The sequence below is a fragment of the Lampetra planeri genome, chromosome 16, assembly GCF_965212315.1.
Source record: "Lampetra planeri chromosome 16, kcLamPlan1.2.h2, whole genome shotgun sequence".
In the NCBI taxonomy this organism is placed as follows: domain Eukaryota; kingdom Metazoa; phylum Chordata; class Hyperoartia; order Petromyzontiformes; family Petromyzontidae; genus Lampetra; species Lampetra planeri.
In genome coordinates this window covers 9,249,187-9,321,275 of record NC_136122.1, presented here as the reverse complement: position 1 = coordinate 9,321,275, position 72,089 = coordinate 9,249,187, and the positions used below count along the sequence as shown (strand labels likewise).

The 72,089-nt window shown below is 44.2% G+C and overlaps 1 protein-coding gene and 1 long non-coding RNA gene across 3 annotated transcripts; both read right to left on the bottom strand.

Moving 5' to 3' along the window:
- Positions 1-8,120: 8,120 nt before the first annotated feature.
- Positions 8,121-24,868, bottom strand: LOC144723007 (alpha-1,3-mannosyl-glycoprotein 4-beta-N-acetylglucosaminyltransferase C-like). Its single transcript, XM_078601503.1, has 4 exons — positions 21,830-24,868; positions 19,844-20,029; positions 16,594-16,741; positions 8,121-9,550 (listed from the first exon to the last, which is right to left on the bottom strand). Exons 2-4 carry the CDS (start codon positions 19,973-19,975, stop codon positions 8,409-8,411), a joined length of 1,422 nt encoding a protein of 473 aa, XP_078457629.1. The 5' UTR covers positions 19,976-20,029; positions 21,830-24,868; the 3' UTR covers positions 8,121-8,408.
- An 18,265-nt stretch (positions 24,869-43,133) lies between these two features.
- On the bottom strand, positions 43,134-63,545 carry LOC144723006 (uncharacterized). 2 transcript variants are annotated; one of them, XR_013586125.1, is made up of 4 exons: positions 63,375-63,545; positions 51,680-51,767; positions 46,996-47,107; positions 43,134-44,936 (listed from the first exon to the last, which is right to left on the bottom strand). It is a non-coding gene; the product is annotated as an uncharacterized LOC144723006 (long non-coding RNA). The 2 variants fall into 2 exon arrangements; XR_013586124.1 differs by lacking the exons at positions 51,680-51,767; positions 63,375-63,545 and adding an exon at positions 50,470-50,783.
- Between the last annotated feature and the right edge of the window lie 8,544 nt (positions 63,546-72,089).

Sequence of the window (72,089 nt, the reverse complement as noted above, 5' to 3'; positions counted from 1 at the left end):
TTGAACGTAGTCTATTTATATTGAATTTACACGCTCGGTACAATTTATGTGCCCAAAGGACGATGGGCAGTGCAAACGAATAGACAAAACATCACCAACACAGTCGTATACAGTGGCAAAGGGGAGCAGTGCTGGTGCAGTGGTTAGAACACTGGATGGATTATGAACCTGGCGACCCAAGTTCAATTCCTAGCCATGGCTAACATTAGTGGACAGCAGTATCTGAACCGGTCGTAATCCCGATTTAAAGCTTTCGTGACTGCAGGGATTCATCTTCTTGGTTCTTTCGGTAAAGTCACGTAGAAGGGAAGTAATAAAATCATAAAAATAAAACATAATAAAATAATTCTCACGACGTTTCGGCCACAACGCAAGCAGCCGTCCTCACGTGACTTTACCGAAAGAACCAAGAAGATGAATCCCTGCAGTCACGAAAGCTTTAAATCGAAATTTAACCGCCTCTACAGGGAGGGTTTCCACATAACTTTGAGACCCTTCAACAAGCTATACGCTCCAAGCTTGGTGGTGTTTCATTCTTCACCTGAGGACGGCTGCTTGCGTTGTGGCCGAAACGTCGTGAGAATTATTTTATTATGTCTTATTTTTATTATTTTATTACTTCCCTTCTACGTGACTTTACCGAAAGAACCAAGAAGACGGTCGTAATCCCTCTCTCCCTTCACAAACCTGTCCTGACCATCGTGGCCAAGTATGGTCAAACAATGACATTGACTGAAAGGCACGACGAGATCTTCATCTGACAGAGGGATGTTAATTAAAATTAGCACCCATCTTAAACAGAAATTCTTATAAAACATGCATACATTCTAATTCGGTAGATGTATAGTCGTAATATGTTTTACTATTAATTATTAATGTGACATACCAGTTCTTGTGACGCCTGCTAACTCACTGCATTTCTGAACTTTTACAGTGATTTGTGTTCTGAGTTTTCTCCTCATTGTCCTTGTCTGTAAATATTTTGTCGTTGTTCAAAACAGTAACCTGCAATGCCAATGACAGGAGACTGATTGATTGCAAATGCAACAAAGGGTAAAGGCGCAACCCTGCAACATCTTTCTCACGCCACTGCTGGCATGAGGGCCTTCACTCGAGGGCGCTAACAGATACATTCTTCGTGAATATTTGTCCTATACTATTCAATGCTGGCCAGACGTCTTGGAAAAGGTGGTAGTTCTCACACTTCATCCCACCACACACAATCTGCCGATCGACTGTGACGATGTCCATTTACACTGCGGGTGAGATAGTATGGAGGGGGGGGGGGGTTAACAAGGTTTTGCCAATAATTTCAAATATATGTATGTTAAACTTTTTTCACACCGTACGTAGCCAGCCGTGCTAATCCGAGGTGCGGGGGAAGGACAACAAACTAAACACAAATATCAGTTCTGAAGAAATTAGTTAAATGCATAGCTCCAGTGGGTTCCTAATGTCATAAGGAAGAGCGCTCTAGACGGCCGCAGAAGCGCATCTGAAAGTGCGCGATGGGGTCTTTGTTCGATGTCTATCCCCAAAAGCCGCTGCGAGGATGACCGGAGTTTGCGTGATGGTTTATGCTCCTGCCACTCCAACAGATTGAATCGAATCTGCGGCCTCTGGATTGTCCAGTGTGTTAACCATTACACCACGTTAGCGACTTGCAATTGCAGTGTGATACGACAAAAAAAAACAAATAAATAATACACTTTAAACAAACCGACCTTGGAGCCCCTGGAGTGATTTCGGCCTCTCTGGGTTCATTATGATGTATGAGTGGTACCTATCCACTGCGCCTCCCAGGCATGATTTAAAAAGACGTAATTACAAGCTTTAGCAGGAAGCCGCGAGGGAGGACACGCACCATTTGTTAAATAATGCCAAGTACCAGCTATACCGGCCCTGAGTATATTTATCTGGGGCACTCAGTGCATGTGCACGCACGTGCGTGCGTGTCTATGTGGAAATTCTGAATGATACAGATTTCGCCTAACCTTGATTGCAGTATTATTATCAATTTCAACGTAACAATGAGTAAATAGCGACGCCCCTTAGCGAGTCATTGGTTATATTGAGGAATGTCGTGAGATATATGTTATCCCCAAGCTGTTTGATGATTATGTGATTTCTGGGGAATTTGGTTTAATTTAATAGGACTTTTCGATTCCCGGTTTGAGTATTACAGGGTTTGAAGGCATCCTTAAATCGTGAATATTGGTTAATGCTATGCTAGTTCTTGTTTTTGTGCATTACATAAAAAAAATTTCACGTAAAAAACATGATATATTTTTGTTATCTATTTAACTCAGAATCAAGGCAAAATGCCGTGGTGTCATGGTTATCTCGCTGGATTTGCAATCCACAGCTGATACAATCGAGGAGGTCGCCGATTCAATTTTAAGCACGACAGTTTAAAAAAATAAGTAATATTAAAAAAAACTTTTTTAAAAACACGCGTTTATGAAATGTACCGTACTAGTAATGGAAGAACTCCACGACTCCAGGAAGTGGCCCCGAAGCTGGCCATAACGTAAGGGACGGTGGCTAATTACAGCCAACGTCAGTTGACCGTGGACAATTAGATCCAAGCCGAAACATGACATATAAAAAAGAACGTTTAAATTTTATTTTATTTATTTTTATGATAGAATATAGTATTGTAATCAGTATGACATAAGCATACCAAGTTTGCAGTCGATACCACATTGGGAAGTTAGTTAAAATTCAGTTAAAAATTTGAGGATACAACAACAGAGTTAAATAAAAACGTGTAATATAAAAAATGGCACTTTAAAAAAAATTACTACAACACAATCCTTGGCGTGAGCAAAGCACTTGCAGAGGTGGCACCTTTTTTCGAGAGGTCTTGCCCGGCAATCGTGTTTGCGCATCCCACTGCAAAGAAATGAATGAACAGGCAACAGCACCAAAAAAAAATAAAAAATTGCGCGGCTGATAAAAAACCTCCACTCTTGACTTGAGTCACCCTGTTCGTTTTAATTAACTGATGCGGAAAATCGGCCTGCTGTTGAGAAAAAGGAACGTTGCTGATGCAGCAGTCCGATGTTGGTGGGAAAGATTTTTTCTTTTAAAATCGATTGTGCTTGCATTTAGAGCAACACTTAGCACAAGCTACCCCAACGCACAGATGTACTCTGCTTAATAGCCTTGTTTAGTGCTGTTTTTGTGCGAACGCTGAGGGCTTGGATCTGTCTTCTTGGCGCCATAAAAAAAAACAAGTCTCGTGGTGTTTTTTTTTTGCTACATTAAGACAACATCGTACAAACCTAAGGCGAAATTGCGAGATTTATGTATACATTAAGTTCTTCTCGCAGGGTGTTTGTGCGACTGAGTACTGCGTTCATGTTTTCGCCATCATCGTTATCACGGTAATGGGCCGTCTTTGGCGAGAGAATTCTGCCGTGTGCCTGCCTATGGACACACCACTTAAAGAATTAATAGATATTATGCAAAATAAATAAGCAGACAATATGCCACCTATACTTTTTGGTTCTTTCGGTAAAGTCACGTAGGTGGAAAAATAATAGATCACGACGTTTCGATCGTAACACAAGCAATCGTCATCAGGCGGGACAACCACAGCAAGAAAAAATTGCTGAAGGAGTATGGATTCCTGCAGTCACGAAAGCTTCAAATCAATATGCCACCTGTTTAACACGTAGGCTTTCGCGACCAATATCATCCATAATCGAGTTTTTTTGGGTTAGATCGCGTAAATACATAAATGTGTCGTTAAAACCCGCCACCACCCGACAGAACGTGCCAATTTGTCACTAGTACAGCACGCCGGTGTTTACATGACAACCCTTACTCGTTGGCTGTGTCTGTGTCGGGTGGTGGCGGGTTTTAACGACACATTTATGTATTTATGCGATCTAACCCCCCAAAAAACCTCTTAATATGCCACACTCCCACGATTGCCTCTAAACATAACGCATCTCGGTCGCACAGCCTTCTGGGAGTGAAATGTTGCCAGCAGCATTGGTAAAAAAAACAATAAAATGTTTGGTTGGTTTTGAACATTCGGTGCCTCATCAGCAGAGTCAGGTTTGCTGTGGGGGACACACGTCACAGATCCTATTATTGTTAGGAAGAATAAGTTGTTAGGAAGAATAAGGGTAATATGAGTTTTTGCGGACCTAAGCACCTGCGGATAATAGGTATTGCAAATAATTATCGTGTCATGGATGAGTGGTGTTGTGCGGATATCGATGATAATGAAAACATACAGAACATCGAGCCGCACAGGGATATTCCACGTGGATATCTGCGGCGGCCAAGAAATATTTGTGCTTCGGGAATAAAGGCCTTTTTTTATCTCTTCAATTTATTTTTTTGTCGCACGATGAACTGTGACATTCCCACTGCTTTCTGTGGGCCAATGACAGTTTGCAACATTCTCACAGGGAGATGCCTAAAGGTATCCTTTTCAGCACAAATGCATTTTTTTCTCACGTTTGCTAGCACCGTAGTTATTTACTTTGCTTCGTGGCTTTGCTCTCTGCTTTCGGGCTGTACCGCGCGTTGTCCGGCGTTAAATCTGCCCTTTCACTCCATCTCCTGGAGCTCCCAGCATGGGGAGCAAAACTTCCGACAGTGTGCAAGACAACGTACGGTACAACCAGACAATACGGGGTACAATCAGACAAGACGGGGTACAACCAGACAACACGCAGTACAACCAGACAACACGCAGTACAACCAGACAACACGCAGTACAACCAGACAACACGGGGTACAACCACAAAACACGGGGTACAACGAGACAAGACGTTGGAGAGACGTACAGGCCAACTGAGAGAACCACCGCGTGACTTTTATCCGGGTTTAAAAGTGGCCATTCTTTTAGGGAAATCCATAAAGTACAGGATCGGAATGGTATAATCACTTTTCATGAGCTTCACTCTTTTAGAACTTAAAAGAATTCGGATAAAGGCCAATTATGTTAACTCCCAATGACCTCTTCCTTAAAATGACTATCTCACTGCTATTCATGAGGGCAAATCAAGAGGATAACCAGCTTAACTTCCACGACAAAGCCATCGTTCATCGCTGATACCAAGACGTTGCTCGCCAACCGTTCTACTCGCAGAGGCACACACCGTCAAGTTCGCCACCTTTCCTGATTTTTTCCTGACGTTTGCCCTCTGTTTTTTGTTTAGATAACTGCATTGAAACATCGGTGAGTCTTTCTAAAATATGAAAAGCCCACGCTTTTGTCCGTTGCCTAATAATACGCCACGATGCGTTCACACGCAGTTCTCCACCCGTCCCGGGTATTGTTGTGAGATTCTGTTCTTACCACGATATACGGGCCCCCCTTTTGCTGTCACCCAGAGGGTGGCAACCCAACACGACCCCATCTTAAATTCACCGCGGCATTGATGCAGGCCGGGTATGCGCCAGGGCATCTTCATCGCGCGCAATGGCGTCAAGCCAGAGAGCAGCCTTCTTTGTTATGAAATAGTAAATTGTGTGCGTGTGTGCCGCATGTTGCCATGTTATTAGCAAAGTGTAAGACCAGGAACCAGATGCTCCTCTGAAAAAGTAGCTTTCCTCTTCCAGCCGGCGCTGTTCAAGGGCTGAGTTCAATAAATCTCCAAACCCCCTGGATGGCAGGGTGTTGGGAGTTCAGGGTCCGCTGAAAGATATTCCATGAGAAATTGAGTCCTGCTGCTGCCATCTTCTGAGCGAGAATTAAAATCACTCTGACTTCCCGTGATTGGCGTTCTTTCGGGGGAAGGGGACCCGAAAACACCTGAGCAACATTGCATATTCGAATGGTACGGAGGCCATATTGGCAGATGTACACCTGGAGATAAATTTCTGCAATGGCGAGATGTTAACTACCTCGCCTGGTATACAGGAGGTCGTGGGTTCGATCCCAACCCTGACACCTGGATATTTGGAGTTTACGTGTCTCTCTTCCCGTGGTAGCGTGGATTTTTCTCCGGGTTGTCCGGTTTTTCCCTCCCCATTTCGAAAAACAGACGTTTAGAGTATGTTGCTGCTATAAATTTCCACGTGATAAGCCACTTCGTAAAGCTATCATTTGTGGCCAGGCCGCTTCTGAAAAAGAGCTATACATCTCAGTGGGCCTTACCTGATAAAATATATTTTTTAAGTTGATTTCGTGTTGTTGCACTGATGTACAATGTACTTTGGTTTTCCTTAATATAATATATTTAAGCAGCATTGTGAGTACAGTGTTAAGCAGTGGCTGGTTTGCAATGGGATGCTACCTTTATGTAACGGTTCGCACACCGAATTTGTAATCCAAAGGTCGCCGGTTCGATCCTATCTCCATGCGCGGCAGTTGAAACAATGGGAGAAAGTTTCTTCAATCATGCTGCCTGCATCGCGTGTCTTCATGGGCCCGTATTTTCACCTCCGGGTTAAATGAAGGGCATTTGCTTCTTCCAAGTCACCCGTGTGCTACCTGTTGACATTGTAAAATAATAGCATTTCATAATAAATTACCTCGGTATGTTTATTACGTAAACAAAATCCCATGAATATACAAAATACAGTCTATAATTCAATGAAAATATTTGACTTTTAGATAGGTGAATGATCACAATAGAATTGTACAATTGAAATCGAGTTTATTGGACAAAAAAAATCAAATTGAGTCCCATTTAGAAATTTTGGAACTTTACTTTATTTTAACTAAACACGTTATCGTATAAATGTATATACTGTACATATATTATTTTTCTCTGAGGTTCAAACTCTAACTTTTTTGTGTTTATTTCATTATCGTGTTGTTTCTTAAACCTGAAATTCCATTTCGTGGACTTGAATCTGTCATGAGTGGGTAGAATTCTTAAATAGAGGTTTTGCTTTGAATTCAGTACCACTCTTGATGCATTATATTGCGTATAAATTGTGACACTTTGCATATGTTAAGGCGTTTTTATAGCTACCGCATATAAAAACTCATTTTTGTGATATTAAAAGTGGTTTATAACCCAACTTTGACGATTACTTGGACATATTAATAACTAAAGGCACTATTCTAGCGGGATAAAATCGGCCACTCAAACCATTACATTCATCAAAAAACATTTGTTGCTAATAATTTAAATGTGCCGGCAGATGCTTATTTTAAATAAATGTAATTTTTTCTTTATGAAAAGCAAATTCAATTGGGTTTGTAAATATAAATCAAACGCATCGTTTCTGTGTTATTATGCATCCGCACGCTTACGCTCAGGAGATCCAGGTGAATATGCAAAACATAAACCAATTCGGTAACTTTGAGATTCAGTACAATATATCTTAACCGCTGGATGAATTGTTGCATCAACGAACATTAGCAAATTATTTGTGAATGTTCTTTACACATGAGTGAATGTTTCACGTACAGCGCTCTTTTAATGTAGACCTGAAATCAAATATTATTCATGCTTTCATGCTCATAATTTTTAGTGCTCGTGAAAAAATGATCAACGTGAATGTTTTAAATTTATATTTAAAATAGACAAGTATTAAAAATATGTTTTTCTCCTGTGCCTTGGTCCAGTGCTCATGTGATCAACGACTTTCGTCGTATTGACCACTTTTTTTTTACGATACCCCGTGTTCCATTATTACTTCCTTATGAAATATTCATCGTTTCGTTTCTGAGAGTCGTAGGGCATTTAGGCAGTGGGCTGCAGCAAGAATAATAATACCACCAATATTGCAAAAAACAACCCAGGCGAAAAGCACACACTCCCAATGACAAACGCGCGTAATTTAACCTTTCATTAAGCCTTGTAGTGGAAGGTTTCTTGAATTTGCAATTGTTGTGCTAAGTTTTTTTTCCTCTCACCCACACCTCACAATGTGTAATGATTTGCTATTTTTATTTTTTGAGGCCACCGTATGCGAGCGTCCACAAATGTCACTGAGGTCAGCAGTGTGCTTTGCTCCTTTGAATGTGAGGTCACTTAACACCGGCCATTGATTATTGTATTCGTTATTAAGGCAACTGTGCAGGTGCAAGCGGCGAAGAAATCGGGACGTGTAAAATGTGCATTGCAGGTCGACGCCTGCGTGTCTATACAATATTGGATTCATTGCACGTTTGTAGAGCGAAGCAAGAAAAAATATTGTACGGAGTGTTTTGTTTATTTTGTCAACGATTCCTGTGCGGTAACGATTAAAAGAACAAACCATAATTAAACATTGTCATAGTGCTGGTAATTGTAACTACTATTTTACCTGAACCCAAACAAATCACAATAGGCATTTAAAAACGAAAATGTAAACGGTAGTTTGACATTGTCGATTTTAATGTGGAAAGAAAAAAAAGCGTAAAAAAATGTGCAGCACAAAAATACCGAGCAGTTTGATTTCGTACACAGTAAAAAAGGATTTTTTTTTCGAACAGAGCGCGTGATTTACACGGTCCAAACGCCAATGTTTTGTATAATGACCCATTCGGTCTGTTCCTTCACTACTCTAATGAGCAGGCAGTTTACGTTCATCGCCACCAATGTCGATACACCCGCCAAGTCGAACTGCCCATCGGCGAACTCCCCGAGTGGCACGTAGTTGCTGCAGTCTCTCCCCGTGGACGTGGGCTTCAGGCCGTCCCCAACGGCCAGCGCGGCGTGACGCAGCACGTCCCCTTTCCTGTCCTCCGTTCCCGTGCGCACCTTGATCCTCTCGATCTTCGCCGCCTTCTTGAAGACGAGCAGGAAGAACTTGCCGGCGCTCGGCGCCTTCCCCCAGAAGTACTCGCCGCCCAGGCCGTAGGCCTTGTACGGGTGGTAGGCCTCGAACACCTCGATGTTGGTCCTGAGGAGGGCGGGCGGGTTGTCGGGCACGTCGGACGGCTCGTCCTCGAAGTCGTCGTCCTTGAGCTTGTTGGCCGTGCCCCGGAAGGACGAGTAGTACCCCATGTGCTGGAACAGCGACGGCTTGAAGCGGATGGCGTCGCCCTGCGCCAGCAGCGTGCGGAAGTGGTTGAGGAGCCAGTCGCACGGCATCTCCTGGTAGAACATGAGCAGGAAGCGGGCGAGGCGGGGCAGGTCGCACGAGCGGTACAGCTTGCCGATGTAGCCCAGCTTGGAGAACTCGAGCGTGGCCCAGGGCTGGCCCTCGAGCAAGGACACGAACTTGCGCACGTAGGTGAGGAAGTTGCGCGAGCACGCCACGTCGTCCTCCAGCATCAGGTAGTTCTCCGACAGGTTGGCGCAGAAGTTGGTGAGGAAGGCGTAGTCGACGTTCTGCTTGGAGCGGAAGGTCACCCTGTCGTCGGGGTCGTCGAAGTTCCTCTTGAGGCCCTGCAGCGGTGGGTAGGTGTGCCGCGGGGCGTGGATGACCACCAGGCGGCCGCGCATGACGTGCTGCGAGAACTTGCGGGCGACGGCGCGCGCCGTGCCCTCGCACCACTCCGCGTCGAAGTCGGCGAGGTGCACGACGATCACCATGTCCGCGAGCTCGTCGTCGCTCGACTGCTCGAAGATCGACTTGAGCGTCTGCAGCAGGTAGTTGCCCCTCGCCCTCTTCACCGACGAGATGCCGATCGTCAGGTACTCTGCAGTCGAAGGGCGAGTGACCCAGTGGTCGTTTGGTATAGAAATGGGCAAGATCAAGACAAAGGTCAAAGCGGTAATAAAGCCCTTTTGGTTACAAATGACTGCATAATACCAAAGAAATACATGTTTAAAATGTGGGTACAGACAAAAATAAACACTTGGGACATGTTACCAATTTTCGGATGAACCTTAAAAATCTGGCTTCGCTATGAAAGATTTCGGGTTGAACCGAAATTACGATATCACGGGAAATGACAGCGCTTATATTACGTCCCTTACTTTTGCGCGTTTGCTGCTATAGGTGGTGGCATGTGCCATCAGGTGACGTCACTTGTTCACGTGGAGACACGCAAAAAATATGACATCATGTAAATGATCAGAAAATTCTAACCAAGAACCAAAGTTGTCTTTAATCCCAACAATCTGATCTACTTAAATCCAAAAAACATTCCTAATACACACACTGTTATATATCTTTATGGAATTGAGCTTTTTACAAAACTGCAGCAATTATATGTATGCACGTTGAACGTCTTTCGCACCGTACGTAGGCAGCCGTGCTAATCGGAGGGTGCGGATTAATTAATCGGAGGTGCGAATTAATTTATGAAAAGGTCGCTAATAGACTCCCGGACAGAATAATTCCGGGGCTCGATTGGAGGTGCTGAGTACGTGTTGTGCAGTCTGATTTCCGCAGCAACAAAAAAAAATGCATCTTCATCTCGGAGGTCCAAAGGCAATTTAAGGTCACGACCCCCACCGGCATCACGGCGTGCTTTCGACTCGCACAAGAAACGTCTCTTGCCCTTCAACACCACAAGCGGCAATGCAATATTTATTATTTAACGCATACCGCTCACTTTATCCAAAGTCATTATTTTTTTACATTGCCGGTTTATGTTAGACTTCAAACGTATAATACTGCTGAATATAAAAATATATATACAAACATGCACTATGTGAGATGCACGTTTCTCAATTGAGTTTTACATAGTCATAAATAAAGATGGTTTTACTATCTATAATCTGGCTATGGATATTGCCATGGTCTAACGGTTAGCACAACGGATGTATAACCCAGAGGAGGCCACTAGTTCGATCTCCTGATGTGCCAGTTGAAAAAATAGGCAAGCTTCTTAAATCATCCTGCCTCTGCCCACCCAGCAATAGAATGTGGCAACTCCTACATCTTCCAAGATGCCCGGCCAGTGTGAAAGAGTAGGACAAATATGCTCTAGAGAGGGCTCTTTTGAGCTTACCCTAGTGGAGACCCATTCTGCCAGAAGTGGTGTGAGAAAGTTGTTTCATGGCTGCACCTTTACCTGGTAGCGTGGTGGCAGTGAGTGGCAGAAAGTGTGGCTCGTGAATCAGAAGGTTGTATGTTCAATTCCAGATAGGGCTTTCCTCAGCTCTTCATCTTTGTGGGGACGTCAAGAGTGATTGTCCTGAAGAAAATCTAAACCCCGCCATAGGAATGTGGAATTTCCACCACTGTAAATTGGAGATGAGCAATGCCCCATGCTCAAGTAAGTGGGAAGCTAATTTTGCTTTGTGACTTATTTTGCTCATCATCCATGGAAATATGAACGCGTGATACAATATTGAATCCTGCTGCAGCTGTATTTAAGTGTGATTTATTACAAAACCAATGAAGCAGTGTAGACGCTTGCATTGTTTAGTAATTATAACATGAAAATGACTTTGATGTAATAGGTGAACTCATATTAAATGGGTTTCATTGAATCCGTGTATGTTTGTGTGTGTGTTTCGTGGTTTGTAATGAATCATTCCTTATTCTGTATTTTTGCAAAATAAATACTGAAATATTGAGCAATGTATTGTAGGGTGCTTAATCAAAATACAAATTTCTCATAATTCTTCCAATCGATAGAAATATATATGAACTAGCATAAGTACCCGGCGTTGCCCGGGTGAAAAATATATTTCTTAATAACCTTACATATATACACACCAGAGGTGGGACAAAGTCATTGTTATGCAAGTCCAAGTCGAGTCGCAAGTCATCAAATTCATGACTCGAGTCTGACTCGAGTCCAAGTCACATGACTCGAGTCCACACCTCTGATACACACCCTCACCACTCACCACTCACCCTCACCATTCACCCTCACCACTCTCCCTCACCACTCTCCCTCACCACTCATCCTCACCAATCACACCCTCACCACTCACCCTCAACACTCACCCTCACCACTCACCACTCACCCTCACCATTCACCCTCACCACTCTCCCTCACCACTCTCCCTCACCACTCATCCTCACCAATCACACCCTCACCAATCACCACTCACCACTCACCCTCAACACTCACCCTCACCACTCACCACTCACCCTCACCATTCACCCTCACCACTCTCCCTCACCACTCTCCCTCACCACTCATCCTCACCAATGACACGCTCACCAATCACCACTCACCACTCACCCTCAACACTCACCCTCACCACTCACCACTCACCCTCACCATTCACCCTCACCACTCTCCCTCACCACTCTCCCTCACGACTCATCCTCACCAATCACACCCTCACCACTCACCCTCAACACTCACCCTCACCACTCACCCTCACCACTCAACCTCCCCTCACCACTCACTAATCACCACTCACAATCGCCACTCACAACCGCCCTCACCATTATATTTTTGCCCCAGTCAACGCCGGATATTTCCCATTCGTAGCAGTTTATATCAACTCTAGAAGCAACTTATATTAAACAGGAAGCGTGATCCTAAAGTAATTTACAATCTTCGATTAGTCTTTTGTGCGATTCAAAGAATCGATTCCTGGCATGTTGGGGGTTTACATTTTGAATGATAGAGTTTCATTTTCATTGTTATTTTATTTTTTTATTTTTTCAGGAGTTTTTAATTACATTTTTGCCCCGGTCAACGCCGGATATTTCCCGTTCGTAGCAGTTTATATTGACTTTAAGCACCTTATAGTAAACGGGAATCGTCCGAATCTAAAGGAATCTACAACCTTCGATTCCTTAGCGCGATTCAGAGAATCGATTCTTGGCGCGTCGGGTTTAAAAGTAATTACACAGTTGTTTTTTCATTGGTATGTAATGTTTGAAAGTTTTCATAAGATTTTAAATGTATTTTCCCCCCGGGCAACGCTGGGTATATCGAGTTTATACCACAAATGCGTGCGCATATTTTTAACGGGAATTAAAAATGGCGTCCACCCGGCAGCGAATGCGTCGCTACCCGTTGCCAGAGGCAACCGCCGTCCAATGAAACTGCGTATGGTCCGGCGACACACAGACACACACACAGACAGACAGATTTGCGATTTTATATATATAGATGTGTTTCATTGATAAACTAGTTCAGGATTGAACTGTATTATGTAGTGTCTGTACATCACTTTAATTATTGCTTGATTTTCAAAAAGTAATATCCAATGGAAAATTATCTGTAATTTTATCAACAGGACCAATTATTAACAGTCAAACATCGCTATGGTGGTTGTCTTGTAAAGCCTTATTAATCCATAATTATGTAATTGCAATGTTAGGAGTAGCTGCTTTTTATTTTCTCGCTTCATTATATGTTTTAAACATTTTACAATGCTCGAATGCGTGGAGATTTTATTTGAACAAAAATAACAATAAATGCGTAAATGACAACACAAAGTTATTCCATTATAGATGCTAAGAACAAATTAAATTCAGCTGTGATGGATAAAATAATTTCTCCCCCCCCCCTAGCCCCCCCTTCCCTCCCACCACGCAACCCATTCTGGCTACATCAGATGTGCCCAGCATGGATAATTTAATAAGTAGTAATTTTTCATGCAATTCATATTAAATAGATTGGCCATGCCTGGTGCAATTCCGCCATCGCCGGAAAGGTTGGGCTCGCTCACGTCGCCCCAAAAAAGTGTTCACGGTTTGCAGCTGAGCCTTGAAAATACGTGGAGGCAATTTTACTGGTAGGAACCTCCTGGTTACACCAGCCCACAGGGAATTATTGTGTCCGCCCGTCCGTCCGTCGTGCATCCAGAAATGTGAGGGGTGGGGCTGGGTGGAGAGGGAAGGGTGGGGAGGGTGGGGAGGGTGGGGTTGGGTGGGGGGTGGGTGGGGTTGGGCTGGGTGGGGAGGGGCTGGTCACTCAGTGGTGCCCTTATAAAACTCAACGTTTAACCTACTCATGCCGGCTTGTGCCCGCCCTCACAGTCGGCCATATTTGCGGAATACACCACGCCGCCGTTGACCCTGGGCCATTGACTGAGCAACCCAACGTTCCTACCAGCTCCCTCCGCAGGAATGTGTTGGGCGAAAAACCAGACGCTTGCCATCCCCAGCCAGTGGTTCTTAACCTGGGGTGCATGCACTCCCTGGGGGGTGTGAGATGCCCTTTTTGGGGGCATCTCGCCATGCCAGATATTTTTATAAGGTAAATCATCAACACACAAATTAAACGCTACTTTGTTTTATCGAATCTATGTACATAGTAACATTATGCGCGTGTTTTACGATTGTGAACAGAAGGGGTGCAAGGCTGCAGTAAAGGTTAAGAACCACTGCTTTAGGCGGTTATAAAAATTCGTAAATAAAAAGTACATTACTGTATTTTCCTGATTATCTCCTCTTCACCACCACTGAGCCAGTGGTGGTGGAAATTCACGACTCCTATGGAGGAGGCAAGGTTATCCATTGGATGACCGCTGTTGATCTCCCCACAAAGTGGTAGTTATTTTATTGACCCCTCAGAGGGATGATGGGCTGAGTCAACCACCAACCGGGATTTGAACTTGCGGCCACCCCCCAATTGCGATCTTTTCGCTCTGCCGCTGAGCTACCTGGCAAATATTTACTTGAAAAAGGGTGGGCAAAAAAACTCAGCACAATATATAAAGGGAGAAAATGTCGGGCAATAGTCATACTGTAGAGCAGAGAAAGACCATTGGCTAAGATGTGCTATAATTTATATTCTTGGATTGATAAGACAGGTCTCATAACGAGTATTCTAGGCATTGTCATCAAGATCCATGGGCAGATAGTCTATAGGCATCCACTGCACATTTCGTCATTTTGTTTCCACTTTCCTCTGTCTTGTGCCAATATGCTCAAGTAGCGGCCACATCTTCCAGGCACCAATCTCTTATGTCGTCATCAAGCCATTCTCTGTTCGGCATTCCTCTCTTTATGGTTCCTTACATTATTCCCGAACACACGTTTAATTTTCCTGTTGTCGTCTATCCTGCATACGTATCAAAATAGTGCCAGTCCCCTTCTCATCACTCCCTGCATCACCAGGTTGTCTTCTTCTATGTGCAACCTTTGTCTTACTTCTGCGTTGGTCACTCTTTGGGTCCGGCTTAGATGCAGTATCCCTCTGTAGCAATACATGTCATGCATTATGCTATGTACTGTTTGCTCCTGTATTCTAAAGCAAAGGTTGGGTGCATTGTATAATGTGGTCGGTGTATGCGAGACCAGATGTGTGTATACTTTGCTTGAGCTCAGGCACAAGTTTGGGATGCATTTTATTCTCTGGAGTGTCTTATAACCTGGAGCATAATGTTTATCTGCTTTTCTCTGGAGGGAAATCTTTTTATGAATGCGTTGAGATTTTTGCTATTTTATTTGTGCTTGTTCACCACTGCCAAATACAGTGTGACAAAGACATGCTCGCATATGGTGACTTTATGATGAATACGGTTTACATGTGCCCCTGTCTTGACTTAAATAATTGATTTGGTGACAATTGTCCATTATCTGAACATATAAAAAATAACATACACAGAGGTGAGATGTGTTTCAATTATGTTGCATGTTTACATTGCATGTCACGTGTACATGTGGAAATCCACTACTGGATGAATGCCTCCCCAATGGGTTGTGGTGGTTATCTTAGCATTTTCACCATACTGGTCAATGCAGGTTGGTGATGATGGGGAGCATAGAAGTATAATACAATGCATATTGTTGCTTTGCCCTCTGCAACCCACTATGTAGCCGCAAAACTTCTAACACCTGCTATGCATGGTGGGTAATAAATTAAAGTTCTATCCGGGATCAACACTGCTTAGCATCGGAGATATTCATAGGTTGAGCACATTCCAGTTAATTTTCAAGAACTGAATCTCAGCCAGTTAATTTTGATTACCGTTGATAGATTGTCAATCTTTATTTATCTTGTAGAAATCCGATGAGCTATGAAGCTCTTTTTCACATAATTCATGGAGGTGGTTCGGCAGTTCAGGGGTCATAACACTTGGTCTGACAATACTCAGATCCTAGGTTCAAGTTTGAGTGTCAGCCACCTGTTAATAATACTGGTTCTCAAGTGCATCAAGATTGATGGTCTCAGCCTAATCACCAATAATTGTGCAAACTAATCCATCATTGTAGATTCGAGATTATAAAACTTAAGTTAGATTAACACGTGAGACCGTCCATCATCCGTTCCAGCAATGTGTCCTTGATCAAGCCCGCTTACCTTTCTTAGCAGTCAATACGAGTAGAAGACTTATCGATTTAAAGCTTTCGTGTCTGCAGGGATTCATATTATTGGTGCTTTCGGTAAAGTCTCGTAGAAGGGAAATAATAAAATAATAAATATAAAACAATACAATTCTCACGACGTTTCGATTGCAACACAAGCAATCATCATTAGGTGTGAAAACCACAGCAATCGAAACGTCGTGAGAATTGTATTTCTTAATTTATTATTTCCCTTCTACGTGACTTTACCGAAAGAACCAAGAATACTAGTAGAAGACTGTCTATAATATAATTCAGGAGACTATGTATATTAGCAGCAGCACACTGAAGAACTGAATGAGTGACATCTGCTATCATTTCACAGTCGATTGGGTGGCTGATGATGGCTCAATACAAAAAAACAACTGATAAGCAGTTTTAAGCAACGAAACGTATTCATATTTGTTTTTCCCCCAGCATGTTGAGCTTGTGCATGGTGCGCGGTATCGCGCTGCTCCTGTAAAACCACTGCACAGCGAGAGGGCAAACCACTCTGCCACCGGTCGCACCGCGGGCTCCGCTCACTTTTTTTGTTCAGCAGGAAGCCGGCCAGGTGGTAATACGTCACGTTAAGCGGCATGTCCATGTTGGTCAGATTTCGGAAGGAAATCTCATTGCTGGCAGAATGGAGCTGCTGCAAGAGGACCTGCTTGGCGAAGTGCTGTTGGTCATTCTGAAATGCACACGTACACACACGGAAAAAGATCAACTGTTATAGCCATACAGATCATTGGGGCAAGTACTAGTAGCGAGCACCTATTGCAGCCAGCCCGGTGCATGAGAGGGTGGTATGGTCAGTACTGCTGCTACGATTACACCTGGCCGCTTTTGCCTCTTCAGTGCTGATGTCCTTCCCCCGCACCTCCGACTAGCGTGTTTGGCTACGTCTACTGCGAAAGAAGTTCAACATATACGCACATACATATTCTTTGGGTCTTTCGGAAAAGCCACGTAGATAGGTTGAAAGAAAATAGCAACCTGCCTACGTGACTTTACCGAAATACCCAAAGAATATGAATTCCTGCAGTCACGAAAGCTTTAAGTCAAGATTTATACGTACATACATACATGTTATTATCTCAAATACCCATTTGTTCTGGCACCTCGATGTACTGCATGGGTTGCACGGAATAAATAATACACGATGATTACAGGTACTCCTTGAAAGCCGAGTCGACCTAGAGGTGGCCCAGAGCTGGTTGAGATATTCTCCCACGGCCGGGATTCTAATCTACATCGGCCGGGATTATAATCTACGTTGCACTGGTTCATGGCGAAGTGTGCTAACCACTGTGCCACCGCTCCCCACACACACCACATGCACAGCGGTAATGGTGACACGGTTTCAACTTCTGTTTGCAAGAACATTACATGTGGACTCAATGTCACGTGAGAAAAGAAAACATTATAAGCTTGAAAATAAACAAAATTATCTATAAATTGTTTTTCAGCCAATGTCATTCCACTGCTGGATGAAGGTATCCCTCTTATGTGACGTCATTCTTTGGGATTGTTTGACCATACTTCACCACGCTAGTCAGTTTGTATTGGTAAAGGATGGGGGGAGGGATTACCCAGATTCCAAAGAACACAGGATGAGATGTTACTATCCTTTGTTCAAGCACTTCCAAGAGTTCATGAACAGTGAGCCTGGTGAAATTTGGGGAGCGCATCGTCAGTAGTGAACCTTTGGTTCCTAGGGTGTTTCGGCCTTTCATACTATACACCCTCCCCAAAGGCGGCCAGCGACAGGGTGATCAATCCTACGCTTGCGTCCCATTCCCAATTAGTCATAGGAGTTGCCTTGTTGTTGATAGCCAACATCACATGGTCAGTTGAGATATCGCTCGTCGGTAAAGACGAGGATTTAAACTCAGGTCGCCGGCTTCTCAACGACAGCTGCGCTCACCACTGCGCCACTGCTCCCACACCCCCTCCCCCCTCCACCGTTATCTCTACGTGTCAGAAAAAATATCAAGTACCTTTTTGACTAAAAATACCAAACGCTCCGAGTCGATATTAAAACAAACACATTCAGGGTGACCTCCTCAGGGTGTTAATGGACAACCGATGGGCGTAGGACTTGGGCTGGCACGTGGATTATAAGGAGAGCCCCAAGAAGCTCAACAGGGGCAGAACCAAAGATTATTACGCAGCAGGGCCATGCACATCAGGGCACCGCTGTCCATTGGGAGGTAAACCGCTAATCCTGTCCACGGGAGCGGCTCTCGGTCACCACGCAAACTTTCACGGTTGTCACGTTGGCGCAGTGTTCTCCAATCCCCCCCGCCCCCAGTGTTGTTTCGGAGGCTAATGTTTAACCGCTATAACAAAAATGTATTTTACCAGGAGAGGCCCACTGAGCTATACAAATTTTTTTTTTTCAGAAGCGACCCTATTCATGTGGATATTTATAGCAGCCAAATGCTCTTAAGCGCACGTTGTTTCTAAATGTGGAGGGAAAAACCGGGGGACCCGGAGAAAAATCCACGCCACCATGGGGAGAGAGACACGCAAACTCCAAATATACAAGCGTCAGCGTTGGGAATCGTACCCACAACCTCCTGTATACCAGGTGAGGTAGTTAACATCTCGCCACCGTGGCACCCCAAAGCACATCGGCTACCTCTGTGTGTGTAGTGCAGGGGGACAGAAGGTGAGCAGCAATGCAGAAATCAAACTCACGTGAAAAGTGCTCTCTATTCTGTCTCCCTCTGCACCTTCTGTCTTTGAATTTATAACTTATCATATAAATATTTTCTTCAGTGATTTTTTTCTTTCGTGAAACCACATGGGAAGGACTGTGCTGCCTTTGAGTGCCTTATACAATCGGAGAAGGTAGAACATAAGCTTGGCTGGGAATGGCTGTTTTTTCTCTAGAATCTAACCAGCGTTTGACGACAGGCGATGAAAAGTCTATCCATAAGTCGACCGCTGTTAGCGAGCAGTTATTTTTGTAATCTTCACAAGAACATCTCGGTGACTCTCAAATTCGAGTGTGTTTGTTTAACCAGGTGAGAACTCACTGCACCAGGATGATCTCATTCGCAAAGAGTGACCTGAATGACCAGAATGACATAAAGTAAAAAATAAAATAAAGTGTGGCTGTTCTCTTTGTAATGATTGGCCATTTACTTGAGTGTTTTTACATGTGTGGGAGGAAACTGGAGGGCCCAGAAAAAAAGCCACTCATTTGAAACGATGGCACTTAAACTCAGCACAAATTTGTCGAAAGTGTTCTTATTCTATTGCCTCTTGTACCCTCGTCATTGCCATGTAGGTGGAATGTTTGACACGTTTGATGGCTCCATCACGGTGTGATCCATCAAGCCCTATTTACTGCATGCTCGGAATGAGCCAGAACCTGAACATTTATTTTAGGCATCTAATCATTCATTTCCACTGCCACAGCCCCCAATTATCATGGTTTTAGGCGTCATTTGGATTCAATACTAAAAAATTATCTCGTTTGTGCGATGTAATTTTGTTCATATTGTTCTAATATCTTTGTCATATGATACAGGCTGCATTAGCTAGACATAACATGAGCATGTACATTCCATATAACTCGTATACATAGCAAATAATCGATTCTCATTCAGGCAATTCGACTCTTGTATCCTAAGCCTAAGAATTGATTTCATTTGACGAATCCGTCCATCGTCGCACGAGTTGCTACGCACGAGCAATCCTTGCGGTCGCTGTCGTTTCACACAACGAAGAGTCGGTCAGAACTTCAACGCCAGCCGCTGGCTCGCGCCGGCAAGGGACTTACCTCCCCGAATCCCGACAGCTCCTCGTCCATGAGAAAGAGCAGCAGGACAGTGGAGACGACGCAGGCGGCGAGACCGAGGACCCCGAAGCGCACGCGGACGGGCCAGAACCGCAGGACCAGCCCCGCCGGCATCCCGCGAGCCTCCGCCACACCGGGCTCCAACAGGCCACTCGGTGAGCGACTTGCCTGAAGGGGAAGAGCCACGAGGTGTTTGGTGTGGCGCAGGGAAACTTTGACCAATGGCAATGCTGTTGTTGTTGTTGTTTGACTTGCATCCCACTGGGATTTTTGCACACAGCGTTGGTGTACGGGGTTTTTTCTGCAATATTTTGCTGTCTTTTCTTGGATCTTCTGTTTGCACAAAGTCACATATTCACTTTAAGATGTTTTTTGTTCATGTTTTTTGTTTGTTGCGGTTGCACCCGATTCAAGAGCCGAATGGCTCACAGGGCTATACCTAATAAATGAACTTGAACTTGAATGCCACCTCGAAACAACAACGAGCCATTACCATTCACCGCATCGCGCGCGGCGCTTTCAGATGCGCTTCTGCGGCAGTCTGGAATGCTCTCGCCTTCCGATATTAGGAAGCCACTGGAGCTATGCACTTTTAAATAATCTAGATTGAAAAGTCAATTCTTTAGAACTGTTTTTTGTGTTTAGTTTGTTGTCCTTTCCCCCACACATCCGATAAGCACGGTTCGCTATGTACAGTGCGAAAGAAGTTCAACATACATAGCCTCATATGAAAAATATCCCACATGAACCTGAACCATTGCTGCCCTTACACGAATAATAACCACATCTCCAGCACTAATACTAACACTAACCCAAACCATTGCCCTTACAATAATGAATAATTATCGTAACATAATGGTGGAATGATGCCTACACGTACCTCTGACGTGGCATCATCTTCCACATTTGCCATCGTGAACCAAACACCGTGATGTTAAACAACACCGATACACTAACTTTAACAACAACACTAGCGCCACCTGTATAATGAACACAAACCGTAGCCACTGCTCTCACAAAGAACAACCACACAGTACGAAAAACGAGACCCCAGTTACCAGAGGTGTGGACTCGAGTCATGTGACTTGGACTCGAGTCAGACTCGAGTCATGAATTTGATGACTTGCGACTCGACTTGGACTTGCATAACAATGACTTTGTCCCACCTATGAGATGTGGACTCGAGTCATGTGACTTGGACTCGAGTCAGACTCGAGTCATGAATTTGATGACTTGCGACTCGACTTGGACTTGCATAACAATGACTTTGTCCCACCTCTGCCAGTTACTAAAACCCGCCTCGAACCACTAACCCTTAACCCACTGCTGTCACACGAAATAAAGGCCACAACAAGCCCAACACAGACACCACCATCTCGACGATGAGCACTTACACTAATTGCCGCGGCCTTGGCACGAACGCTCTTGGACACTAACGCGAGGATTCCAGATTTGAAGCTTTCGTGACTGCAAGGATTCATAGTACTCTATAGTTTTTTCGGTAAAGTCACGCGGGTAAAAATAAATAAATAAAACCACGACGTTTCGGGCGCAACACAAGCGTCCTTCTTCAGGTGGGGACAACGTAGCGAAAGCACAACCGCTTAAGCGGTGTACTTTCGCTAAGTCGTGATTTCATTTATTTAAATGTTTTACCTACGTGACTTTACCGAAAAAACCAAAGAGTACTAACGCAAGGAATTGGTCGAACCGTAGCCACATACATTCTAACACGAATCCCAACCATAGAATATAGCCCATTCACCATAGCCAACCTCCCCCCCCCCCCAACAATTACCACGCGGCACCATTTGCAATGTGACGGTTTATTTCATTGCAGCACCTTCAGAATTAGAATCATTCTTTATGCTGGGGGAATACGAAGAGCTATGAAGCTCTATTTCACAGATGTCCAGCATTGCCGCGACAACTGTCCACCGTGACCTGTCCACCGCGGAGACCACTGACCTGTTTTCCCTGGGTCTGTGCCTCTCTCGATCCCTCCACGGCATTCGCCCACACACGTTCGTCGCTGGGGTTAGGAAAGTCCCGCGGCCAAGAGTTTCGCAGAAATCGTGCACGTAGGCGCCTCCTCTGGCTGCCGAGATACTGGGGCTGATTGTTTTGAGTAAGACCTGTTCGTTTTCTTTCAAACTCTTATCACAGAACCAGGGATTAGTTTCCGTCTGCAGACGGCTTTTGTTTCGTGAGCAGAACGCTTGCGCCTCCACGCAAGGCATTACTTAATTCTGACTGCAGTTCGCATGAAAATTACGATTTATTTTTAGTGAACAATTTAATTTTATTTGTGCAAATATTGTAAGTACATTATATAACTGGACATTGGAGAGTGCAGACATGTCAGGTGACTATTTGCATATTTGCCAACTGCAGAAAAGAAGCGATGGGAAGTGACTGGCCTATTTTAATTCATCACTCTGCTCAAGAAATCGCAGGTGGCAGGGCCATGAGGTTAATAGATGCAGCCTTGAGGTTCAGAAATTCAAGGCATCAGCAGTAAAATTCGCAGTAGTCGCAAATCTGGTGAAATTCTAATCTTGGCAATCTAAAGGCGTTTATTTCTTTGGCAGTGACGTAGCAGCGTATGTATGGCTATTTATTGTTTTTAAATACTGTGGTATGATATTTAAATATTTTTTGACAGAACCATCATTTCGCAATCCCATATATAACAGTTGTTAATTACACATTCAAATTATAAGTAAATAATCACTTCAATTGGGCTATGTGTGGCCGAGTTACATTTTACAATCGTATGATTTGCAAACTGTAATTCCATTTTTAAGTGAAGTGTTCAATTAGGATGTATAGAAGTTTACGATCTGCTGCAATGTCCTCAGGTAACCTGGCAGGAAAAAATACAAGAAATGCAAAAACTTTCCACGGAGCTTATTTGATTTAATGTGCACGTGAGCGGAAATTATACGCTGATAAAAAAAAACAACTCTCTCCCCGCAATCCAACACAAAACTGCTGAACACGTTGGCACCACGTTTATACTCAAATATTGGTTGACGTAAGACCTTTTGAGAATTGTAAACTTGATACTTCTTGACATTCTCAACAACAAAAAATGTAATCACCTTTTGTCAGGAGCAGGCGAGGAACAACATTGGACATTGCACGTGGCCACAGATTTTGCTGCGTTCGCCAATTGTGCCGAGATGCGAACGCCCCCTCGCTACCCGGGAACCATGCAGTGCCGCAGGAAAAAACCGTGTTAATCACGGTGCTGCTCGTGACCCGAAGCTTTTGACATTACGGTTGTGTTTTTGATGCAAAGCCAGTGTGGTCGTGAGCACTCTATGTCATTAATCACAATAAGCCTACAAACTCATTGCCTCTCCATGGCCCATGTTTAAAGCATGACATTTCCCCCCTCCCCTTTACAATTTTGTCAGCACCTGTGCCTTTTGAGTAAAGCATTCCAACTTCGGGCTGACGGCCAAAATAATGGATTGAAGTAACATTTTTCTGTACGTAATCGCAGACGATTTTATGTGGCTCGGGAAATGCGTTGCGAGAAAAAATACAGCAAACGGCCTTTGAGAAACCATGCCAACCGATATAATAACATTTTAAATATAAAATAAACAATACAGTAAAATTCCTCTTATCTGCCATAGCCTGGTACCATTATCTGCGAGATATTTTTTAATGGAACCCCACATCCTATTATTATCTGTGAGGTTATCCCTTAATTTAATCCACTTATATTGGATAATAGCGGATAATAAAAATACAGTTGCTGATAATAGGATGTTTTGTGGACCTATTGGCTCCTGTGCATAAAATAAGTTGAGAGCAATTAGGTTACTTGATAAGAGTTCTACTGTATATACATACTGCACAAGTTAAATACATTAGTCATCATGAAAAATATTTTAATAGTATGGGGATTCATCTATGACTTATATGTCAGGAATTAGAATGACCTGTTTTAGGGTTAAGAAGTCCAGTGCTTCGCTCAAAATGTGTAATGTTTAAATACATTTTACATTTCATTAAAGCCAGCCAAGGCGCCCAGTAGGAAATAATAATAATAACATCTTGAGAAATGATGTCAAGGTGCTTGTTATTGTAAACATGTAATTCCATATCATTTACCCAGAAAAAATACAGTAAAGATGACACTTTTTGACAAAAAGACCAGAGTCAATTTATTATTAAATTATATGAATCACCTTCCATTCCATATCGGCATGTTTAAACGCGCGCATTCTGGACTGATTTTACGATTCGGAGGTACTGTATAACTTATTACCCAGAATACTCCATTACACGAAAGCTCTCTCTGTGGTTTCAAACAATAATTGGAGCTTACCCATCAGATTATTTAAGCAACCAATCACTCCATCAATGATCAATTATTTTGCTCGATTAATGAGATTATAAAAAAAAATTGTTGGAAAAAATTATCTTCTCTGCTTCCACCTGTGCCGCTGGACGGGAGGTGATGGGACTGGGCTCGGTTATTGTCAACTGCATCATCAGCCGGGCGTCACGCTGGGTGTGGCCTCTATGGGGGTTTCCCACCTTCGAGGGGCAGGATGTGATGGCAGCTGCCATTATTAAAGAGGCCCGAGTCATCGGCCACATAATTTTAACTGATTACAATTGTTTTCGTGAAGTCTACTCAATCGTCGCAGCTCTTAAGAGAATTGACACTATCAAGAGAATACATTATGCCTTTGTTGGTATTACTACTATAATGAGCCAATAATGTCTGTTTGTGTGTCCCGCGTGTGACGTCACTTCACGGCGGCCAGGTTCAAAGAAAATAACAAAAAACGACGACGTTTCGATCCTGATGACGACCGCTTGTGTTGCGATCGAAACGTCGTAGTTTTTTGTTATTTTCTTTGAACCTATCTACGCGACTTTACCGAAAAACCCGGAGAATATCAATTCCTGCAGTCAAGATTGAATCATGAACAGGTTACGTCATGAGCGGGTGACGTCACTCCACAGCCAACAGCCCCCCCCCCTCATTAATAATCATGAAGAGGTGACGTCTTCCAAATGGATACCCCCCCCCTCCATTAATAACTGTCTCCTCGGCATTCCAAATTGCACACCAATTGATGCAATGAATATCACGTCGAGGTGTGATTTTCGCTTGCAAGTTTCAGATTTACTGCAATGCACCCGTCCTTGGACGGGCAAAAGGCTAGCATATAAATAGATGTCCATGTAAAATCTACTGTCACCCACGTGGCATGTTTTGACTCACGTTGAGAGTACAACAGCTGGAAGCTTCTTGAGATGCATTCACGGATGAGAGGCCATCAAAATGTTGTCAGAGGGAGATGTCATATTTCGTTAATACAGATGAGAACATTTTTGAAATTTACTTCATACTAAAGATACATAACAGTGCGTGTTTTATACGTTTGTGATTAAGCATATACAATCGTTATATTAGTCAATCCACTGCTGGATGGAGCCCCCCCCCCCCCCCCCCACACACACACTTTATGTAGACGTACGTACGCATAACAGTGTATGCTTTTTATACGTTTGTGATTATGTATATATATAATAGTTATGCTATTAATGTGTGAATCCACTGACGGATGAAGGCCTTCCCACGCTGTCATCAATCATGGAGATTATTTGGCCATGCTCCACCACACCGGTCAGTGCTGATTGGGGGAGGAGGAAGGCCCTCCTAGACGGGCTCAAATATTACTTGCCACTGATATGAATCGAAGCCGGAAATTAAACTCGAGCCACCGGGTTCCTGGCGCAGTGGCCTAACCACTGTGCCAATGTTCCACAAAATGATTAATAGCAGAGCCTTACAATTATTGTTGTTATTATAATTATTCTTATTCTGTCCATAATTTGTTTTGTTAACATTGTTGTCGCCGCTGATATCTGTTCCTAGTGGCGCTCAAATTGGAAAAGCAACATGACATTGACGCAGAATTCACATAGTAGGCATGCCGTATGTTGACGTGAACATTCATATCGAATTTGTGAAATGCATGCAGGGAGAGGGAAGGAGAGAGAGGAACGGGCTGTTTTTCAATCTCCCAGCTCAATTTAGAATTCCAAGCTTTGACCATCTGACGTTTGTTGCGGGGCAGGGGAGGGGCGGTTGGTGATTGTTTGACTTGCTCCAGAAACCACAATCAGAACCACAGAACCGTGGCCAAAGAACAACCTCATGTTCCATAATCCAGCTTAAAAGTCCTTGCAAGCGGGCTGGTGGTATAATCAGGGATCCTGTTTTAGTAAAAGCTTATTTCAAAGAGTGTTTCCTTCATTGCCTAGGCCTGCAAGTTTGACCTTTTCCCATTGCACTTTTTTCTCAGTCTGCCACGGTATGTCGGCTGATTTTAGGACACGGGGAGGGGGCGGATGAACACAGTGCTGTTGTGTTATTACCATATTATAATTATTATTTATTAATAATCTTGTTTTAGGCAGCCAGAATTCCTATTTTTAGGCCATGACAATTATGTTACCCTTTAGCTTTTGAAGGTCGTTCTCTACTTTGCAGTGAAATGGCCACATTTAAATTCTGTGTTTGAGCATAATTGTGTGGACGTAAATAAGTGGCGTGCACATATGCGGTGCACATTCGACTTTGCACACGGATGCATTTGTATAATTACAACATTAAGGGAATTCTTAAACTGTTACCTTGACAATTACGACCGCATTTAATTGGTATATTTTTCATTGTAATTAGAAAGTATTAAAAAAAATAGGAGCACTGAAAAATATTATTCTGCCATGGTGTAATGGTTCGTGCACTGGAGTTGCCATCCGTAGGTCGCCGGTTCGATCTCCCAGGGATGGCATTTTCAAAACTGGGCAAGTTTATCCCCCACCACCACCACCACCAATGCTTCTGTCCACCCGGCAGCATAAATGGGTTCTCTCCAGTGAGTCCATCGGTGGTCGATCGGCGGTCGATCGCACGGTGTAATCCCACCTCTCCCCGACACGCCTGGCTGGTGTGGAAGAGTAGGCCACAAACCCCCTGGGAGGGGGCCTCATCTAGACGAGGCCCTTCCGCCAGCAGTGACGTGAGCAAGCAAATGTGTACGGCTGCGCCCGTTGCCTTTTAATTAGAAAATGCAATTTCTGATGATAAAGTAAACAATTACGGTGAGAATTGTTTTATTATGTTTTATTTTTATTATTTTATTACTTCCCTTCTACGTGACTTTACCGAAAGAACCAAGAAGATGACTCCCTGCAGTCACAAAAGCTTAAAATCGAAATTACTATGAAGTAAGCAGTATTTTTTGCTGTTTGATGAAATGAACAACCAACATCTGTTCACTTCTAGAAATTGCCCTGTGAACCAGCTTGCATTGATGGCCTATTCTGCCTCTTATTGAAATGCACGTCCACTTTGATTTACATACTGAAAGAAATAGATCACGTTTACATCATCAAACACAGAGCTATAATTTGTTACTAATTAACAGCACCATACATGATCATGACAGATGCCATATTGTTTTGTTCTGCTGCACATATAATTGATATCATGTTTATTAAACTCAATAAAGGCCGTGTCCTTTGCACCTGACAACGTTATTTATCTTACTTCCGTATGCAAAATACTGACAGGCGCTTCCTTAATACATTTATTTATTTTTAAACTGTTAAAAAAAAACTGGTGTTTACTATTGCAGAATATTACATTCAGCAATATAACTGTGCGAATACACCATAGAAGTTAGTTGAGCGCTTGAAGTGGTTTGCCCAGCCACGTAGATTTAGATCGCAGTGGTTTGGAAATATCTGACACTCACCTGTGTGGGTCAAAGCTGACATTCACCAGTTACACGGCACAGCAAGAGTATGGTGCGAGTAACAAACACGGCACTTTTGTCAATCCACTTCTGGACGATGACCTCCATCGGGAACGTTTGTACTTCACCACTGTGGTGAGTGCACTTTGCTGAAGACCATGGCCACTGGATCGGTATAGCTATTCATTCACCACTGATGTTAGCCGTGGCTGGCAATTGAACATAGGATGCTGGGTTCAAAGTGCAGTGCATGTGTAGTGATTGTAGCATCACTACTGTGTAAACACGCACACGTGTGACGTCACTATGCCGGGAGCGTCACTACCACGTGGGTCTACACATACACATGACGTCATCCCGGCTGGAGGCGGGAATGACGTCTGGGCCGGTTCTGGACTCGGGAGGTCACAGGGGGTGGTGTGAGGTCGTGGCACGCTCTGTGATCCCGGCTGGACACGTGACCGGATCCCAGTGGGGGGCCCGGGGCCCAGGGGGGCACCTCGGGGGGGGGGGCACGTGGACAGCAGGGGGGCTTCGAGAGGGTTCTCGAAGGGAGGCGTGGCCGGGGTGGGGCCCGGGCACGCCGAGGCCCATATAAGCAGCCTCCTCACAAGGTTCGAGGCTGCCCGTGCCAAGGATGAAGATGTATCGTGAAGACGCCAAGAAGAGTCAAGCCTCCAGTCAGCGGACCTGCCAGTAGCCCACCTGGCTGGGTCACGCTAGAGTAGCTGAGAGTTAGAGAAGTGTGTGTTAGCTGGAGTAGGTCGGTGGTCACCACCCTATGTGTAATTCACCGTGTTATAATACTTACTGTTCTAATAAATGAGTGTTGCCTCCCAAGAAGTTGCGTGCACCCAAATTGAACCCACTACACATGGAACACTCGCATCATCGCTACAATTTTGTGTGGGCGAGGTCGACCCAATACTAAAAGTGACTGTGATGTTTTAATTGGCCAGCCAATAATTGGCGTTAAAAAACAACAAAATCAGTATTCAAGCCAAGTTAAGGGCATTTGTTATTTATATAAATTGTTCATTATGCAGCAGTCTTGGGTAATTAGTAACAAAGAGGAACAGTAAGTGGGCATCTTTCCAGGCTTTCATTTACACTGAATTCTTACAGACAGGTGACAGAATCACAATTCAAACTTTAGCAATATGGTTGATAAAAAAAAAAGCATTTGCTGCTAAGGGTCTTAACTCCTTAAAAAGGTTTTAGTTTGGCTGGTCCTGTCCCTAGATTAGCAGATGAGAGCTTTTCCAATATTACGTTTGTTGTTTAAGCAGAATGGGAGGGGGGGGGTGGAGGTTTTGGTATCGGTATAAAAAGATCTCGATGAGAAAGATTAAAATGACTGTCACCGTAGGATAACCTTGACAAAGAAGGCTGAGAGGAACAGAAAGCGTTTTATGTCACAGCTATTGTCATGTGCGTTTTATGCAAAAATAATTTAGAATTTTCTTTAGATAGCGCTGTGTAGGTTGTACTCGGCTATTCCGCACGGCGCTCCGATGACTGATGGGATCGTGCCGTGTGTTGATCGGCACGACGACTGACGTTCCGCTTTTTTTTAGTTCAGTTCCAGAACGTGGAGTTAAACGTTGGACGTCACGTCGCGTTAAAGGGTAAAGGTGCAACCCTGCAATTGCTTTCTCATGCCACTGCTGGTGGGAGCGGCCTCTGCTAGAGGGAGCTCATGAAAGCCCCCTTTAGGAAAATTCGGTCTTCCAACCCGATCAGATATCTTGGAAGAGGTGTGAGTACCCACAATTTACTGTATGTTGAACGTCTTTCGCACCGTACATAATCAATCGTGGTAATCGGAAGTGCGGGGGAAGGACAACAAACGATTTTCAAACATCAGTTCAAAAAAAATGAGTTTTAAATCTGGATTTAAAAGTGCATGGCTCCAGTGTCGTCACCTCTTCGTCCCCGACCACGTGGCTGATCTTCGGCAAGACCCTCGCCGTCGCCACGATAGTCGGACAGCTAGCGTAACGAAGCCAGAGATGGGGCTATGTGTTAGGATCGCCTATGTGTAGCTGCGGTACACAATGTATCGCCCAGTGTGCTCTTAATAAATAAGAAGCCTTCTCGACATGTCTCAGAAGTCGCTCACTACATATATATGAATTTCCCCATACACTACTCGAGTGATTGAGGACGTTGGTGATGATGGCTAAAATGTTCCGTTTGGCAGTCTCTAAATTCTGAATCAACTGTGGCAATCCATCACAACCTGACTGAGCGAAATATTTTAAAAAACCGAAGGTGTGGGGGGAGCGGTGGTGCAGCAGTTAGCGCTCTGCGCTACGAATCCCGCGACCCTAGTTCGATTCCCGCTCACGGCCAACACCAGTGGCAAATATCTGAACTACTCCTGTGCCTCCTCTAGGTCGACTCAGACTCAAATTATACCTGGTGCAGTGTGTGAACATCGCAACTGGGGAGACAAAGGCGGCCAGGCGTGGTCCTGGTCACCCCACCCCCTCCTGTACCGTGCCGGCCTTCATAGGTGCTCGCTAACAGCACTTGTCCCAACAGTGTGTTAAGGCTATACGGGGGATCTTTGTCTCTTTGGGAGTTGGTGGGAGGTGGAGGCTTTTTCCTCCCACCTACTCTCTCTCGTATCTGCTCTTGCCCACGCTGTACAACCTGCTAGTAGGTAATATTTATTTATGACCCTGACAAATGTCAGTGCGTATTGGGTTGCCTCGTAAATCGTTTTAAGTCACCAGCTGCATTGATAATTCACACTGTCCGGGTGTACGCTCACTTCCAGAGACGTGTGTTTTTTTTCTCTCCCCGTATGTCACGTTTCAAGTTGTTCTGTCCTGTCCTCTTCGACGGACGATGATGAAATGCCTCGCCCCCGCGCGCGTGGCCAGCGTCATTGTGAAACACAATGTGCCTTGTTGGCACACGGCATCGACACCGCCGCTTCAGACCGCTCCGACATTGCATTACGACTCGGGATTGTGGGCCACATTTTGTGATCACACCGCTCCCACAGGATGCCACGCAAGTTGGCAGCTAAAATGTGCGGAAGATCACACTTTACTCCTGCAGTTCTGGCCAACTCAAGTTGAGTGACAAATCTCAGGCGTCTCTTTAGCATCGTACCGCCACGCACTGCTTAACAAGAGTGGCTTAACAGTGGCTGACAAAGTGGGCTGCGAACACGGTGATCTGAGTTTGATTCCCATGTCGACCATCAGTTTAGAGTGATGCCTGAATCATTTCTGACCTTTTTACAACCCATACTGACCAGCAATGGAAGACGACTTCCAGCGGTGCAGTGGAATGGCCAAAGGGCTGTAATAATCGATAACATGATCAGTCGTCATCAACATTTCTGAATTCCATGCAGTATAGAGCAGCGAGTAAGCAAATGAGTAAGTAACCGTAATTATATTCTTAGGTTTTTTCGGTAAAGTCACGTAGGTAAAACATTAAAATTAATAAAAATAAAATAAAATAAAAATCACGACGTTTCGGAGGCAACACAAGCTTCCGTCTTCAGGTGGAACCGCCACAGCCACGACAGCTGTATCAAGTAAATGAGAGATTACAAGAGCTACCACTCCTTGATACAGCTGTCGTGGCTGTGGCGGTTCCACCTGAAGATGGAAGCTTGTGTTGCCTGCGAAACGTCGTGATTTTTATTTTATTTTACTTTTATTAATTTTAATGTTTTACCTACGTGACTTTACCGAAAAAAACCTAAGAATATGAATCCTTGCAGTCACGAAAGCTTCAAATCTAGAATTAACCGTAATTAGTTAATTTAATATGACATCCGAGGTTTTGGAAACCATTACCAGGCAAACGATATGTGCAACTTCGTTGTTGTCGCGTCAAAATAAATAAGCAGACAATGTCTCTCCTTCATGTGCCTCAATCGCTATGTCATTCGGTTGGAGTACTTGTTTTGAATGTGCGTTTGTGATTTCTAATACCCTGAAGCTTGAACCCAGTGAAAAAGTTGAAAACTGCAGTGGCAAGCCGTTTCAGTGGCCTGTTTAATTAAAAATCCTATGCCAAGTCGCGGTTCCGTGTTCAAGACGCCGCAGTTGACTGCCGTGCGATGAAATTGTGACATAAGAAATTGACGGGAAATACGGCGACCCGACCTACGTTTCACAATTTAAACAGTAAATAAAACATGGTCCTATTATGAATTTGGGACCGGTTTCTGTAGTGGTAGTAGTCGTAGTAGCAATGATGTTTACGGTATTTTTAAATATTAGCAGTATGAAACAAGGGTGTAAAGCAGATTAGTTTAAGATGCTTCTCTCGCGACTCTGGGGATCTTGGATACGTTGCCTTAGATTTGCTGTTGTGGAGTTTGGCATTTATAATGAATCATTAGCATCCTAAACGTGGGCTTGTGACAGTCGTGACATGGAAACTTGCAGAAACCGAGTTCTTAACCATACTGATTGTGATTGTAGTTACTTTAATAGTTTTCACTTCCCCACTTTTCCCACCAAAAGTGGTTGTTCATGTGGCATCGGGAAAGCATCACTTTTGTGAGCACAACGACACGTTAAAATTATTATATGTATCGTGATGACTTGGTACGTGTGTTTTTCTTTGTTTCTCGGTACTTTTTTTCCCTTCATCCCACACCTGATTCAAACTGTGCATCCGTTGTTAAACAGCACTCGTTTCACACCTATTGATGTGAGAATTTCTCTACAAACTAAATAAAAGGGTGGTAATTTTTTTCCCATGCCGTTATAAAACGAGGCAAGTTTTTGTGTGTGTGTGTGTTAATATATTCCACAAAATGGATGTGTTATACAAACGTACGTGTAAAATGAACCGTGACAAAGTCAACATTTCGGTGAACAAACACGTTTTAAATAGCATCCATCTTCATAAATCATCGGACGCCATAATAACGATCGTCAGCCTTTGTATCTCCACCGATGGATGAAGGGCTTCCCATGCAGGCACGGTCTCTCTCATGCTCCTGCTCAGGTTAAAATCCATCTCACTCCTACACTAGATCTGATATCATTGCTCCAGTCCTGTGAGGGTCATCCTCGGAGGCGTTTCTTCTTCTTCTTATTTGGCTTCCATCTAAGCGATGTGTTCTGTCCAAGAGTACTTTTGTACAACATTTGTGCTATGTTATCCATGTGCTCATCTTTCTATCAGCGTAATTGCAGCACATGCATCTCTCGCACTTTTAAACTCGAGTTTCGTTTTAATCTTCCAGTGTTCGCGTGTCTGACCCATTTGTCGTTTGCAGCTCACAGTGTGACGTGATTGGAAACGGATTTTCATTATCGAGCACTGCTTTCTGAAAAGCACTCCATCCTTTTTTTGCCTATTTATTTAACACCAAAATTGCTTCAAGAATTGCCCTTGGCATAATACACTGTGGTTGTATCCCTCCACAATTAGTTTAGTAAACGTGTACATGACTTTGTTCGGCACATGTTTATGTTGAGTCCAACTTTTCAGTTTGCTTTTTGCATAGTTATACTGTGTACAAATTCCTTCTACATTCAATGGCAACTTGAATCATATTCTTGGTTCTTTCCGTAAAGTCACGTAAAAGGGAAATAATAAAATAATAAAAATAAAACATAATACAATTCAATTCTCACGACGTTTCGGCCATAACGCAAGCAGCCGTCCTCAGGTGAAGAAACAGAGCTGTCAGAAAGACAGCGTCTTAATGACTTGAATTACTTTCAGACAAAACATTTTATTGATGGATTCAACACGCGCAGTTTCATTCCAGGCAGTTGCCTCCTCATTGGTATTTTATAGCTACTACCGCGGTTCCTGTTCCCGTGAATCTCACTCTTTGATTCCTCCACTGACGTTTTCATCCGACCCACACCATTTTCAACCACCGCACGTGCAGTTCAACACGCTTGTGTAATGTGAGGGTATATCCGGGTGGTTGATTGATCACACCTCGTTACGATGATTGGCTCTACCGGTCCTGGCCCGTAGCCAATGAGGAGAGGTCTAGGGGCGTGGCCCTGACGTAATGGGAAGGTGACATCTGGGAGTAGATGATTGGATCTGCTGGCTTTAGCCACAGCCAATGGGGGGACGAGTCAGGGGCTTGGTCCTGGGATCGTACGATGGACTCTGGAAGATGCCATGGAGATTAACCAGGACTGGTGGAAAGGTACCACGTGACCCGGGTATTAAACGGGGTAGAGACGGGCAACACATGGTCAGATCTGGAACGAACGAAGGGTGAGGCCACGCTGGAGCGGGGGTCCATACCTGCCACGTGGCAGCACGAGTCTCTCCCTCTTACGCTGTCTGTTAACAGCGTGAAGGAGTAAGACAGGAGTGGAATTTATATGAGGAGAGTTGTGAATAAAAGACAAATAAAGACCCTGATTCCAGAAGTCGCTTCTACGACTTTTATTACACTTGCATTTCTGCTTCTTCCCCTCGCACTGCCTCACTTTGGAATTGCCTCCCATCGCCCCTGTTTTCCCAAGTGTCTACAACGTCGCTCAAATCAATCAATGCGTAAACCCTTATCTAATTCAATTTAAATGATGCTGTTTGTTGCTGGCTGCTTGTACATGTTGGACCTTCGGGCCTGTGCTCAGCAAATGGAGATGTAAAAACAAAGGCGTATGACTCGCGCGGAATAATTTAGCGCCGTTTCACGATCGTGCGAGCAATGCAATAAACATCTGGCCGGTAATGCATTTTAAACGTCCAAAAAAAAACACCCCAATAGAGCCGATATCTAATGGGCCTTCACAGTGTGCCATGTGAATGGCATCGCTCCAATACAGCTGCTGCAGCTGTCACAACTCCGCTCGATCATTAACTGCGTTCATGGCAAAAAGATGCAACGATCATTGATGTTAAACGCCACCCCTGATGTTATCTGCAAGACGTCCATTTAGACCTCATTAGGACCTTCGATGTAAGCTCAAAAGAGACCCCAACGTGCCACAGTACATATATATGTATAATGATATGGATAAAAAATGTATGTACACTTTAATAATGTAAGACATTTAAAGGCCCCCCCTCCTTTGTCAGCCCCAGGAAACAGTTTTTGTAGACATTTGGTGTCTTTCCATACAAAAGTTGTGGTACAACTTAGCCAAAAATAGAATTCATGCACACACAATAAGTAATTTGATGACTAAATTAAAGTCCGTTTCAGGTAGCATAAGAATATCTCAATTGGAGTACTTGGGACAAGTCTCAAGCACAGGTCGGTTTTTCTATTTAGTTTATTTTCATTTGCTGTGCACATTTGTGTTAAAACTTAATTGTTTTTGAATGTTGTATTTGGTCTGCAATCACATCCTCTCTGAGTGACTTGAATACCCCCTTGTTCTGACACCTCGAGATGCACTGCATTGGAGGCCGGTATAAATAATAAATGATGACCACGATGACATTCCTGAAGGAGCTATTCCAGAAACACCAGATGTGTCCAACGGGTTTGCCAGGTGAAAGCGTGTCTAGTCAATGGATCATTTCCATCCTAATTCACATTAAACTGGCCCGACACGTATCGTGAAAAACAATAGCAAACGTAACCACTGCAAGCTGATCGTTCGTGCTTCACATCTTCCCAAATTCTACACGTCCTGGTAAGAAGTCTTAAACACGCCGCTGCTGCAAGCATGGTGCCCTCGCTATTTACAGTGTTCCATGAATATAAACCGCATCTCCCTCGGAAACGTGATGCCGCACTTCAAACGGGGCCTCTCCCGATTCTCATTTGTCACGAAGAGCAATTTCCATTCGCTCCACCCTCAAATGCTATGCAGTGCAAATGATTTTCCACACACAAAGACAAAGATCCCCCCCCGTACAGACTTAACAGGCTGTCGGGGCAAGTGCTGTTAGCGAGGATCACCTATGAAGGCCGGGTATGGCACACGAGGAGGTGGGTGGCCAGCACTACGCCTCACTGCCTTTGTCTCCCCAGTGGCGATCTTTTCACATCCCACCAGGTACTTATTTGAGGTTGAGTCAACCTCAGGGAGGCCCAGAGCTGGTTTAAATAATCGTCATTGGTGTTGGTGGCCCTGAATGGGAATCGAACTTGAGTCGCTGAGTTCATAAAGCAGCGCGTTAACCGCCACACCACTGCTGCACACACACACAAAACACAGATACACACACATCGGAATAGCTACATGCAAACCGTGCTCGTTTGGGAATGTGGCTTGAACCTCATTACCCTCATGGGCAGGCAGTGAGCAGTCATGTCAAAACCATGCACATGTGTCCCAAATGGCTGAGGCTCAGCTTCTTGTCTTTTCTTTAATTAACACTCTTGTGTCCACGGTTGCCAATCCAAGGTGAGAGATGCTGCCTAATGCCCAGTGCATTATAAACATCTCCAATGAGCAAAGCATACAACGCACTGGCTGCGAACAAACTCGAACGACGATACGTCAACTTGTTGCTCTTACACTCAGTCGGTGAAGTACGTTTGTCGCATGAACAAGTTGCCTTCTGGCCACACTTGCAGTGACGCTAAGTCATTGCGGGATAGTCTTCTTGCTGGGCCTGGTGGAAAATAGCAGAGGCTATCAGTGGCAAACACGCGCAGTGTAGACTGATTTAATATTCAATGGTTGTTGAATCTTCTCGGTTATACTTTCGCCGAACACTAGCAAGTGAATGAGGCTAATTGTATCGTCTGGCAGTTCTGCAATCGCTCTTCCAACATTGCGTTCTGGTGTCTTATAATTTGTGAGCCTGCTCAGCATTAAACACAGCACAGACTCTCTCTCTCCCTCATAGAGCCCTCTGGCAATAGTGCGAAATGCACGTTGTGGCCAGGAAGGTGCTGGATATCGACACTTAAACGGCAACTTTCTAGTGATCACTATAACACTGGTCAACAAAAAAAAAACTTTTTTTCTGGCCTGGACTTTTGCAGCTGTTTTAGACTAATTTCAGGGTGCCGATTCCAAATCTGATCTCAGATTTGCTCTATCACATCATTTTTATGCTATCGGCATACCCCATTTTCATTTATTTTACCCGGAATTAAGTCTGTCACTTATGATTGCAAGTTGTTGCGAGTCAGTGACTGCTTTAGTGTTAAAATGTGGTGCTGTATTTTTCGGATAGTGTGTAATATAATTTTATGTAGATATCCAAATTTATTTAATATTTTTCTTCTGCAGTTTTTATTGAAAATGCAATATTTGATTTCTCAAAAATCTGATGTGATAGACAAAAACTGATGCCAGATTTGGAATCAGCACCCCAAAATTACCTTAAAACCGTTGGAATACCTTATGCCAGAAAAAGTGTGTTGACCAGTGTAATTGATTCAGTTATAATAAAAAAATGTTGGGTTACATCATGTAAATATATAAATGTGTCGTTAAACCCGCGACCACCTGACACACCCAACTAGTAAGGGTTTGGGCGATCTAACCCAACAAAAACCTCTTATGGATGATATTGGTCGCAAAAGCCTGCCACGTGTTAAATTGATTCATTTTATTTGCCCGCTTTGCGCATTATGCCCCTCTGGGGGGTGCCAAGAAGCAATTTCATCTGGCTGCTTCTTTTATTTCTGCGGGGGGGGGCAGGGGGGGAGGATAGCAAAGTTGAAACGCATACAAAGCGCAAATGTACGGACGAAACTTTAGCGAAGAGATCTGTACCACAGTGGCACGGACTGCTGAGAGAATTTCTTCAGGCTGACACGGTCGAGCAGTCGCACGTCTGCTGATTTTTTTTGTTTAGGCCACTAGTTGCTGAGGGTTCGTGGGCCGAACCCAGCGGCTTCCCCGAGTTAACGCTGTGGGCTTAATCCGCGATAAATACCGTGCGCCGTCCGCTTCAAAGAAGGGGGACGTCAAAGATCCACCGCGATTTTACGGAAAAAAAAAAGTTAGGCCACGTGTGCCGGCTTCACGGTCCAAATTTGCCAAAAATGACACCGCAAATGCGTTAATTGGATAAAACCAAATGTCAACATTGACCCCCCCCTCCTACACTGAAACTGGCAAACTACATTCGCCTGCAAAAACACAGCGCTTTCGCGATCGCCTTGTGCCGTGGGAATCCAGCATGCACTTGTCCATCGTGGCCCTCGAAGCAAGGGGGGGGGGTGATTAATCAGTCGGCTCTCCCCTTGCGCGGTAGACAACCAGGCCGCTTCCACCGCTCACGACGCGAGCACAACCCCATTCATTGTTCATGCCGCCGCCGCTGCGGGCAGGCGGACAGCGGCGCGGCGGATTTCAATGGTCCAATAAATAGGGTGACCCAGCGGTCGGTAAATGTTTCGAGTGTCATGCGAATAGCGCTAGTAAAAGGGGGGGGGGTACTGTTTGTCAGAATGATCTAATGCCCAATTCAGGTTTTTCACCAAGCGCGCCCATTTGTCATAAAATCAAGACCAAGGTCATGAAACCAAATGACATCAGCGAATCATCATCTCCATCATAATTCTCCTCCCCTAATGGGTACAGTGTGACCTTTAAGTCGGTATATATCTCCCGAGACTCACCGTGGTGTCCCATCCGTCACCATGCTAGCGACACTACGCTGATGCATCTGCAGCAACATCTGACTCTTCCTTATAGCCAACTTGATGGACCGACGGAATTTTACAAATTCACCTGCTTAATGTTCGAAGACAAGGTTACCCCCTCCCCCGTGCAGCCGCACAGATTGTCGGAGCAAGTGTTGTTAGCGTGCACCTATTAGGACCAACACAGTTCACGATGGAATGATGTGGGGCCGAAACCACGCCTGCCCACCTTTGTCTTCCCATTGCTCATGTATACACACTGCACCGAGTATTTGTTTAAACGGTTAATCAATCTTGTGGGTGGGGTGGGCCAGGATGGATTAAGACACCACTCATCAGCGTTGTTAGCCGAGGCTGCACATTATGGTACCGTCCCAAAGACAAAGACCCCCGTATAGCCTTAACAAACTGTTGGGACAAGTGCTGTTAGCGAGCACCTATGAAGGCTGACGGCACACGAGGGGGTGGGTTGCCAGCACTACGTCCGATCGCTTTTGTCTCCCCAGTAGTGATGTTTGCACACCGCAAATATGTCGATTCTGCTTCATTTGAGGCTCAGTCTACCAAGGGGAGGCCCGGTTCAGATAATCGTCACAGGTGTTGGCCGTGAGTGGGAATCGAACTCAGGAAACCGGGTTCCAAGAGCAATGCGCTAACCGGTGCGTCACCACTCCCCACCGCTGTTCCCACTCCGACCTTCTCTCTGACTCGTCGAGAGCATGTGAATAGTGTACGGTGAGTTACAAGTTCAAATTATTATTATTATATGACGCACATCTGTCAATTTTAAACAACTTGTGCAAAAACTCCAGGAAATGCTCACGCAATTAAAAGTTTGAAGAAGTCAAGTATTGTGACATTTACAAACTAAACCCCTCAGTTAAGCAAAGGTATTTATAGAGACATTTAATGTCTGTTTTAGGCGATGCACCAATTAAGCAAGTTCATGCAAATGAGAGCACATCTCTGTGGGGTTCGTGCTGTCAGTGCCACTGAGAGCCCAGCTAAACTGTCCATCATAATCAACATCATGTCATCTACCCACCGATTCTCGTGCCAGAATTAACTTCTAATTGCAAAGGTTTCGAGGCTTGATATTTCTACGTTGCATCATTGCACCTAGCAAGTGGGAATATAATGTGAGCTCCCACTTAAGCGAAAAGGGCACATTGGAAAATCTAAAAGTTGTCTTTTTTTCTTCTTGGTTCTTTCGGTAAAGTCACGTGGAAGGGAAATAATAAAATAATACAAATAAAACATAATACAATAATTCTCACGACGTTTCGGCCACAACGCAAGCAGCCGTCCTCAGGTGTCGGAAAGACAGATCTGTCGGAAAGACAGCGTCATTCAGACACTGTCTTTCCGACAGACCTGTTCTTCACCTGAGGACGGCTGCTTGTGTTGTGGCCGAAACGTCGTGAGAATTATTTTATTATGTTTTATCTGTATTATTTTATTATTTCCCTTCTACGTGACTTTACCGAAAGAACCAAGATGAATCCCTGCAGTCACGAAAGCTTTAAATCGAAATCTGTTTTTTTTTCTTTTATAGTTCAGAGATATGTACCCGTTTGTACATCGTTAAATTACACGTACAAAGGAAAGATAGATTTCTTTTGGTAGACTGCACTATGAACCTGCAAACACCAGTTAAATTCCCAGACGGGGATAATATCAGTGGGCGTGTGATATTATCGTAGGTCCCAGATAGCTCCACCAAGGCTTCACCAACACACACTGCTAGTGAGGTAAAGTATGATCAATCTCCCCTGAATGACATGGGGTGGTCTTCATCCTGGAGTGGATTGACAACAAGCTGTATATTATGGTTATTGTAATTTTTTTAATTATAAGACTGTAATTAAAATTGAGATCGGAATGAGTTGTAAAAAGCCATCTTTAATACATGATTATAAGTGCTCCATTAGTTTTGCAACAACAAAAAAAACTGCCCGAATACAAATACACTCAAGTGTCATTATATTACTTTATTGGATTCATTATATCTGCTAAACTAAATAACGTTTATTCCGCAATCGTGCAGACACTCTGGCCACAATACGTTTGAGATCTGAAGCAAGGCCAATGCTGCAAAAGCAAACCACAGATCGCCTGCGTCGTAGCTGCACGTTTGCTGTGTTAAACACCAAATGTGATCTTCTTGGTTCTTTCGGTAAAATCACGTAGAATGGAAATAATAAAATAAAAAAAATGAAACATAATAAAATCTTTTATTATTATAAAACATAAAAAAATATTTTATTATGTTTTATTTTTCTTATTTTCTTATTATTATTTTATTATTTCCATTCTACGTGACTTTACCGAAAGAACCAAGAAGATGAATCCCTGCAGTCACGAAAGCATTAAATCGAAACCAAATGTGATGCCGTATAATTATCTTTAAAAACGTAAAAGTTTGATGGGCACATCTTGTGTTCATCAGTTAGAATTAAATGACGACGACGATGATGATGCCTTCAGCCAACGTGGGGGCTTTTGTTCATTCCCCGAGCAGATCGGGCACATTTATAATTTATTCCCGGGCCACCAAATCGCACGTGGCCTAAATGCAAGCAAACATCACACAGTGAGCCCAGTGGCATTTAAGAGAGATCGTGCTTGAAATGACCCGCCACTGCCCTGTGCAATGTCCAATTTGCTGATTAAACAAAGATTCACAAGTGTAATAGAATGTTGCTGGCAAACGTCCTTCCAACTGTTTGCACAATGGGCATGTTGCCAGATAAACATGGCACGAGAAAACAAACATTGATTGTAAACAGAGCTGCAGCGCTTTTGTGTTCACGGTTGTTTACAAGGGGCAGATGGCACGGGCCATTATTTTTATGCAAATAACTGGCTGGTAAATCGTAGTCGGAGCGAGACAAACTATTTGGCCAGGAGCATTGTCACAAATATTTTGGTTTGTAATATGCGACACCATACCGTTGTTAAAGTGGGGCTATGGTAAGTGTGTAGCTTCAGAAAAGGAGCACTGTAATGTATTGTTTCATATTAGGTGATAAGTTCCACCCATGTATTCGTGCCTGCATGTTGTTGTAGTAAATGTGTGTTCATCTTCTTGGTTCTTTCGGTAAAGGCACGTAGAAGGGAAATAATAAAATAATAAAAATACAACATAATAAGATAAAATTCTCACACACTCTCACTGGTGAGAATTGTATTTTATGATGTTTAATATTTATTATTTTATTATTTCCATTCTACGTGACTTTACCGAAAGAACCAAGAAGATGAATCCCTGCAGTCACGAAAGCTTTAAATCGAAATTTAATGTGTGTGTTATGAACAAATGTGGGCATAAGACCAGGTTAATCAGAAATACATCCAGACAGTTTGACTCAGTGTCTCATATACTGTATAAGTATACATTTCAGTTGATCGTTTTTTTCTCCCACAGATACATTGAGTTTGTTCACCTCAAAATTCCAGCCATTCTCAATCTCCCAATGGACGAAGTCCTCTGCACAACATGTCAGTCGTGGGGATTTTTTTTACGATAATTCACCATCCCGGTCAATAGGGATTGGTGAAGGGTGGAAGGGTGAAGGGACGGTGAGCAGGAACACTTTGCCAACAATGTTAGCCGCAGCTGAGAATCGAACTCGGGTTTTTTGTATTCATGCCGCAGCATGTGAACTACCGTGCCACCGCTCCACCCATCAGTATGTTGGATTTATTTTCAAAAGGGGTTCTCAACGCGCAGTTCTTTTACGTAATACCTATTGTCCACAACATTCTCATCTTAACGAAGGCGAACGTGCCGTTCCAGCGTTAATGGAACGATACTTTTTTTTTGATGACAAGAGGTCTCATTTTTTTTCTTTCCCACCCCGAGGCGCTGCCAACTTTAATTTTCTCGAGACCTCCGAGGTTGCGCAATGAGTCCTGAGCACTCTTATTGGCTCCTCTGGGGGCCGTGAGAGGTGAACGGGCTTCTTGAATAATGCCCAAGTGGCGTGCGGTGTGTAGTTGCGTTATCGTTAAGCCGGTTTTTGTGTGTGGAGGCGAAGTGGCCGAGAATTCCCCCAGCTTGAACTCGGCGCGTGCAATTGAACGTAAAAGCTGTAAACAATAACCGTTGCAAAAAACACTTGGGAGGAGCAATGCGCCTCGTTAAAGCTGCACTCGCTGGTAACATTTGTCATCCCTGATTCATAATAGATGTTTGGACTAGACCACGTGACAGTCTAGTCATTATTTTGTTGTGTAACCCTCCACCACCCGACATAGCCCAACAAATTGCACTGCCATGTGTACAGTAAGAGCGTTTAACATTGTTTAAGCTCACCGGTAAATTGCAGAACAAATTATGGCAACAAAATTTAACAATTACATCGTAATTATTCGCTTGAAACTGCGTCAGCGACCTGGCCAAAATTTGTCCAGATTATTTTGTGGCCTCTTGGAAAATGTTACGATGAATCATAATCTTGTTGCGAAAACCTACGTGTTTCATTTACCTTCCTGTTATATTTCCACTCCTCATTTGTCGTTTGCCTCTGTGGTCCACTTATGCAACAACTGGTTATGAAGTCACACACTAATAATGTTAGACCATGAATTGTCATCTCGGCTGTGGAATTCTTAAATGTACGCCCGATCGTCTTCAAACATCTATAGTCATCAGTTGCGGTCTATCCACTGGGAGATTCATGCCTGCTGAAGCTGTGTCTGTCATGGTGGCTGTTCTACGATACTTGACCACGCTGGTCAGTGTGGGTTGTTGAAAGGAATTGCCCAGGATGAATTCAGATATTACTCGCAACTAATGCTATGCATACTCTTTGGTTCTTTCGGTAAAGTCACGTAGGTATAGAATAAATAAATCACGACGTTTCGGGCGCAACACAAGCGTCCGCCACCTGATGACGGACGCTTGTGTTGTGCCCGAAACGTCGTGATTTATTTATTTTACACCTACGTGATTTTACCGAAAGAACAAAAGAGTGTGGATTCTTGCAGTCACAAAAGCTTCAAATCAATGCTATGCATGGCTGGGAAACTAACTAAATGTTATGGGTCCATAGTGCAGTGTGCTATAATAGTTGCACAACCGCTTCACCCCTTAACACTTATTATGAGACAATATAATTCAAAGAAAACTGCTTTAGGACATGTCTCTGATGGATAAATAACAGGCATAATTACATTTTGTTCGGAAAATTCAGAAGTGATAAAAATTGTGTTTGCATTATCCTAAACAACAGCATTAGAGTTCATGGACACATCTGTAATAAAGCGTAAAACGATGAAAGAGCCTTGAATATGAACTAGAGAGAGAAACGTTATCTCTTGCTCGAAAATGCTGTGTGTTCATACATATTTCAATCCAATGCTTTTTGCGTTTTTTTTTATCTATAACATGTCTTGGCATACATCTACATTGATTATAAATTATACGTTGTTAATGCTTTTAGAAGTTTTGTTCGCTTTCAATTTGTGTCAATTATTTATCATGTTTTTTCGGGGTAATTGATGCACTTAATGGATTAAAGAGGACTGAAAACTATTTTGTGTTCCGGCCATAAAGTAAAAGTTCTGCCCAGAGAAAAACCAACATGCCAGTTTCATTTGTCATAAAAGGGAAATTATCTTCCATGTAACAACCAGAGGCAAACTGTTCCTGACAAAATTGGCAACTGTAGGAGCCATAGTAATCGCTTTTTAAAAGGCACAGACTAAACTCACAGTAGAAATTCAAGGTCCAGGCACATTTGAAAAGGTCATGTGAAGTTTTCAGTGACCATGTGACAAGAACTGGAAAATGTTTAGGATCCTCACACGAACAATTAAATTGTGGCCATTGCCATAGGGCATTTTCCCCCAATTGTATCCTGAGTTGAACCAGATTGTGCTTTCAGCGCCACATCATTTAGACGCAGAAGCAAGTTGGCTCGCTCACGGAACATCGCAAGCCTTAGCCGCTGTAGAACAGCCCATTAGAGGGCAGCACTTTCCTACCCACTCTGCCATATGACAGCTCGACAGTCAAACTGGATTAGAATCAAATTAAGTGCGTAACAAAATTGTATCCAATTATATGTTTTCGTGCAGTCTTTGGTGACCAGGTTGAGACCATCAGCTCACTACATTTGAGAACTCACTTTTGACTATAGGCAGCTGCATGGGTTCAAACCCAGGATATCAGTGCTGCCTTCTTAGCACTCTGACCTCTCAGCCACCCCAGCATCGTCAACAGCCCTAGACTCGTACCAGCAGATTCACCGGCGGGCAATGCACGGCATAACATGGGGGGGGGGTCAGGGAATATGGGTGGCTATTGCGCATTCGACGGCTGCAAACAACGTGGCGATAGAATGACTTTCACGCGGCCACATTTCCACGGGCGTCCATTTGATTTGGGGACGTGGCAGGCATTAGCCACGAAAAGAAGCTGCCGTCGTTGACCTGTGACGTGCGGGCAATACCACGCCTGCAATGGAGCGAGCGTGAGGAGCACGTCTTGCTGTTTTACGCACCCGTGTTTATCGCGCCGCTCGATTTGCTCGTCGGTGGGTCACTGCGGAGCAGCTCCATCGTGCGCATCGGCGCGACGCGCATCTGCCGAATCCCGCGCACTCACGGGCCGCGTGTGGGAATGTACTCGGACATCTGCCCTCCCGGTCCAAGCTGCGCTGTCATTGATTTTCACCTGTCACGTCCACTGATGGAGCCCGTGCGCAGGGCAGGAGGTCCATCATGGCGACGGTTCTGCAGCGGCCTAAAGAAGGTGCCCAAACAAATCTGCGCTGACACGGAAATCGGCCCTTATCTCAAGGGAAGACAAGCGTGACTGCGATTGGGATTTGCCGAAGTGAGTGACAAAGATGTTGTCTAAATGCACCATTACAAGACAGTGACGGATTCAATATGAGTTCAAAGGCTGTCACAGTAAATACCATGCAATAGTTTTGCAATAGTTGCAAAATGGGCCTAAGATAGGCTGCAATTGGGAATTGGCGAACTGAGCGATAGCGATGTTGTCTAAATGCTCCATTACAAGAAAACGACATTTACGCTCTCTGAGTTCATACTCTGTTAGAGTAAACACTCTGCAACACTGTAGTTCTAAAATGGGCCCACGATTGACAATGCGCTACAAGTATTTGATCTTAGCGGTAACACTCCAAATCTTTATTTATATGGCTCAGCTGCATCACTGCCTGTCAATCGATCTGGCGCTAGAAAATTGAGGGAGAATGCGAGCTGCTCATTTAAGTTCCGGAAGAAGCTCCCAGCACTTAGGAGCAAAACGTCGAACGTAATGCCACCAACAACATGAACACATATCAGCTAGCAATTTCACAAGTGAGTCACTCCGTTTCATTTATGGCTGTACAAATTTAAAATCATAATGCATTGAGACACTATTCGACAACTTAAAATGGAACGTGATGGAAAAAGCCCTCTTTGCTTTTCTCGGAAATATTCTACTTGTGGCGGGTGGCTAATTCCACCCTGAAATTGACACGTGACGGCCTCTTCCCATGGAAAACACGTAGGTGATCGTCACCTTTCATATGCTGGCAGGAACATGAGGCTCAATGTAATTCAGCGTTGCCTGTTTAAAAGCATTTCTGTTGACTCTGTTGGTGACCTTGTGATGAAATTTGAAAACAAGAATAGCTGTTGAGAATTCAAAAATTTATATAAAATAAACACTGACACTACCAGAAAGGCTCCATGCTTCACGAATAAAAATAATAACCAAAAAGATCATTGCAAATCCACGTTTTCTTTAGGTTATCGCGTCTAAAGATGAACACAAATCAGCAGATGGTGTAAAGAAAAACTCCGAGTAACAAATGGGATGGTGATTAATCCCAAATATTTAACGATGTGGCTTGTTTGTATGAAATTAGTCATGCTTGGTAAACACTTCAGTCAATGCATGGTTTTACCAGCCCAAGTGGCACAAATATATATGGTGACTCAATACAGAGGATCATTTATTCTTAAACCACTGCCTTTTCAGTTTCTTACCATAAATGGGAAGCTGCCACGGCATAATGGTTAGCACACTGGTCTTGCAATCCAAAGGTCGCTGGTCCAAATATTTCAGCGCGGTAGTTGAAAAATTGTGTACGTTTCTTAAATCCTCAATCACCACTCTCAACCTCTGTCCACCCAGCAGCATAAATGAGTGCAGTGCATTAATTCTAGATTTGAAGTTTTCGTGACTGCAAGGATTCATACTCTTTGGTTTTTTTCGGTAAAGTCACGTAGGTAAAAAATTAAAATAAATTAAATCACGACGTTTCGGAAGCAACATTTGATGACGGAGGCTTGTGTTGCTTCCGAAACGTCGTGATTTAATTTATTTATCATTTGATGATGGAGGCTTGTGTTGCTTCCAAAACGTCGTGATTTAATTTATTTTAATCAAATGACGGAGGCTTGCGTTGCTTCCGAAACGTCGTGATTTAATTTATTTTACTTTTTTACCTACGTGGACTTTACCGAAAAAACCAAAGAGTAGGGGTGCAAATAGTGTTTTTCCCCTTTTTTCTGGCAACAAAACTGACACCTTTTGCAAGGAATCATGCTTACAATAACCACAATACTTGCAGTCAAATGCGAACAAAAAACAATACTTAGTATTGTGGTTAATGTAAGCATGATTCCTTACAAAAGGTGTCAGTTTTGTTGCCAGAAAAAAAGGGGAAAACCCCTATTAGTATATTTTGGTATTGGCAAAGGAGGTCCCATGAAGTATGGGTGCAGTGCAGTTTGTTGATCGGCGGGTCGCGTGCGGTGCGGACAAGTGGGGGTACTCTCACCTCTTCCACGATGGGTGACCAGCTAGGAGGAGGAGGAGGGATTCTCCTTATGATGGAAGAATTTCTGCCAGCGGTAGATTGTACGAGCAATTTCACCTTGAAAGCACAAAAGCTGAATGGAAAATAACACTGTTACTCTTCTAGATTTGAAGCTTTCGTGACTGCAGGGATTCATCTTCTTGGTTATTTCGGTAAAGTCACGTAGAAGGGAAATAATAACATAATAAAAAATACACATAATAAAATAATTCTCACGACGTTTCGGCCACAACGCAAGCAGCCGTCCTCAGGTGAAGAACAGGTCTGTCGAGAAGACAGAGACTTGTTCTTCACCTGAGGACGGCTGCTTGCGTTGTGGCCGAAACGTCGTGAGAATTATTTTATTATGTTTTATTTTTTTATTTTTTTATTTCCATTCTACGTGACTTTACCGAAAGAACCAAGAAGATGAACACTGCTACTGTTCTAGATTTGAAGTTTTCGTGACTGCAAGGATCTATACTCTTTGGTTCTTTCGATAAAGTCACGTAGGTAAAGGAAATACATTTATTATTTTATTATGTTTTCTTTACCTACGTGACTTTACCGAAAGAACCAAAGAGTACTGTTACTGTTCTTGATGGTGCTACGTTTGTGCACTGTTTTTGACAATTTTGAAACCAAAATATCTGAATGTTAACTGTTATCGCAATACTCAAGCCCTTCTGCTGCCATCACTGGACCTGTGTCATGGGTTCCTTAATTACATGACTATTAAGATATCCAATTTGAAGTTTTCAACGAACTGTATTGTGTCAAAAATGTATATAATATTCTCTATTCCCAATAAGCCCCTGAATCATAATTAATTAATAAAGACATGTAATTCCTTCTTTAGTTGATCTGCTTATCGGCCTTCCAGACAAATGTTTCCAGCAGTATTTGTTTAACAGGACTAACTCTGCCGATGGAACCCAGAAAATCATAACGAAGTCATGATGATGAAGTTGAAAGGTTTAGCTGGAATTACAATTAACTTTACGCAAGCGAAAATTCTGCAGCATGTTCTGTTTTGCCAGTTGAGCGCAGATTATGGGTGGAATGATTAATCGATTCTTAAGTTTACTGGCACGAGTATCTTCAAGGATCGCTATATTTGGATTTGTATATATATACAGTGTATGTAATGGCTTCACCCCTGCAGCCAACATAGATGCTACCAAACACTGAATTCGTGTTAAATAAAATATTTTATTGTCAAGTCACATCGAGACCTTGAATTGTGACATGTCATCAAATTGCCCGGAGGTTGAATAGTTCTTCCCCTCGTATAAATAATAAAACGTAATTAGGTTGACCTAGATTGATAATTAATTAAGCACTCTCTGTCATTCCACTATAGTCAAGATTTGGACGAAGGTCGTTTTGGTCATGGCGGTTGATTGACCATACTTCACCATGCTGGTCAGTGCAGATTGGTGAATGAGAGGAGGCTTAGGGGCCGGTTAAAATTTTGCTCGCCGCTGATGTTAGCCCTGGCAGGAAATTGAACTCAGGGCTCCAATTACAGGCTGTGGCAGGGAATTGAACTCAGGTATCCAATTCCAGGGCGCAGCGCGCTACCCACTGCGTCACCGCTGATCCCAATTATATAACTCAATTGTATAACGTACTGTACGATACATTCCACTTGTGTATTCCATGTCTGGTTTCAAATATCAAACATGAAAGTGATGCACTTGTATTAGTACTGTGTAAAAGTACTGCAAAAGGTTTATTTGGAGCAATGCTCAAAAGAAGCAAAATGACGATGGTTTTTTATTCAGATGGCAATGACAGCATCAATTAATTGATTGGTCAGCTATACACGCCTGGTAGAAGGCCTGAACATGACATTGTCAGCCGTGGCCGGGAATTGAACTCAGGTCACCGGGTTCATAGCCGCCACTTCCTCCAATGAGTAAAACATTTAAGTGGATAACATTAGGTATTTTAGTCAATCAAATAGGACACGTGACATTTAAGTGGCATTTTAAAATTAATACGATATTTCATTAGTGAGCCGTGTTTAATCGGGTGATTGTGCTCGGGAGAGACTGTCCTCTGCCATATGAATGTGACATTTCCACCACTTATATCAGCACGAAGACTTTCGTTTTTTTGTCAATACAACCCTGCCACGGTTTAGCTCTTCATCTTTTTTTCCGGTCGCACTGCGTGTGCTTTCGGCACGATGTCCGACGTGCCGCTCCACGTCAGCCGGAGCTCCTTCAGGAACTTGACATTTTTTTACAAGAAGCTCCCCAGCACGCGGAGCGAAACGTCGGACATCGTGTCGAAAACATCACGCTGGGGCCAGAACCCAAAACACCAGATCGGAGAGCTAAACCGCGGTCGTGACACAGGGCAGCAGAGTGTCAAAAGAATAGTGGTCACAAAGGCAGGCCGATCCGTAGAGACAGGCAGCAAAGGGCATTGCAATCCGGAAACTCAATTTCATCGCCGTGGTGCAATGGGGCAGACCTTTGAGAAGCCGTTTTATTTTGTGTTTTCATCACACTTCGCCCCCCTGTCCATCCCACTCCTTACCCGGCAAAGAGCGTGCGAGTGTGTGCGCGCGAGTGTGTGTGTGTGCGTGTGTCATTCAACCGTTCCCAGAGCTCATTGAAATTCTGCTCGCCCCGTGGTTAGTGGTGAGCAAGGCAGGGTTTTTTTTCAGTTTGTGTCACTGCCTGGTCAAATTCCCATGGCTCTAATGTAATCCGAACAATTGCCCCCCCCCCCCGCCACTGCTCGCGTTTTCAACTCAAATTGTTGTCGTCGTATATAAAATCTGAACCGGCAATGAAGTGGGCTCAGGACATTATCCGTTACTTCACCGAAAAGCAGAAGCAATGTTTTGAGATACAAAAAATAAGTTAAAGAACATGCAAATATGCAAAGAAAGTTGCGGAGGATTTTTTTTGCTAAGTTACTTTTAATTGAATTTTGTGGGGGATCCCCCCCCATTCGCTCAGACTAACTTATTCAAAATAGCTTGGTGTACTCGCTATTCAGAAAGTGTTCTGATGCTGTATAATTCCATAAATATCGATGTTCGTCACGTGCTTTAATCTCACACTCATAAATCTGAACTGGAGAGCTTCAGAAAAGCAAATCCATCTCGTACGTTTCGTTTTAAATTGCCATTTATGAGCAATTGTTCATATTACTGCCACGGTGTGTACCTTACCGATATCTTTACGTCGTGTGTAATTATAGAAATGACTGTCAGCATTGCATCACATTCGTTCACTGCTCCGATTGCATACATTCAAGTAATATTTCGCGAAGAGGAAAAAAAAATGCCCCTTTTATTTCTGTCTGTTAAGCATTCCGAGAGCACTCAACGACGCTTATCAGCGGGCGATCCTTTCAGCATTTCACAAGTACAGCATCATTTCTGCAACTGGTTATTGCATGTGACGTCCAGCTGAGTTGAGTTAAATCACTCACCTACAGCACAGCAAGGAGCATCATCTCATTTCCTTTTCAAGGTGGCTGGGAAATGAAGCGCAGGGTAGCTCACACAATAATGCCCCCTCCGTGCTGCTCGCCTCTGGCGGTCGGGATCGCCTCGCTCGCTCGCTCGTTCGCTGGACCGTCCCCCCCCTGCCCCTTCGCCCGCGCCACGCAGAGCGGAGCGCCCGCGGGCTCTGCTCCGGCTGCTGCTGCTGCTGCACGGGGCAGCAGAGAGGGCTGTGAGACTCTGCCGTGTTTACCGCCTCTCCCCGCCGGAGCGCATGGCAGCGGTCTCGCGGACGGCACTCGCAGCTACCCCCCCCTACCACATCCACATCCACCCCCCAAACGCGCGCACGTCGCTCACGGCCGCCGCGTCCTTCCATTGGGTCGGGCGCGGAGCCACCCCGCCTCTCCTCCTCCCCGGATCCATCGCTCCCCTCCTTCCCCAGCACCAGCTCCCCCCACCGCTTCTCCTCCCTTTCATCAGCACCAGCAGCGCTCCCTCCCTTCCATCAACTCCCTCACCGCTCCCATCCTCCCACCGCTCCCTCCCTTCCATCAACTCCCCCACCGCTCCCATCCTCCCACCGCTCCCTCCCTTCCATCAGCACCACCCCTGATCCCTCCCACCGCTCCATCGCTTCCATCAACACCACCACCACCACCGCTCCCTCCCTATCATTAGCACCACCACCGCTCCCTCCCTTCCATCAGCACCACCACCGCTCTCCTCCTCCCACCGCTCCCTCCCGTCCATCAGCACCACCCCTGATCCCTCCCTCGCTTCCATCCGCACCACCACCGCTCCCTCCCTATCATTAGCACCACCACCGCTCCATCCCGTCCATCAGCACCACCCGTGATCCCTCCCGCCCATCGCTCCACCGCTCCCTCGCTTCCATCAGCACCACCAACACCACGCTCCCTCCCTATCATTAGCACCACCACCGCTCCCTCCCTTCTATCAGCACCACCACCGCTCCCTGCGTCCCACCGCTCCCTCCCCAGAACCAGCTTCCCCACCGCTCCATCCCTTCCTCCCATCAGCACCCGACCGCTTCCTCCCTCCCCACCTGACCCACACACCAGGGAACGGGGCCGCATTGATGGAAGGGGTGAACATCAAACAGGGAAGTGGTTTAGGCCACCAATGCTTCTTTGTTGTTGAGCAGGAGATGATCCTTTCTGATTAATGATTTACCTCCGTCAATGTTGCACTCATTCGATGGCCTCCAGTAACTTGGCACGAACATTTTCTTTCTTTATCACTGCCGAATCCCCAGAGCTTTCTGCAAACCATATTACGTTTAAATTACTAGCTTGTATGAAGACGTATTGATGAAAAACAACAAAGTCAATAATTCTGCTCGTGGCATGTGGAACACAAAGTGACTTTTAAGTGGAAAGCAGCTGTACACCATTCTTAGAACAAGGTTATTTATATGCATGCTTTATTATTTTATTTTATTTATCACCGTGGGCGGTCGGACGCGAATCTAAACGGATATATATATTTTTGTTTGACTTATATTCAGCGCGGTTGATCAGAGGGCCTTTTATGGCTGCCTCTGTCACGGCCGCATCTTGGCCGCTCGTGACGCCGTACGCGCGATGCCTCGTGCCATCGCGATCCCGTTGGCTCACTGTTGGTTACAACAACAAATCGTACGTGAGCACTATCATGGCCACCCCGTTGCATCTCAGCTGCGTGCACACTCCCGCTGCGCCGATGTTCAGCCGGGTTATTTATTTATTTTACGCAAAAATAAATCTATTTATATTTATCGTCGGCGAAAGGCTGGGCTTCTTTCCCTAGTGGGTTTGTGCGGCTTGCCTTTGGGCACAGGGTACTGCCAATTTGAATCTAACCAGAGCCCTTCTTGATCGCGTGCCGTTGGAACATTATCAATTAAGGACGCTGTCTGCTCAAGCGTGCTGTCGGCTAATTTACGTGGATGTAAAAAAAAGATACCGTGACATTGTTCCGCGAGAATAGGTCACTGTGCGCGGCTGTTGTTGCCAACATTTTCTGAGAATTAGTCACAATTATAACCGTGCTCTTCAAGTCGTCCTTGAATGTTAAATGTGCCTCGTTTTAAGGAGTAAGGCTTTTTTTGGGGACAAACAGCTTGTTGGGAAATGTTTTGGTTTCACGATTGTGGTTGTTTACATGAGAACTACTTTCATCTGCAACTCCCTATCATCTGTGGGGAGCTGTAGGATCCTTTAGAACTGTGAGTATCCACGGTGTCTGTAATCTACGGTTATCTGCGATGTTTTATTTCGTGAATAAGTAGAGTATATTTGTGAATTACGAGGCAGTGTGATGTTTGCTTCATAAGAGGACTTCACGTTCGCCCGTCCGTGCAGTTTCCATTTTAACTCCGCAAATAGTGGTATCAAGGACATGTTAAAAATGAACAAAAACAAACGTCGATTTAATTAATAATTATCTTTGCGCATGCCACAAATTCTTGAATTTCAATTGTTTTCTCGTGAATGCATGACTGAGATGAAGAGGAGAATTTATATGAAAGAAAACATCTTGAAAGTAATTCACAAAAAAAATGCATACGATTTTTTTTTCGCTTTCAAATCGGAAACCTCAAAAGCCCAGTTGTCGGGAATGTTTCAGTGTGATCGCATGTTTAACAACAAAAGCACGACCCCCCTAATAACGCCGCTGTTGATTGGTTGTGTGGTATCATGAGACATTTTCTGAGCTATCAAAACGCTGCCTATTTCCCCCCTCCAGCCCTCATCGCTGGCAAAGTGCTCGCTGCATTAGCACCCATTTAAAAATCAATCTCCCAGACAAACCTGACAGTAATTTATGGCTTGTCTACAGGCCGAAAACATCCATTACACTGGGAATTAGCTCAGTTGAATTGGCCGCACTGGAGGCCCTCAATGACAGCATCAATTAGCCACCGTTGGTTGTAACGGCGAGGCCCTGGTTTTAATTCAGTACAATCGAACCGTGTGTTTCATATGCAGTACATAGATAGATGGCTTAACAGGTAGGCTCTTACGACCAATATTATCCATAAAGAAGGTTTTTTTTTTAATTGCGTAACGACGAGATATATATATAGTACAACGTGTAGAGTACAAAATATACAGACAGTCCCCGGGTTACGGAATGGTTAGGTTCCCGAGAACGATCCTTAAGCCGAATTGTCCGTATGTCGGGAACTAAACAATTTCCCCCCAAAATCAAAGATAAATTTAATTTACCTTAATCCTATTGAAGCTCGGGTGAGGCATAAAGCTGCCCGCCTGCTCTCCTTACACCTCGCTCAACGGTAATAATCCGCAACCTCACCGCGCTGCACTACTTGTGGTTACGTAACTAACGCAAACATTTTCCGCGTATTGAATTTTTTTGCAACATGATTTATGGGAGCATTTCCGTGAGGTCGGATTTTCCGTAAGTCGGTCCCCTTCCGCAACCCGAGGACTGTCTGGGGAAGCATTCATGCAGCAGTGGATTGACCAAGGCCAATGATATTACATTTTTAACAGCCTTTAAATTTTAACAGCAAAAACGGAGCTGAAGCGCATTCATTTGAAGTGCTTGTGGTAAAGTCGCCAAGGGCCTTATAAAGGGTGCTTCACAGCACTTGTGCTCAATTAGTTGCATCACTGGGAACGTTCATGGCCACGTTTAGCGGCGCCGTTCGGAAACCTGAGCATGTTCGCACTCTGCAAATGTGCGCGTAGAATGTAGAACCGATCACGGAACCAGCGAAACCACGGTTGTCATCGCCAAAGCAATGCCCTGCGCGCAGGTCTTGCTTATTCTACGTTTACAGATTCCTGGGGGTAATGGAAATCCCATTGGGCTGCAATTGCTTCTCAATTGCTAAGCACCAATGTTTTAGTCACGGCAATGCGATGCATTTGTAGGAGCAAGCACGGGCAAAGTTTGGGAATACGGAGCGTGTTACGCTTTTAAAAAAATGAACTTGGAAAATAATTTAAATGGATGAATGCAATTCACGTAATGGCTACTGCAGGGTAAAATATATTAACACAATTCATTCCACTTAACTGTGTTTTATTTACTTCTTCTCCGTTTAATACAAAACTATATTGACGCCTTGGTGCAGTGCAACTCATCTACTTTCCATTATAACTAGTTTGTAATTTAACGCCTAGACTTATTACATTTGAAAAGGCTCAATGTTTTATAGTTTAATCGTCATCAGCACCATCATCACGAGCCATGGGCAGATGGCCCGTAGGTGTCCACTGCACATTTCATCATTTGTTTCCACTTTCCTCTCTGTCTTGGGCCGATATGCTCAAGTAGCGGCCACATCTATCCAGGCACCAATCTCTTATTATGTTGTCGTCAAGCCATTCTCTGTTACGTCTTCCTCTCTTTCCAGTTCCTTATATTTTTCCGAACAACAACACTTTTTATTTTCCTGTTGTTGTCCATCCTGCATATGTGTCTAAATAGTGGCAGTCGCCTTCTCATCACTGCCTGCATCATCAGGTTGTCTTCTCTCTTTCCCGTTCCTTATATTTTCCCGAACAACACACTTTTAATTTTCCTGTTGTTCATCTTCTTGGTTCTTTCGGTAAAGTCACGTAGAATGGAAATAATAAAATAATAGAAATAAAACATAATTAAATCATTCTCACGATGTTTCGGCCACAACGCAAGCAGCCGTCCTCAGGTGAAGAACAGGTCTGTCGAGAAGACAGTCATTCAAACTCTGTGAAGAACAGGTCTGTCGAGAAGACAGGCATTCAGACTCTGTCTTCACCTGAGGACGGCTGCTTGCGTTGTGGCCGAAACGTCGTGAGAATTATTTTATTATGTTTGATTTTTATGATTTTATTATTTCCATTCCACGTGACTTTACCGAAAGAACCAAGAATATGAATCCCTGCAGTCACGAAAGCTTTAAATCGAAATTTAAATGTCCTGTTGTTGTTTATCCTGCATACGTGTCCAAAGAGTACCAGTCCCCTTCTCATCACTGCCTGCATCATCAGGTGGTCTGCTTCTATGCGCAACCTTTATCTTACTTCTGCGTGGGTCACTCTTTGGGGCCAGTTTAGATGCAGTATCCTTCTGTAGCAATACGTTTAGAATGTCTTATCTTTTTTTTCCAGTTGACAGCAGTTGTTGCTATTATTGTGATTGTGAACTAATTGGCATTTTAACAATTTATCAGTCCATTACTATGAATAGCACTTATTCCTTTGAGGCAATATGGACCCAACAGACTTGGCTCTGTAATGCAGTTAAATTAAATGTTTTTTTTCTTCCAATGAGGCTTCTTTTCTTTTCGTTCCCGACTGAGTTTCCACCGAAGAGAGATGCAGCCTTCACGTTAACATGTGCGACTATTAAGCCTAATGGCCAGATCTGTTCCGCTGAAATAATTAGTAGAGTTTAGTATGCATGTTTATTATTTGCTTATTTGAGAATGTAATGCTGCTGCGGTGGAATGGTGAGCACGCTGAACTTCCAGTTCAGAGGTCGCCATTTCGATTCCATCTCCCGGTGTGGCAGTTTACACGATGGGGCAAGTTTCTTAAATGTCCCCACCCCTCCCAGTGTGGTGGGATAAAGCGTGATTATTTCATCTCATTTCATCCCAATACGTCTCTCTATCATGGAAAAGTAGGCCAAAATTACCTGTAGAGTGCCTGTCTCGTGGAGGCCATTTCACTCCCAGCAGCGGTGTGAGTGAGCAATTCAGTCCCGAACCTTTCCCTTTTAATTCAAGGCCGAGTTCACTTTTGTTCAGCAGTCCTTGCTCAGTCGCGGAAATTGGTTCAAGTGCATTGCATGCCAAACGGTGGGGTTTGTGAACCACTTGCTATGGAACAGGGGCAAGTTTATTATGGGCCCCAGGGCTAAATAAATCACTACACCTTTTAAAACTTTGTTTAGAGAAAGGAATTGTGCTCCACCCTCGCCATTGAAAGCTTAAGTGTGCACGCTCGAGTGCACACACATTCTCTGTGTGTGTGTGCGCGCACACGCAAACATTTTCGAGCACAATAGACCGCCCTCAGTTTCCAGGAGGGGCCCTTGTCATACAGTGGCACTGAAAGCTTTTCACAAATAATGCGGTGGGCCCACTCTTAAAGGAGGTCAGACACCGTCCAATCACATTTATTGAAATGTCTACCGCATTCAAGCCGTCTTTGCAGATACACGTGTACTGTACTATTCATATTCTTTGGGTCTTTCGGTAAATCCACGTAGATAGAAAAATACTAAAATATCACAACGTTTCAATCGCAACACAAGCAATCGTCATCAGGTGAAAAAATATAGCGGGAGAGCTACTGAGGCAGGAAAAAATGTAGCGGGAGAGCTGCTGAGGCATGATGTTATAAAGGTTTGAGATGGGTGTAGCCCAAGGGTCATAAGTGAAGTGGGCGGGGCTAGAGATGTAATTTGCATGTCAATGTAAGGTCGGAGATCTGAGCTACCTCCACGACGACGAAGCTGTGGAGGTGGCCATTGTATTGTGAGAGATTAGCATGTCAATGTAAGAAAAACGAAAACCACCATCACATCGAAGAAAACGAGCAATGGTGGCTGTGTTAGTGAGACATTTAGCCTGTTAATGTAAAGACATTTAACCTGGTAATGTAATTCAGAGAGTCGAAAATAACTGCTAACATCGGCAGGTAGGATGGAAACATCACAGCCAGTTATGACTTAAACTGGTTAATAACGTCCTTCCAATGATTGCTCATTTTGTACCCATCTTCTCAGTTGAAATTGTGTCCGTGTTTATATATCTGGATGGCTTCATGAACGATTTTTTGCTGATAGCCAGTGGGTTTGCAGAGTACCTTCGTCTTGGAAAGATCAATTTCGTGTGAGCCCACAGCGTTAAAACAATGATCAGCCACGGCTGAGGTATTGGTCCTACCGTGTTTCAGATCTGCCTTATGTTCACGAACGCGGTCCGAGACATGTCGCTTAGTTTCCCCAATGTAACTACTGCTGCAGACACAGCTTAGTTTGTAGACGCCGGGGTATTGCATGTCAGGGATCACATCCTTCACAGATGGGATCAGATCACGAATTTTATATACCGTGTTGAATATAACCTGGATCTTGTGTTTGCTCATGATTTTGGAAATATTTTTGGTGACCCCTGCTATGTATGGCAAGGTGATGGTTTTGATTGGGTCCTCAGATGGTTCTTTCCCAACGGTTGGGGTGATAGCTTTACGGATTGTGTAGTTTGAATATCAATTCAACTTGAGGGCTTGGTGTACGTGTTCCAGTTCACTGGCTAGGTGGTGATGGTCGTAAATACATCGAGCTCTATGGGGGAGTGTTTTGATGAGGGAATTCTTCTGGGATAGATGGTGGTGGGAGTAAGGTTTTAGGTAGGCATCCGTATGGGTGGCTTTCCTGTAGACAGAGTGTCCCATTGAGCCATCTGGTTTCTTTTCGATTTAAACATCTAAGAATGGTAACTTGGCATCCTTTTCCACCTCCATGGTGAATTTGATGGCTGGGTGTATGGAATTGATGTGGTTCAAGACTTGTCCCAGAGCTGGTAGGCCATGTGGCCAGATGATGAACGTGTCATCTACGTACCTCTTCCACAAGGAAGGACATAGGGTGGATGCCTGGATGGCATCTGTCTCAAATTTTTCCATGAAAACATTGGCTACAACTGGAGATAAGGGAGAACCCATTGGCGTACCTTCAACTTGTTTGTAGAATGTTCCATTCGAGGTGAAGTGAGTATTGGTGAGGCAGTGTCTGACCAGGGCCGGTACATCAGCATTCAGTCCTTGTTGGACCAAATCTTCAATTATTGTAATAGTGTCAAGCACAGGAACTTTGGTAAACAAAGATACTACGTCGAAACTGATCAGCAAATCACCTGGAGATAGTGAGATGTCCTTAATTAAAGATACCAAGTGAGCTAAGTACAGCTGAGGTGGTCTTACCAGTGAATGGATGTAAGGTCTCAGACAGAAATCGGGCCAGTTTGTAGGTGGGTGAGTCAATGGTGGAGACGATAGGACGGAGTGGTGTACCTTCTTTATGGATTTTTGGTAAGCCATAAAATCTTGGTGGTCAACCAGCAGAGGGTTTTAAGGAAAGCCGCTTGGTTGGTTCGATTAAAGATGTCGAGTCAGTGATGATATTGTTGGTTTTCGTAATCAGGCGGTTGGTACGATCTCTATTGATTTTGGTATAACGGCCATCATTAAGTAGGTTCTGAATTTTGTTACTGTATGTGGTATTGTCCATGATGACAGCGGCATTGCCCTTATCGGCTGAGAGGATGACTGTGTCATCTTTCTTTTTTATTTGAAAAAGCTCAATGCGCTCCTCCTTGCTGATGTTGCTAATAGGTGTCTTCGCGTTTTTGAGGATTGCAGCGATTTGTACTGTACTGTTTCACACTTAGGCTTTCGCGAACAATATTATCCATAATAATATTTGTTGGTTACCCTTTTATTAACCCAACCGGTAATGTATAACCATTGTAATTTCTATGCATTCATTAACACCCCCTCCCCCTCTGGCCTTCGTACCTGATTGGCACACAGGTGATGCCATCACATCTATCCACCGTCTATTTAAGAACGGAGGAGGATGCCGGTTGCAATTACTGGCGAAACGTCGTACTCGAATTTTAAATGTTGTGGGTTTACACTCCAACACACCTGTGTGCTGTACTAGTAACGAATTGGCACGTTCTGTTTACGTGACAACCCTTACTTATTGGCTGTGTCGGGTCGTGGTGGGTTTAACGACACATTTATATTTAGGGGATCTAACCCAAACAACCTCTATTATGTACTGTACTGTATATATGATTTTATATTTTTGTACTGCATTGTATGTATGGCCCACCACTATGATATTGGGAGTAGCAGCGCTGCACTGGTTAGCGCACCGCAATATAAACCCGGCATGGTTAAGAAATTGTATTTGTTTGTTCATAATAATATTGATCTCGTCAAAGAGCAATAAACTGTCACGCGAATTCCGGTCATCCTCACAGCAGCGGCTTTGACTGGCCATCGAACAGAGACGGTCACAGCATTGCGCACTTTCAGATGCGCTTCTGTGGTTGTCTGGAACGCTCTTCCAATATTCGGAAGCCACTGGAGCTATGCACTTTTAAATCTAGATTGAAAACGTATTTCTTTATCAGTGCGTATTGTGTTTAATTTGTTGTCCTTCCCCCGCACCTCCAATTAGTACGGTTGGCTACGTACGGTGGGAAATAAATTAAACGTACATAGTATGTCTCTTTGGCTAAATTGCACTGTGAACACAGCACACTGAGTTAGCTTCCCAGCCGTGGCTTTTCCTTCACCAACCTGCACTGACCAGTGTGGTGAAGTATGGTCAAACAACCTCCGTGATCAGCGTGTCATGTAAGGGCCTTTACCCAACAATGGATTGATCAAGGGCAATACGAAAAAAAAAGTTTGGTGCTATATGCACTCTTCAACCAATGCAAACATGGCAAGTAAAATATAACTGGTGTTTTCTCATTTATATTAGTGTCGGGGTAGGACTCGACTCCAGTTTGCTCCCAAGAGCCAGTGGTGTAAGCTTCACAATCTGATGGCAGGTGGTGATGGGCATGGAACAATTCAATCAGTTTGGTGGTTTGTTTCATCGCGGGACCTTGAGAGATGACCATGGTTTAAAAAGGCTTTCATCCATCAGTGGATGATCGTGGCTGATGCTGATGATGGCCGGGGGCGAGTTGATTTCATAGGACAAGCACATTTGAATGCCCATAAAGTGATAGAATCCACGTTATCGATCCTGGAGACATGAACAGTTGAGTTTAGCCAAACTGGAATTTGAGCTGGCAACCTTCTGAGCTGTGCATTCAGTACAACCACTCAGCGACTTGGCCAAATGTTAATAATAAACAAAATATTGTACTGTGTGTACACACACACACTCATATATAAAGTAGCATGAGTGTGTTAATTCACTAGTGCTGTCATTTAAATAAAAAAGTTGAACATAAGTCTTAGACGTTGATTTGGAAACACAAATTGTGCTTTCTTGAGAGGTCTGTGAATGACTTCTCCCATGTGTTTTTGAGTTGCACCGTGTGTATTGTTTGGCACGATGTATGTGTGTATGTATATATTAACACGTAGGCTTGCGCGACCAATATTATTCATAATACAGTTTTTGGGTTCCATTGCGTTATTTATAAATGTGTCGTAACCCTCCACCACCCGACACGGCCAATCAGCAAAAAAGTGTCAATTTGACAAAAGACAAATAGTTCACTACTTTAGCCCACCGGTGTGTTGAGTGAATCCTCAACATTTATATATGTAATAGAATGTGGATTCACTCAACACACCGGTGGGCTAAAGTAGTGAACTATTTGTCTTTTGTCAACGTGACACTTGTTTGCTGATTGGCCGTGTCGGGTGGTGGAGGGTTATGACGACACATTTATAAATAATGCGATCTAACCCAAAAACTTTATTACGTATGTATGTATGTTGAATGTCTTGCACATCGTATGTAGCGAACTGTGCTAATCGGAGGTGCAGGGGAAGGACAACAACTAAACACGAAAAAATATTTGTTCTAAAGAAATTAGTTTTCACATCTGGACTTAAAATCGCATAGCTCCTGTGGCTTCCCGATAATGTTCGGAAATTTTTGCTCCACGTGCTGGTAGCTTCTTCAGCACCAACACCGCATTACAACCTAAAGACACAGCCCAGAGCGAAGCAGCGTAGCTGAGAAAAACATACTTGTTGGCTCGTTGGAATTCAACTCTCACGTCCCGGGCCACAATTGTTTGAACGTGAACGCTCACGTGTTCTTTTTTTTTGTAAGTGCAAGGAATTTTATTGAAAGCACAAAATGTGCTCAGCCACGATTAGTCTCTTGTTAACCACAAGTGATTGACAGGCTCATACATCATGTGCTGAAGACATATGCCGTACTTGGGCACACAGCGTATAACTGCGAGTAATCTTTTGAATCCTGTTAATGTTACAAAATAAAGGTCAAGGTGCGTCCCTGAAGTCAATTGCTCACACACCACCGGTTGCAGAAGGCCCTCCCATTAGAGGGAACTTTAGACAGCCCCTCTACAAAGGGTATTTATGTCGGCTCGTCCACACTGGCAGGCGTATTTGAAGAGGTTGAAGTACCTACACTTTATGATAATTGGTTTTTTACCCTTTTATCTGGCAACAAAACTGACACCCTTTTTTTTACAAGGAGTCATGTTTGCATAGACCACAATACCTGCAGTCGTAATGCAAACAAAAAACATAACTCTGATAATGTATACACTGTCCTTGAAGTTGATTGGTCCACACACGAGACAGCTTTCCTTAGAGCCTAGTCTCACATGGTGTTGGACCAGATGACGCCAAAAGGTGCACAACTCAATGCACCATCAAAGTATGAGAGCGCGGGGTAAGCAGTGTGAATGCTTACCCCGAGCTCTCATACTCTGATGGTGCATTGTCTTTGAGTTGTGCGCCTTTTGGTAAAAAATCAATCATCATATTTATCTACTGGCAAATGAGGTTCCAATGGTACCTACACTTTACCCTAACGCCCATGACCTTGCTGATTCCAACCGCCACAATGCGGCGACCTCTGGGTTGTAAGTCCAGCTGTGCTCACCATTACAGCATGGCAGCATTACGAAGTAGAATCGAGCAATTGCATTTGTGACAGTGAGCCCACAAGGCACTGCAGGCAACCCATGTTATGTGAGGCTCAACACTAACAGCAAACTTTCCATTGCACACGAAAGCTGGAATTTAACCTTTAAATTAAAAAAGCCCTTCATTGGTAAGAAGATAATCCAGCTGCATTTTTCTGTATTACACAAATCTAGAGGCTTAAAAATGCATAATTTGTAGAGCTGGGCACACATTTAAAATATACGTTGTTGACAAAACCGTGACTATACTGTATATTTAATTAATTTAATAACATATTCATAGTCGTGCGGTATGAAAATTTATATTCACGAAATATTTTACGGCACCCCCAAAATCACACGTGAATTGTTTTTAAATACAGTATTAGGCAAGGCAATTACACTGTAATTAACCATTCGTTTTCTGCAATTGCCAGGTATGATGGCAACACCTGTACAGTGCTAATGTAATTCCATCGGATCGTAAATAACAAGCAAATGCCAAACTTTTCTTCGACAACTTTTTACGAGCCAATTACCAGGCACCACCTAAGCATTCGTTTATTCGCAACCCTATCCCTGCTACGCCATACACATTTTATAATGACTTGTACTGCATTCTGATGTTCTCCATGAGTATAGTCAATTATAATGCAGTCGGTATTTGTACATTTTTGCAGGGATAATAATATTTTTTTTTACGATTAGGGAGCACATTGTACGTGTACAGTCCTTGTGCCAATGCACCACCGAGATGAAGGCATCCCCACACCTTGTCGGTCAGAGGGACCGCGTGACCACAATGCACCATGCTGGTCAATGCATAATGGTGAATAGGAGGGGGGGCTAAGAGTCTGTTCAGAAATCTATCATTCGCTGCGGATGTTAGCCGTGGACAGGAATCAAACTCAATGCTGGCTTCATAGCGCAGTGTGGCAATCAGTCATTGCACCACCATGCCACCGTCTGTATAAATAGACTGGGGGGAATAGAAAAAGGTAAAGGTGCAGCCCTGCAGTTGCTTGCTCACGTGACCGCTGGCGGGACAAACCTCCACGAGAGGTAACCTCGACAGAGCCCCTCTACAGGGTCGATGTTAAATATACAACATTAAAATAAATATTACATTCACGGTCTGTGCTCTGCACCGGGCTCGTGTTCAAATACAATAACGCAAAAATATACATAATATTCCTAACTAGAGCGCATATTCACACAATTTACCTTTTGTAAAACAAAACAACGTGTCGTTTGCAGTGCTTGCGCAGGTGATGTTTTTCAAACAGCAGCCGGTCCCAGTTGTCCCGTGATCGCATTGATTTAACAGCGCGCGCTGCGACACGGATGCTGTTCCGTAGTCCCCGATCCCATGAGCAATTCGCATGGTGGCAGCAGCGTGTGTGCTCACGTGTTTCTTACTGCTCATTAACGCCACCACCCCCCACCCCCCCCGATAAAATCCGCACCTTTCCCATGAGACGCCCTGATCATCGTCGGCGAACTCGGTGAGCCGCACGGCGCATGACTGGGCCTGTTTGCGCGGTGACTTCACTGGCGTGGAGCGAAACGGCTTTTTTTGGTTTCTGGACATCGCTTCGAGGCAAGCAATTACATTGATTTAACAGCTTTTCGCAAGCCGTCTACTTTACTGCCGTGGCTTTTTTTTTGCACGCTGGGCATGTTGGGCTGGACTGGAAAGCGCCCTAAAAGTATTCGATTACAATTCCTGCCGAGCGAATATCAGTGACAAGCATCACACAATAAAATGTTTCAAAATGTGTTGCATGATCTTCTTGGTTCTTTCGGTAAAGTCACGTTGAAGGGAAGTAATAAAATAATAAAAATAAAACATAATAAAATAAAATAATTCTCACGACGTGAAGACGGCTGCTTGCGTTGTAGCCGAAACGTCGTGAGAATTACTTTATTTTATTATGTTTTATTTTTATTATTTTATTACTTCCCTTCTACGTCACTTTACCGAAAGAAGCAAGAAGATGAATCCCTGCAGTCACGAAAGCTTTAAATCGAAAAGTGTTGCATGATATTAAATTTTGTGCTATCGGTGTCATGCGTATAAAAAAAAAAGTTTAAATAAATATTCAGCTCTTAGATTAAGCTCTGGCTTGTGCCGTGTGTCGTTCGGCACATGTCCGACGTTTCGCTCCATGTGCAATACATGGGAGAGCTATCATGGTACTACTGTGAAAAACGTACGCGGTAGAAGACTTTTTCATCCCGAACTCTTGTTCACGAGCAGCGAACTACTCGTTGTCAGAGCTCAGCACAGAAATACGATGTCATAAAACCACCCTTGAAGACCCTTCAATAGATCTATTTATCCACACGAGGGGCACACCTCATATATGTCCTGCAAAAGAGTGTTGGAAGCAATTTTACTTCTTTGAAATGGTATAAGCCATATAAATGAACATCAATGACGGTGTTTTCGGGCAATCATTGGTGACCGAGTTCAAACCATAAACTCGCAACACTTCCACATTCGCACCTCCGATTAGCACCGTTGGCTACGTACGATGTGAAAGAAGTTCAACATGCAAACACGCACTGACAACCTGGTTTAATCAGGGGTGGCTGCTCGCATTGCAACCCAGGATCTAAGCGTCGTGTCAACTCAGCGATTCAATGTGGAATTATTGCCCTTGAGCCAGCTGAACAACCCTAGTCTACCACAATATGTTAAAGGCACCTACCTGCCTGACAAACCAATTTGAAATTCCTGTATTAGAAAAACAAGCGGGGTTTCCGAAGCCTGTAAGTGCCGAGTTTGAGTCGTATTCCCTCGTGTGTGTGGCTCTCTGGCCTGCCACGTAGGCATCAATACTCATCAACTTGGCTCAACCTCCAACAGTAGGACCTTCTTGAAAAATAATTTAATCAGTACAGTATAGTATTATTAAAGAAGTGTATGAATATATGGGTGCCGTGCTGGCCTTAATAGGTGCTCGCAAACAGCACCTGCCCCAACAGTCTGCTGAAGGTGATACAGGGAAGTAAGTGACGTTGTGTTTGTGTGTCGACTTTTAGTCACTCCTGGTGACCTTGGCTCAGTCTTTCGCTGTGGCTAATTTCAGTGGCGAATGGGATCTGAACTTATCCTGGGCACACCCCTAACTCGACTCAACATTGAATAAGTGCAGGGTGCATCAGCAATGGGGAGACAAAGGCATCCGAGGCAGCACTAGCCACACTACCCGCTCGTGTTGCCATGCCGACCTAAGATGGGGCTCGCTGGCAGCACTTCCACTAAATAGCGGGGGGGGTTCTTTGCGTTTGTGTATTTACTGCCATATATAATTTAAGAATCGCATTGCATTTGTGTCAGTTGGTGTAACATTCGTAAAAAAAATCAAATTACATAAAGCGGTGTATTTGAAAAGCCTCTTGTTAAATATTTACAAATCCTACCAGAATTTTCAGGAAGGTCCAAGTTGTAAAATTGGGCGTCGTAACTCCAGATTTGCGCTTATGGATGGCAATGCAAGCGTGTTTCTGAGAATGTTTTGCTGGTATGACTGATAGCCGAATGTAAGTGATGGTATAGTACAGCTTACGTGAACCGTACATCAACTCACCAATTCATTTCAAAACACACACACACACATGATTTATGTGGCCAATTTATTTTACGATAAACTCGTGCGCTCTTACAACCGACATGCATTATGCCCGTCTGCTGAGAGGGTTAAGGGAAAAAAACGTCACTTATACAAGACTCTCAACAGTTGAAAGGTCATGTCACTTAGTGCCATCGCAAAAGTACACAGAGTGATCGTAAATAATCAAACATCATCGCTCCAAGATGCAACACATTATTTTATCTTGTCTGAGCCCATTTGCCAAATTATTCATGATTTTTTGTTTATTTTTTTACAAGCAATCTGTGCCATTCAAAAGGATCAAAAATGATGTCCAATAATTTTAACTTGGACCGACATAGCTTTGCGTGCATGCTATCTCAAATGGAGTTTGAAGGATTGGAATCGGATATGCCAACTATTTATGACAGTCTCACAAAGCCCGTCCATTTAAAAGAGCACTATGGAAATTGTTGGTCTACACACATAACAATATAATTTCTATTAGCCAAGCCGATATAGCACTTTTGTTCCACACTCCGTTATGAATGTCACACTCGCCATGAATGTACAATTACACCGTCAAACGGCTAGAATTTTGCAATAAATCTCCAAACTCTTCGTGCGCCGTGCATTACAGATAGCTTTCTTGGCAGTCGCTTTGCCATCAATACTCCATTTTGCTAATAGAACTGAAATGCTCAGCAAATGCTCCCGAAGACGCAACCTTTCCCGTGTCCTTGGGCCAGTGCGGAGGCATTGCGTCCCCTCGCCGAAGAGCAGGTTGCGAGGAATTTTACGCAGAGCGGGAGCCCAGCGACCAGTCACAAGGGGAGCAAGAACTGATGTGCCAACTGCTTCGATGCAAAAAAATATCATACGGGGGCTCTGACTGCTGTCAGCAGCAGCAGCCCCCGCATTCGTAGACGAGCATTTAAACACGTGCCCAGTGTCTCACTGCACCACGCGAGGCAAAGACAGCGGTCAAATAAAATTGTTGTTTCGGTAGGAAATGTCGTGATCGCTCTAATTTGAAAATCTCTTTGTGGTGTCTGTGTGGTTGTCTCAGATGCGTCTTGTGGATTCGTATGCTGATGACTGCCGATTGCTCCCTAAGTCCCATGTGTTCAAAGTTTTTCTTTCCTTCACAGTCTCTGCCATCTGCCTGGGAAGGAATACATGTTCGCTCTTCGTGTCCATCTGTCTGTGTTTGTGCACTAAGGCATCCGCGCATGGGTGTGTATATTATTTCATGCCGTTATTCAAATGTATAGTGCACAGGTAGTGTCAGGTACACGTGTTGTAACGGGAAACCTTTTTAACACATGTTGTGCAACTTTATGAGTATTTGCGTTTCTGTGTCCGTCTGGAACGCTCTTCCTTCCGATATTAGACAGCCACTGGAGCTGCGCACTTTTAAAACTAGATTGATCACTCATTTCTTTAGAACTGCTTTTTGTGTTTAGTTTGTTGTCCTTCCCCTGCACCTCCGATTAGTATGGTTTGCTATGTATGGTGCGAAAGAAGTTCAACATACCTGCATACGTACAATGCTGAGCTGCATCAAACTTACATTGTTTCGCCTTTTTTTTTCCTCCAAATATAATCCACGTGTCCCCTCGAAGCCACCGCAAGATGAATAACTTGCAACGGGAAATCTCGCAGCTGGCTTTGTGGTCAAGAACGACCGCATACAATGACGTTGCAGAAGCACTTCTAAAATCCCTTGATTTTACAAAAAAAAATTCATCCACATCAGGAATTCACGTTGTATGTGCTCTCCAAACAGTATATGTTGCATGCCAATGAAACAGCATTTGCATTTTCCAAAACTGCAATGAGTTGATTTAAGTAAAAACACGAATTTAACATGGTGGTATTTTTGTTCAGTCATCTGTAATTGGGACGAGACCATCAACTCAATTTAAACTGAGCACCCAGTTTAGTGCATTGGGTTTTCGGTTTGTTTTTTGGCATTTTAAACAGAACTTGGTCACAGAAACCTGGTCGCAGAAATAATTGAATGAACAAAACAACCCATCTACAAGCCGCTACATATGAATGCTTGGATTTGAACCCAGGACCTCAGTGATGCTGGTTAAGTTGTCTGACGCTGGCGGATCCTGGCTCGGTTTTCTGACGTAACGTTAGCCCCCTAAATCAAGCCGACCGTCTCGATAGTTGCATCATACTCATGAAAATCTACAGACTCTACGTTCTACGTGTGAATGTTCTTCGTGAAGATAGCAAACATTGAGAACAGTTGAACAACAAAAATGAAGGTTTTGTATCGTGATGCAAACTTACAGCCCTTCGCCAATCTACTGCTGGATAAAAGCATCCCCATGTTCTGTCAGTCATTGGTGTTATTTGACCATACTTCACCATGCTGGTCATTGTGTGTTTGTGAAGGCGGGACGGACCCAGAACCGATTCAAATATATCCCTCTCCACTGCTTCAAGCCATGGCCGGGAATCTAACTCAAGTCGCCGGGTTCATAGCACAATACGTGAACCACTGCACCGCTGCTCATACCGGGCATTTTTTAGAGGCTATAAATCTTCTGAGAATAGTATCCCACGGGCTGCTAATAATGAATCTAAAATCGAGTCCGAACAGCCGCAAGGTTTTGAGCACTTGCCCTGATGGACGGTCCACACGCAATCTGCTCTTTGGCCACATATAGGTTTCTGACCACGGGCCAAGGGTGTTGTCCGATGATGCTCGGCCACTTGACTGCTCACCACATTCACTCCTCGGAGGACGCTTACACCGCAGCCACTTTGCACGTCATCCGCCTCGCTGTCTCTGTCCGACGGGCGTGCGGTGGAGAGTGCGTACGAGTGCCACTTGGACTGTCAACAGTGGCCTCAATGCAGCTGACACTTGGTTGAGCAGCAGCGGTGGCGGTGGTGGTGCTGGTGCTGGGCCATTTGAGGCCCTAGCAGGATGACATTAGAGAACGGTGATAAACAGAGGTAGAGAGAATGTTTAAAGAGTTTAGACACAAGTAGAGATGTGGTGATGTTAGAGGAGAGAGATGCATAAATTATAGAGACGAGGAAGGTTCTATTTACATGTTAATTGTTATTTCGTTTGTTATATCAATTAGAATCTAGCTTTCCTACCCGGCTTCGCCCGGGACTTGGATTCACTACGCCCGGCTGCCTTTGTCTGCCCAGTGGCGATGTTCACACACCACACCAGTTACTCGTGTGAGGCTGAGTCGACCTAGGGGAGGCCCAGGACCGGTTCAAAGAATCGTCACCGGTGGTTGCCGTGAGCGGGAATCGAATTAGGGTCGCCGGGTTCGTAGCGCAGCGCACTACCCACTACACTACAATGCGTTACGCTTCCACATGCGCGGGTCACGTGACAGATTTGACATCACAGTTCACTTGCCGTGCAAAAAATATATGCATTATTGAGCTCCCCCCCCCCCCCAAAAAAGTGTATTTTTATAATTGTTGCATGGTGTACAGTCTGGAAAGTACACACATGGCAAATTTCAAGTTTGTTGCATGTCGGGAAGTACGCTAAACATTTTGAACAGACTTTACCGAAAGAACCAAGAAGATGAATCCCTGCAGTCACAAAAGCTTTAAATAGAAATTTTGAACAGACACACATAATCACAACTTTGCCTTTTATATATATGGAGATTTATCTGATATTTGATCCACCCCTAATTTGCCAAGAATCTAGAGCCTCTTGAGGTGTGAATAGTCAATAATCTTTCGTTTGGGATTTTTGTCATGCCTAGCGCTGCCACTGAACAGCAGGCATCCGTTTGTATGACACTGAATTCAAATTTTGGTCTGGGTATTCTCAGCCCCTTATCGTCTTGGGGTTATAACAATTAGTGCCACCTGATGACCTCCACTTCCATGAAAAGTAATGCGTAGCTTTCCTGTAGTCTGCACCCTGCCATTGAAATGTGGAAATTCCATCATTGGCCTAAGGCTGTCACCAAAGATGCACACTAATCGCCACCTCTAAATGGTTGCTTCGAATGTGGGGACAGCTGCCTTTTTGAGACCGCCTTGATGGGAAAGCAGGACATAACCACGCCCAAATGACCTCTAGACAGCAGCATCATTAGCTTTGGTAAATGGCAGCAGGGATTTAATCTATATGCTGTTTAATTTCGTACACTCCAGCCCCTTTTTTCATTTTGTGATTCTCCCCACCCTGCATCTCTGCTACGTTGGTCGCCGACAGCATCGATTGCGGCAGTTCGGTTTCAATTTGGCAGGTGTCAACTCTGCTGTGAAATGCTCTTGCGACAGCTTACCCGCTGAGCATTCAAGCACCCGAATTAAATGCACCACTAGCACTGGAAGAGGGATTAGAAGGTGGTGCAGATGTCGGTATTGGAAATAGTATTGCCCCAAGTTAGTGGCTAAAACTGAGTGTGTGAATATATTTAGGCAGGGAGCGGTGTATCGATTACATCAATTAATATGATTCTTAAGATCACTGTACACACGTTGAATTGCACTCATAAGAATCGATCTTTTCGTATTCTTACGTGTGGTATATAATAGGCTCATGTCATCCCTCCAGCCACTAGAAGTGCGACCATTCAAATCATCATTGGTGGGGGGGAAGTGTAAAATAATTTATGAAAAACTATCTTTATTTTTATAAATCATTTATGATCATGACTGTAACAATAGCACATTGTGACCATAATCACAATTATCATGAATTTCACCATCACCTCTGACCAGTCACCATGCTCATTTATATTATTGTAGTGAGTCATTTTCTGAGACACTAATAGTAGGAGGCAACACACGTTTATTCTACACCTTTGGACACTGACCACACACGGGGTAACTATTAACGGGTCGGAACAGCCAGCATGCCGTCTGACCCACGACGCCGGAGACGTAGCACCTTGGGTTCCATTCCACTGACAGACAGCCCCTATCCAGCATCGGGACTTCCCTTTTATGCCCCCCTGGCGTGGCCTGGCTCCGCCCTCGGCCACGCCCCCTTCTGGAATCTACCAGAAGGTTCTGGGCTATACCCCACGTGTCTCCTCGGTCACCTTTGCCCCACATCCTTTACCCCAGACTATCACGTGCCGGCCGGGGTGCTCCTACCTCATATGCCCCCTTCTGCCAGCAGCCAGCGCCACGCACCTTAGTGACCCACTCCGTGGCATTGCGATGCTCTGCTGGCAGAACGGCTGCCACACGCTGCTCTACCAGCAGGTCGGCCGTTGCGGCCACATTCCCTCTCTCTGTCAGTAACCAGCGCTACGAGCCGTAGTGACCCATTCTATGTCACTACACTATCAACAACATCATCACAATAAATGATTGGCAACTTTTTAGCCTTTCAAGTGGCTTGCAATCAAGTTCTCTGCTGCTTCTGGCCACTGACAGCATGCAGTGCCATGATTAGAATTATTTCACTGAGCAAGAGAGCAATATGGCCAATGCCATTGGTGTCACCCACTCCTCACCATCACTGCCATCGTTCTGCAAGCTCCGGCAGTTGTTGAAACGTTTACAGGTGGGTGAAGGTGGTGTGGGGAGTTACAACAATTACGCACTGCCCACTAGGTTCCCACCTCCAGTGCCAGTCTCAATAACCTTAGCATTCGTTATCCTGCACATGTGTAGTGGTGTATTGACACGGACACTTTTAGCTTTTCTCCTCTGTCACTTGATTACTTCGCATCCCGTGTGGATGCTCCTCACACTAACACAACGCACCCTTGCTCCGAACTCCCTCTCCCTATACTCCACTATCCTGTCACTCTACACTCCACTAGCCTGTCACTTACTACTCCACTAGCCTGTCACTCTCCTCTCACACCTCCACCCTCGTCCTTGCCCCCAGCGGGGGATCAGCCAACACCGCTGGGCAGGACGAGGTGTGGAGGGCGAGGTCCCAGGCTTCTTCTCCCCGGCTCTTGTCCTCTTCGTTCCTTCAGCTCCAACCAACAACAACCCGTGTGGCTCCACACACACACCTTATATCCCCCTCCTCAGTAAGGGTCCTCAGTTACCCCCATTAAGCTGGCGCCTCAGCGGCGCCTCCTGCACATGCGCTCTCTCCCTCTTATCGCCTCCATCTCCCGCCTCTCCGGCGCCTACCCCGTGTTCCCACGCTCGCACCTGCCTGTCCCCAAATGCACCCGCTTCATTACTGCTCCTCCCCCTAATTGCTGGCGCCTCTCTGGCGGCTACTCCACGTCTTGACGCTTGCACCTGCTCGCCCTCAAATGCACCCGCTGCTTGCTAATCCCGCGCGTTATGCGGGGCCGTTACGTCCGCAAATTTGCGCGCGTTATAAATTGAATTATTATTATTATTGTTACTA

Excerpts from the sequence above, each read along its gene's own strand:
- LOC144723007 (XM_078601503.1), bottom strand. The coding sequence starts at position 19,975 with ATGCCGGCGGGGCTGGTCCTGCGGTTCTGGCCCGTCCGCGTGCGCTTC. Across the intron at positions 16,742-19,843 it reads AGCTGTCGGGATTCGGGGAG|AATGACCAACAGCACTTCGC; the intron begins GTAAGTCCCTTG and ends TGTGCATTTCAG. Across the intron at positions 9,551-16,593 it reads CTTCCTGCTGAACAAAAAAA|AGTACCTGACGATCGGCATC; the intron begins GTGAGCGGAGCC and ends CTTCGACTGCAG.